This window comes from Notolepis coatsorum, assembly GCF_963971535.1.
Source record: "Notolepis coatsorum genome assembly, chromosome: 11".
Lineage (NCBI taxonomy): Eukaryota > Metazoa > Chordata > Actinopteri > Aulopiformes > Paralepididae > Notolepis > Notolepis coatsorum.
Genome location: NC_140175.1, coordinates 69,094,784 through 69,165,892, shown reverse-complemented (window position 1 = coordinate 69,165,892; position 71,109 = coordinate 69,094,784). Strand labels below are relative to the sequence as shown.

Genomic DNA, 71,109 nt, shown 5'->3' with positions numbered 1-71,109 from the left:
TCGTTCACTCCAGGTCTCCAGCATATCCATTCCTCTTACACGAATGTCCTCAGATCACAAGTGATGCGCATCTTATTCCAAGCCGTATGTTTTTAATCCTCAACCATAATGGGCAGAAGTGCGTTTTCTCGTGTCGGCAGAGAACATGAAGAGTAACCCCCGTGTTGTAGACACAGCCCCGTTGCTAAGGAGCGGTGCCCATCGCTCCCTCTCTCCAGAGCCTCTCCCATGCTCGCAATAACAGCTCCGCCCACCACCCGGAGTGCAAGGTGCATTCATAAACGAGACAATTCTGCCACCTATCGATGTCATACCATGCCAGCTGAAAGTTGTAATAATAATGTAAATCATCCTCAAAACATCATCTTATTAGACGTTACTGTGGTGTACAAACAAAGTGTACAAGTGTTACGGTCAGTGTACAAAATGAGCATAACCCTGGTAGAAAAACATAATTGCAATGTTGGTTAGTGCTGGTTGTTTAGCTGGTGGACCAGCATGATGATACTAGCCTACCAGCAAGCTCTCATTAATGATACTAGCCTACTAAAGCTCTCATTAATGATACTGGTCTACTATAAAGCTCTCATTAATGTACTGGTCTACTATAAAGCTCTCATTAATGATACTGGTCTACTATAAAGCTCTCATTAATGATACTGGTCTACTATAAAGCTCTCATTAATGATACTGGTCTACTATAAAGCTCTCATTAATGGTACTGGTCTACCAGCAAGCTCTCATTAATGTACTGGTCTACTATAAAGCTCTCATTAATGATACTGGTCTACTATAAAGCTCTCATTAATGATACTGGTCTACTATAAAGCTCTCATTAATGATACTGGTCTACTATAAAGCTCTCATTAATGTACTGGTCTACTATAAAGCTCTCATTAATGTACTGGTCTACTATAAAGCTCTCATTAATGTACTGGTCTACTATAAAGCTCTCATTAATGATACTGGTCTACTATAAAGCTCTCATTAATGATACTGGTCTACTATAAAGCTCTCATTAATGATACTGGTCTACTATAAAGCTCTCATTAATTATACTGGTCTACTATAAAGCTCTCATTAATGATGCTGGTCTACTATAAAGCTCTCATTAATGTACTGGTCTACTATAAAGCTCTCATTAATGATACTAATAACTGAAATAGAAATGAGGGTAGTAATGTCAAGGAGTTCTTTAGGGGAAGTCAATTAAGTACATACTTGGCCTGCAATACAACACATAAGATATACAGTGATGTTGTATAACAATAAGGGCTATCACAATCTAAAAGGACAAAGTTGAAGAGTTTTCAAATATTTAGTACACATGGAGGCGGATCAGACGTTTTGGCATCAAGGTATCATCAGTGTTACAAAGGGTCAGATTAAACCGAATATATGTATTTATTGATTGATATATATTGCATAATATTTGTATATCATTTGATATCCCTTGTATATTACTTGTACATATATACGGAATATCCCTTTAGTCTACTACAGCCCATAATAGTTCATTCTCTCATTGGACAAGAACCTGGCGCCAGCAGACAGGCCCCTTGAGTCAAGTTCAATAGTGCCGACGAACATGTCCCAACTAGCCCCGGTTCCGCGTAGGAATACGGCTACCGAAATACGAATGGTACTATTTGTTCACCGTGCATATAAATAGGGCGCAAGAAATGTAGAATTCCTCTTAGTCCCTTGTCCCGTTCAGTCTCGTTCAGTTCCAGTTATCCAAGTGACGTCTCTCCCCATTACGCAACGTGGGCAGAGTAGGGCTCGCATTGCCCCAAGATAGAGTCTCGTGTTATCCTAATACGTTTGTTTAACGTATCGTTCGCTCCCTACTAGTAAAAGCCTTCATTACGAGTCAAAGACCACGTGAAGTGGGTAATTGTGTGTCTACATAGAGCACTTATTGCCGCGTGCTAATAAGGATAGTAACGTCAAGTTCAACTGTGAACTACCGTGCACCACGGAGGATACCTACACCGGTGATTGCAGAGCCACCTTCCGGCAGGATTATTGCTTTTGACTGTGGCTGCTGGAGCAGAGAACCGCCTACCCCGCTGCTACTGTGGGATCTACACAGGCCCGTGAGGACATCACTCGAGCCCGTCTCTGTCGGAGCAGAGACTCCACGGCTTCATCTGCGGCGCGCACCCTAGGATTACAGCTGCTGCTTTCCCCGCTGACACAGGGGTGATATCGCCTCCGTGGACTCATTGACTTTGTATAGAGCATTGCCTCCCCCTGCTGGCTTACAACCGGTAGTACCCCCCTTTCAGTATCTCCAGTATCTCTCCTGAGTACCATAGATAATTACTAATATTCATTATTGATTTGCCTATGCACATTCTATTTGCCTTATAAGCGCAATTAAAGTAATGTAATAATACCCCTTTGATGTAATAAATATTCTAAACAAGTCTTTGTGTGGAAACCGTGTTATTGTGGAGAAGTTCTCATCATATACTTGTGTACAGTAAGGCCAGTAATGTACATAACACGGTAGTAGTTTAATGATACTAATACTTGATTAATACAGTCAGGGAATTGTACCCCTCAGTTACAATTGGTCCTTCGAGCCGGAGAATAATTAGCGTAATATTAATATAATATTAATATTGACATGGCCGATGACGAACACTCCACAAACGGTTCTCCTAAGCTAGATCGCCCGCAGCGCAGACGGCAGCCACCTCCCTATCTAGAGGCATACGCTGTCAGTCCAATACCTAGCTTTAAAGGGAAATTAGATACGGATAAAATAACTAAAGCGGATAGTAAAATTATGTCCGACCCTACCAACCAGGCTACCCCGACCACAGAGGCCCTAGTGGGTTCTAATGTAACTGACCAAGCTCACGGTGGGGACCAGGAGGGAACTGACACGACTTTATCCCCCGACAACGCCGACGAGGTAGTCCCCGGAGCGCTCCAGGATAAAGAAAGCCCTCCCGGGATGGAACCCGACCCACCACAAGAAGAGACGCGCACCCAGGAGATGGATCCCCTCGGTACGCAACAGGAGAACGGGTCTCCAACAAGTACTGCCGGGAGCCGATCGCCCCGAACGGCGTCTTCCCCCAGCGCGGCGGACAAGATGCTGGCGCAAGCACTCATCGCCACCCTGGCAGCCTCCACCGAACGCGATCGACTTCAAGCGCAACAGACGCGCGAGCACGAACAGTTTGCAGGCGAGCGAGAGCGCTTCCAGGCGCAACAAAGGAGTGAAGACGACCGCATAAGACTGGAGACCAGACGCCTCCAGACAGAAGAGAACATTGAGAGAAGCCGCGCCAATGCACAGCACGCCGCCGCCAATGCACAGCGCGACGCCGCCAACGCACAGCGCGACGCCGCCCAGGCCAGCGCCAATGCGCAGCGCGATGTCGCCAATGCCCAGCGCGAAGCAGCGCGCGACGCAGCCCATGCCCAGCGCGAGGCAGAGCGCGACCGGCTGCAGGCGGAGCTGATGGACAAACTGGTTGCCATGGCGACACCCCCTCACTCCACACGGAGCTCTCAGAGATCGTCAAGACATGGGTCTAGGACACATTCCCCTACCCGACGAAGCGACCCGGGACCCCGCCAACAGGAGGATCCTGTCCACGTCTCCGAACCCCCTCCCCAGCCGGTCCATACGAGACCCAGCAACCGGGAAGAATCGGACCACGCCGAGAGACTGAACAGAAGACTCCAGGTCCTAGCAGAGGAAGAGGAGGAGGAAGAGGAGGAATGTCAAGCCGACCAGCAGCAATGTACTCTGGCCCAGGAGGCCCAGTACAGCCCCGACCAGCAGCAACGTACTCTGGACCAGGAGGTCCAGTACAGCCCAGAAGTCAGCCCCGAGGCCCTGCGCTACAAACCCCCGACTCAACTCACGGGTGAGTTTGACGCACCGCCAGCCCCGAGGGACAGCACCTGGGTACCCGACCTTCGGTACCCACCAAGTACCAGCCCAAGACGACACGCACGGGGAGACTCGCCTAGGAGGCCTCTTCCCCAACGCTCACCGATGTGCCAGTCATCCATGGCATCGTACCTTGGCGCACCGACGTTTCCAGACTTCACCCATGAGAACCGAGCACAGTACACGGAGCTACGGATGTGCTTAGAGACAATGATGGTTGATGTAGCTGATGAACGCCACAAGTATGCTACCCTATTGAAGCACCTCAAGGTGCCCCGAGCGCACAATATAGCGCTGGCCTATGCCAACTCTACTACCCCATACACAGCGGCTCTAGCAGCACTCGACCAACGGTATGGACGCGTATGGGACTACGTGATACAGGAGATAAGAGACATTGACCGTCTCCCCCCAGCCAGAGACAACAGAGCGCTAGACGACCTGTCTATCAAGGTACAGTCCCTGGTAGGGATGCTGGGGTCCCAAAAGGAAAAGGGTATCTACGAACTGTACGCTAACTCCAACGTAGAGAGGATACTGGAGAAGCTCCCTCCCGCCCGACAAGAGCGCTTCAGGCGGCAGAGAGACTACCGCGACCCCAACGGTCCAGAGGCATCCCTCCTAGACCTATCTGAGTTCCTCGCCAGGGAGGTCAGTAGCCTACGACTCGACACGCTCGTATGGAGTGGACCAAGCCCAAGACTCGGACCTCGGGGACAAACGGATAACCGCCGGTTGGTGACCGTTATGCACCAAGCCGAATCAGTACCACACAAGAACCACAACACCCCCTCGACGAAAGAGGACCAGTGGAAGATTGAGTGCCAGTACTGTGAGGGAGAACATCGGCTGTATCAGTGCGAAGATTTCAAGAAGCTGACCACGGATGATGTGAGTCAGTGGGTCAAGGACCACCGCCGCTGCTTCTGCTGCGCGCGCAGCCACCTAGCAGCTGAGTGCCGCTTGAAGAAGAAGTGCAGCAGGTGCGGTGGCACCCACTTGGAGGTCCTGCATGACATCAACAGGCGTCAGCCAGGACAACAGAGTGGGCCCGTCGCGGTGATGTACCATGCCGAGGCGGTGGCACCAGTACCGAAGAGCCACCAGACCGCTCCCTACTGTACCTACTGCGACGGCGGACACTGGCTGGCACAGTGCGCCGAATATAAGACACTGAACCCCGTCCAAGTGGACCAGTGGCGTGAGGCGGCCCAGGCGGGCGCCGCTTACCACGCAGGGGCGGCCCAGGCGGGCGCCGCTTACCGCGCAGCACTGTGCGGAGCCCACCAGAAGGTCCAAGGCAACCAACCAACAGGAGTGCTCCATATTGACCAGCATAGCGGGACCCCCCGTGTGCTCCTCAAAGTGGTCAGAGTGCTCCTGAGCTACGAGGACAAGGTCCTGGACACTTATGCCGTCCTGGACGATGGGTCTGAAAAGACTCTCCTCCTCGCTTCCGCAGCAGCCCAGTTGGGCCTGCGAGGTGTCAAAGATACAATGACCATATGCACCATCAGAAGGGACCAGAAGACCATAAAGGGTGAAAAGGTCTCCTTCAAGATAGCAGCGGTGGACCAGCCCGAGAAGCAGTATAGTATAACTAACGTCTTCACCAGCCACGACATAGGCCTGTCTCAGTACACCTACCCCATCCCACAGCTGATGGCTAAGTATGTGCACCTACGTCAACTACCTATACCGCTTATCGACGGCGCCACACCGACCCTGCTCATCGGCTCCGACCACGCGGACCTCATTCTCCCAATTGAGGCGGCCCACGTCGGACCCAAAGGATGCCCAGTCGCGGTTCAGACCCGACTGGGATGGACGCTCCAGGGCCCCCTCTACGGACTTGACAGTCAACCCACGTCTACACGCTGCCTACACACAGAGGCGAGCGACACCGGCCTCTCCCCCATACAGCAGAGGCTATTGACATTAAGCGAGAGGCCCGTGAGAGAACCGTGGGTACCAGAGGGAGTTCGGAATTCCACCCCCCTCAGCTGCGCTCCAGACGTAGCTGACCTCGAACCCAGCACCCCAAGTGACTCCTTGACGGGGCGGCCGGGACCGGCCCCTCCTCAGATGGGGTACAGAGCAAACAAGAGAAACAGAAGGAGGAGGAGGAGGCACAGCCAAGCACAGATCAAAGCAGTCTCAGGCCCGCTCCCTCCTAAGCCCCCCTTCATCCCGTCTAGTCGTCATGACCATAGACCAGTCACTACCCCGAGCTGCGTGGCCGGCCGGCCGCGTAAGCAAAGTGACCACTGGTGCCGACGGAAAGGTCAGAGTGGCAGAAGTGCTCCAGCCAAGGGCGGACCTACAACCGACCCGTGGCGAGGCTGATAGAGTCGCCAAGGCTCCCCGACTCGCTTAATGACGACCATGACCCCTGACTTTGTGACCTGCCTACCCTCACAACGGACATTGAGTAGTGGACAGTGCGGTTAATCTGTCTCTGCTTAGCTAATTAGGTGGGACTAATTAGGGGGCGGCTGTTACAAAGGGTCAGATTAAACCGAATATATGTATTTATTGATTGATATATATTGCATAATATTTGTATATCATTTGATATCCCTTGTATATTACTTGTACATATATACGGAATATCCCTTTAGTCTACTACAGCCCATAATAGTTCATTCTCTCATTGGACAAGAACCTGGCGCCAGCAGACAGGCCCCTTGAGTCAAGTTCAATAGTGCCGACGAACATGTCCCAACTAGCCCCGGTTCCGCGTAGGAATACGGCTACCGAAATACGAATGGTACTATTTGTTCACCGTGCATATAAATAGGGCGCAAGAAATGTAGAATTCCTCTTAGTCCCTTGTCCCGTTCAGTCTCGTTCAGTTCCAGTTATCCAAGTGACGTCTCTCCCCATTACGCAACGTGGGCAGAGTAGGGCTCGCATTGCCCCAAGATAGTCTCGTGTTATCCTAATACGTTTGTTTAACGTATCGTTCGCTCCCTACTAGTAAAAGCCTTCATTACGAGTCAAAGACCACGTGAAGTGGGTAATTGTGTGTCTACATAGAGCACTTATTGCCGCGTGCTAATAAGGATAGTAACGTCAAGTTCAACTGTGAACTACCGTGCACCACGGAGGATACCTACACCGGTGATTGCAGAGCCACCTTCCGGCAGGATTATTGCTTTTGACTGTGGCTGCTGGAGCAGAGAACCGCCTACCCCGCTGCTACTGTGGGATCTACACAGGCCCGTGAGGACATCACTCGAGCCCGTCTCTGTCGGAGCAGAGACTCCACGGCTTCATCTGCGGCGCGCACCCTAGGATTACAGCTGCTGCTTTCCCCGCTGACACAGGGGTGATATCGCCTCCGTGGACTCATTGACTTTGTATAGAGCATTGCCTCCCCCTGCTGGCTTACAACCGGTAGTACCCCCCTTTCAGTATCTCCAGTATCTCTCCTGAGTACCATAGATAATTACTAATATTCATTATTGATTTGCCTATGCACATTCTATTTGCCTTATAAGCGCAATTAAAGTAATGTAATAATACCCCTTTGATGTAATAAATATTCTAAACAAGTCTTTGTGTGGAAACCGTGTTATTGTGGAGAAGTTCTCATCATATACTTGTGTACAGTAAGGCCAGTAATGTACATAACACGGTAGTAGTTTAATGATACTAATACTTGATTAATACAGTCAGGGAATTGTACCCCTCAGTTACAATTGGTCCTTCGAGCCGGAGAATAATTAGCGTAATATTAATATAATATTAATATTGACATGGCCGATGACGAACACTCCACAAACGGTTCTCCTAAGCTAGATCGCCCGCAGCGCAGACGGCAGCCACCTCCCTATCTAGAGGCATACGCTGTCAGTCCAATACCTAGCTTTAAAGGGAAATTAGATACGGATAAAATAACTAAAGCGGATAGTAAAATTATGTCCGACCCTACCAACCAGGCTACCCCGACCACAGAGGCCCTAGTGGGTTCTAATGTAACTGACCAAGCTCACGGTGGGGACCAGGAGGGAACTGACACGACTTTATCCCCCGACAACGCCGACGAGGTAGTCCCCGGAGCGCTCCAGGATAAAGAAAGCCCTCCCGGGATGGAACCCGACCCACCACAAGAAGAGACGCGCACCCAGGAGATGGATCCCCTCGGTACGCAACAGGAGAACGGGTCTCCAACAAGTACTGCCGGGAGCCGATCGCCCCGAACGGCGTCTTCCCCCAGCGCGGCGGACAAGATGCTGGCGCAAGCACTCATCGCCACCCTGGCAGCCTCCACCGAACGCGATCGACTTCAAGCGCAACAGACGCGCGAGCACGAACAGTTTGCAGGCGAGCGAGAGCGCTTCCAGGCGCAACAAAGGAGTGAAGACGACCGCATAAGACTGGAGACCAGACGCCTCCAGACAGAAGAGAACATTGAGAGAAGCCGCGCCAATGCACAGCACGCCGCCGCCAATGCACAGCGCGACGCCGCCAACGCACAGCGCGACGCCGCCCAGGCCAGCGCCAATGCGCAGCGCGACGTCGCCAATGCCCAGCGCGAAGCAGCGCGCGACGCAGCCCATGCCCAGCGCGAGGCAGAGCGCGACCGGCTGCAGGCGGAGCTGATGGACAAACTGGTTGCCATGGCGACACCCCCTCACTCCACACGGAGCTCTCAGAGATCGTCAAGACATGGGTCTAGGACACATTCCCCTACCCGACGAAGCGACCCGGGACCCCGCCAACAGGAGGATCCTGTCCACGTCTCCGAACCCCCTCCCCAGCCGGTCCATACGAGACCCAGCAACCGGGAAGAATCGGACCACGCCGAGAGACTGAACAGAAGACTCCAGGTCCTAGCAGAGGAAGAGGAGGAGGAAGAGGAGGAATGTCAAGCCGACCAGCAGCAATGTACTCTGGCCCAGGAGGCCCAGTACAGCCCCGACCAGCAGCAACGTACTCTGGACCAGGAGGTCCAGTACAGCCCAGAAGTCAGCCCCGAGGCCCTGCGCTACAAACCCCCGACTCAACTCACGGGTGAGTTTGACGCACCGCCAGCCCCGAGGGACAGCACCTGGGTACCCGACCTTCGGTACCCACCAAGTACCAGCCCAAGACGACACGCACGGGGAGACTCGCCTAGGAGGCCTCTTCCCCAACGCTCACCGATGTGCCAGTCATCCATGGCATCGTACCTTGGCGCACCGACGTTTCCAGACTTCACCCATGAGAACCGAGCACAGTACACGGAGCTACGGATGTGCTTAGAGACAATGATGGTTGATGTAGCTGATGAACGCCACAAGTATGCTACCCTATTGAAGCACCTCAAGGTGCCCCGAGCGCACAATATAGCGCTGGCCTATGCCAACTCTACTACCCCATACACAGCGGCTCTAGCAGCACTCGACCAACGGTATGGACGCGTATGGGACTACGTGATACAGGAGATAAGAGACATTGACCGTCTCCCCCCAGCCAGAGACAACAGAGCGCTAGACGACCTGTCTATCAAGGTACAGTCCCTGGTAGGGATGCTGGGGTCCCAAAAGGAAAAGGGTATCTACGAACTGTACGCTAACTCCAACGTAGAGAGGATACTGGAGAAGCTCCCTCCCGCCCGACAAGAGCGCTTCAGGCGGCAGAGAGACTACCGCGACCCCAACGGTCCAGAGGCATCCCTCCTAGACCTATCTGAGTTCCTCGCCAGGGAGGTCAGTAGCCTACGACTCGACACGCTCGTATGGAGTGGACCAAGCCCAAGACTCGGACCTCGGGGACAAACGGATAACCGCCGGTTGGTGACCGTTATGCACCAAGCCGAATCAGTACCACACAAGAACCACAACACCCCCTCGACGAAAGAGGACCAGTGGAAGATTGAGTGCCAGTACTGTGAGGGAGAACATCGGCTGTATCAGTGCGAAGATTTCAAGAAGCTGACCACGGATGATGTGAGTCAGTGGGTCAAGGACCACCGCCGCTGCTTCTGCTGCGCGCGCAGCCACCTAGCAGCTGAGTGCCGCTTGAAGAAGAAGTGCAGCAGGTGCGGTGGCACCCACTTGGAGGTCCTGCATGACATCAACAGGCGTCAGCCAGGACAACAGAGTGGGCCCGTCGCGGTGATGTACCATGCCGAGGCGGTGGCACCAGTACCGAAGAGCCACCAGACCGCTCCCTACTGTACCTACTGCGACGGCGGACACTGGCTGGCACAGTGCGCCGAATATAAGACACTGAACCCCGTCCAAGTGGACCAGTGGCGTGAGGCGGCCCAGGCGGGCGCCGCTTACCACGCAGGGGCGGCCCAGGCGGGCGCCGCTTACCGCGCAGCACTGTGCGGAGCCCACCAGAAGGTCCAAGGCAACCAACCAACAGGAGTGCTCCATATTGACCAGCATAGCGGGACCCCCCGTGTGCTCCTCAAAGTGGTCAGAGTGCTCCTGAGCTACGAGGACAAGGTCCTGGACACTTATGCCGTCCTGGACGATGGGTCTGAAAAGACTCTCCTCCTCGCTTCCGCAGCAGCCCAGTTGGGCCTGCGAGGTGTCAAAGATACAATGACCATATGCACCATCAGAAGGGACCAGAAGACCATAAAGGGTGAAAAGGTCTCCTTCAAGATAGCAGCGGTGGACCAGCCCGAGAAGCAGTATAGTATAACTAACGTCTTCACCAGCCACGACATAGGCCTGTCTCAGTACACCTACCCCATCCCACAGCTGATGGCTAAGTATGTGCACCTACGTCAACTACCTATACCGCTTATCGACGGCGCCACACCGACCCTGCTCATCGGCTCCGACCACGCGGACCTCATTCTCCCAATTGAGGCGGCCCACGTCGGACCCAAAGGATGCCCAGTCGCGGTTCAGACCCGACTGGGATGGACGCTCCAGGGCCCCCTCTACGGACTTGACAGTCAACCCACGTCTACACGCTGCCTACACACAGAGGCGAGCGACACCGGCCTCTCCCCCATACAGCAGAGGCTATTGACATTAAGCGAGAGGCCCGTGAGAGAACCGTGGGTACCAGAGGGAGTTCGGAATTCCACCCCCCTCAGCTGCGCTCCAGACGTAGCTGACCTCGAACCCAGCACCCCAAGTGACTCCTTGACGGGGCGGCCGGGACCGGCCCCTCCTCAGATGGGGTACAGAGCAAACAAGAGAAACAGAAGGAGGAGGAGGAGGCACAGCCAAGCACAGATCAAAGCAGTCTCAGGCCCGCTCCCTCCTAAGCCCCCCTTCATCCCGTCTAGTCGTCATGACCATAGACCAGTCACTACCCCGAGCTGCGTGGCCGGCCGGCCGCGTAAGCAAAGTGACCACTGGTGCCGACGGAAAGGTCAGAGTGGCAGAAGTGCTCCAGCCAAGGGCGGACCTACAACCGACCCGTGGCGAGGCTGATAGAGTCGCCAAGGCTCCCCGACTCGCTTAATGACGACCATGACCCCTGACTTTGTGACCTGCCTACCCTCACAACGGACATTGAGTAGTGGACAGTGCGGTTAATCTGTCTCTGCTTAGCTAATTAGGTGGGACTAATTAGGGGGCGGCTGTTACAAAGGGTCAGATTAAACCGAATATATGTATTTATTGATTGATATATATTGCATAATATTTGTATATCATTTGATATCCCTTGTATATTACTTGTACATATATACGGAATATCCCTTTAGTCTACTACAGCCCATAATAGTTCATTCTCTCATTGGACAAGAACCTGGCGCCAGCAGACAGGCCCCTTGAGTCAAGTTCAATAGTGCCGACGAACATGTCCCAACTAGCCCCGGTTCCGCGTAGGAATACGGCTACCGAAATACGAATGGTACTATTTGTTCACCGTGCATATAAATAGGGCGCAAGAAATGTAGAATTCCTCTTAGTCCCTTGTCCCGTTCAGTCTCGTTCAGTTCCAGTTATCCAAGTGACGTCTCTCCCCATTACGCAACGTGGGCAGAGTAGGGCTCGCATTGCCCCAAGATAGTCTCGTGTTATCCTAATACGTTTGTTTAACGTATCGTTCGCTCCCTACTAGTAAAAGCCTTCATTACGAGTCAAAGACCACGTGAAGTGGGTAATTGTGTGTCTACATAGAGCACTTATTGCCGCGTGCTAATAAGGATAGTAACGTCAAGTTCAACTGTGAACTACCGTGCACCACGGAGGATACCTACACCGGTGATTGCAGAGCCACCTTCCGGCAGGATTATTGCTTTTGACTGTGGCTGCTGGAGCAGAGAACCGCCTACCCCGCTGCTACTGTGGGATCTACACAGGCCCGTGAGGACATCACTCGAGCCCGTCTCTGTCGGAGCAGAGACTCCACGGCTTCATCTGCGGCGCGCACCCTAGGATTACAGCTGCTGCTTTCCCCGCTGACACAGGGGTGATATCGCCTCCGTGGACTCATTGACTTTGTATAGAGCATTGCCTCCCCCTGCTGGCTTACAACCGGTAGTACCCCCCTTTCAGTATCTCCAGTATCTCTCCTGAGTACCATAGATAATTACTAATATTCATTATTGATTTGCCTATGCACATTCTATTTGCCTTATAAGCACAATTAAAGTAATGTAATAATACCCCTTTGATGTAATAAATATTCTAAACGAGTCTTTGTGTGGAAACCGTGTTATTGTGGAGAAGTTCTCATCATATACTTGTGTACAGTAAGGCCAGTAATGTACATAACACGGTAGTAGTTTAATGATACTAATACTTGATTAATACAGTCAGGGAATTGTACCCCTCAGTTACAATCAGCGTAGAAAAGAGGTAATTGTGCACCAATAACACCTTGACGCTGAAACCTATTTTGTCTGCCTCCATGTCACATACATGTTTGAAGTGATTAATTAAGAACAAAGCGGGGCTCGCAACTCACTTGTAGTTCCAAGGTGATTTAATAGACAAAAAATGGCAGTAGATGAGACGTTTCGACCTTACCGGTCTTCCTCATGAGGAAGACCGGTAAGGTCGAAACGTCGCATCTACTGCCATTTTTTGTCTATTAAATCACCTTGGAACTACAAGTGAGTTGCGAGCCCCGCTTTGTTCTTATGGATTACTGTTTTTACAGTTTGGCTCAGCACCAACAAACGGAGGATGTGCGTTATTTATTTTTTCTGAAGTGATTAATTAGTCATGGTTTTCCTACTGTTATGGAACTTACTCATTACCTAAAGAAGAATACACTTTTGATTCAACATTGACAGCCTTGGAGAGTTTCAGCAGAGCCTCCAAGGAGACAGCCATGGAGTTGTGTGACTAGTCTTACGAAAAAGGGATAGTATGATGGTAATCAAATTTTTTACCTTGGTACTATCATCGGAAAAGTTATGAAAGGTACTATGATAGGAAAAGTTATGAATCACCTTACATACTGTTTGATAACCTGGTCCAATTCACATTCCACCATTTTGAAACCACTTCAATCACTATACAAACAAGCAATTTAAATTCTAGACAAGAAACCATTCAGGTACCATCACTGTCACATTAAAAAAAATATATAATCTGCTCAGTTGGGAAAAACTGATTCTCTATCAAAATGTCTGCCTAGTTTTTAAAATCAAGTGTGGATTGGCTCCTCCTCCTTTGTCTGGTTTCATCAACCTCAAGTCTGCCTCAACCAGGAATACTAGAGGTGCGGCAAGGGGGGACTGTACAATCCCTAAAAGTGCATTTGGCCAGGCCGTCTTTTCATTTTTAGAGCATTCCACCAATGCAACTCAATACCCCAAACAATTAGTGTCCACATCATATCACTCATTCAAGTGCAGGGTTAAGGAATGGCTAATTTAAAACCAGCATTGTCAACACTGAGGTGTGCGAGTGTGTGTATATGGTGCGTTTGTCTATGCCTGGGTCTTCTAATATGTCATAATGTGCTCGGTCCTTGTGTCAATGACTGTATTGTGCCCTGTATCCCTATTGTATGTTCTACTATATGTGCTTTTGTTTGTGTTTTTATTCTAATGTTATTTATCTTGCTTATATTCTGTTTGTATTGCTAACCATTTTTTACACAGGATTTTAGCCTGTACCTTCTGGCAGGGGGACTGCCAATGGAAATTAGCCTTTTGGCTAAGATTGGGTGCGTTTACGTTTTTAAAATGTTTTATTAATGTACGCTGTCCCCCTTGAACAAATAAAGTAAACCTAAACATACTAAAAAAGGATGTTATCTAAATTAAATAGTTGACAGGAAACGGATTTGGGTCGAAACTGTTCCCTATAGCAGCAGAATTCCAGTTAAACAGTCTATTAGGTTTTTGGAATAGGAGCTTATTCCTGCTAGTCTAAAGAGGATATGGCATTTGCATGTGGCCTACTGAAGGGTAATGTTGGTCCTGAGTAAAGGCACCCTGGTGTGGAATCATAAAAAGGCCAAAACAAATAAATAAGGTGTATTTTAATAGAATAAACCAAAACATCCAATCGCCATTCAAACAAGCAGATATCCACAAATGCAGTAAAAAAAATGTTTATTATGTGTGTGTGTCTGTCTGTATAAATGTACAAATGTATACCACTCAACTTCCATATGACACAACGTAATGAACCACTTGCTTTTCCATGTTTTTCTCTCTCAGAGACAAACATTTACACATTCAGCCTAGCCCCCCTCAGGGTCAGCTTTTGCAGCTCAATGTCTCACGGACACTTCAACAGGGTGGATCCCTCAGCTGTTGCAAGGACCCAGTGAACTTCAGGTAACGGCATACAGTCTGTTACCACCAGGTCATCCCTGCTGCACCAATGAATGTGTACCTGGGTGTGTGTGTATGCGTGTGTGTAATAGGTAGCCAGGCAGTTGGGGGGGGGGGGGGGGGGGGGGGGTATATTTGTATCCATAGATGTCCCTAAAAGCATATTGAACCTCTGTAATATTTCAATCATTTGTATTGTGTGATTTGATCTGTGAGTGTACTGTAAGTGATATGGGCATTTTGGCTAAATTCTGTCAAACAAATTTTAGGAATGAGAGAAACAGAATAATTTTCTCCATTTCCTTTCTGTCATTCACATTTTCTATGGGCTGGTTTCCATTGAGTTCATAGAGAAATATCTTGAGTTAAGCTGTTGCTAAATGTGTGGGAATGAGTGCGCTTGCGTACAATGGGCGGCAGGCAAAGCTTGTGGCACACAGCAGTAATGCGAGGAGTTAGAGGAACTCTCCGCCATCTTTGCCACGAGACAGAAATCGACTCATCGTGAACTGCCCATAGACTCTTATTAGTTACTAAAACCTACAAAAACGCAAGGTCCTGCCACTCAAGGGGGCATCTGACAGAGCTGGCGCTAGGCTGTGGTCTTACATACTGGTTTGGGTAAGCTAACCCCTACTGTTATTTCTCCATCTTCTTTGAAAACAAGACTTGGATCGCCAACAATAACTACCCCTAGAGAACACCAGGCGTTGCAAGTCAAATATGAATTAAGATCCAGCAATTGCATATCCTATTTCTTGCCTAAAATGTTGCTAGAAACATCCATTTACAAGCACGTTTTTCCTGCTACCCATGCCTCACTTTGTGGAGTTCTCTCTGCTGATTAGATGAAGTGGCAACGGGATACCAGAAAATGTATCTTCTGTTTACTGCAGAGCGGAGGAACTGGGAGTCATGTTACTGAGCAAACACTCTACACCAGTGGTGGCTGTAGAGCTATTTCACATGAAAATAGCACATACAGTACCTTTAAGAAAACTGTGTGTGTGAGATGGTCCAGTAGGAGAGGTTGAGCACAGACGCTCAGGACTTGTGACTCAACTTGGACTTGAGCACTGAGGACTTGTTAATTGATAAATACAGTTATTTAATATTTTTTGTAATAGGCCCTAATCATTTGTGTCACAAAGTAAATAAACTCCCTTTGAAATGGTGACCGTTGTGTCATTTATGTTTAACACAATGGCGCCCGACCACGGAGATCTCCGTGTTTCGATTCCCCCCGTTGTGGACAGAAGCACGGATATATCCGTGGCAAGTTGTTATTGCTTTTATTCCATTTTAATAACCTATTCAAGGTTGCCGAGGTGCACTGCAGATGTACCCTACTCTTTGAATTCGAGAAAGTGCAATACCGGCCAGATCCTCTTAGGGGCGCTATCGCGATAATGCAGTGTGCCCTGTGGCTGAACGGAGCATTCTTCTTTTTGACTTTCAATGGAGTTTTCAGGTAGCTGGATTCTGGATGTGCAGCATGTAGCTTGGATTACGTTTTGGATTGCGGATTTCACTATGCAATAAGGGGATTTATCATCAGCCAATGGACATATCGATCTACCAGATGGCGATCGATAACGGGGAAATGCTCGGGGGGGATCCAACCGGCTCATGGTAAGATCTTTTTCACGTAAATTACAGCCCGATCGAGCCTTGTTATGATACAATACGATCGGCCTATGTGGCTACTTAGACGAACATGGTTATTGGTAATCAATAATAAGAAACGACTTCCCCCGCCCCCCCCCCCCCCCTTTCATGCATACATGCTTGAGGATCGTGCCGATTATATGCAGTTTGAGTTTTAACTGTAGCATCTGTATAACGGAAATGCCATTGGATATAACGTTAGTAACCATTAGCCCTTTATCTCGCCTTCCAGGAAATATACTAGACCAAATGCCGTATAACGCTTATATTCACGGCGCTATAAAATGAGAACGTATTGATGAAAAAATTATTTTTTTAATCCATTTCGAAGGGACGGTTTATGGTCCCAATTGACAATGAGAATGGACAGATAGCAATACTATAAAGTATAGATTTAGCTCTACAAACAGCCCCACGTCTGTTTACATTTGCCGGTCCTCTAGAGATTTATTAGACGCATCCCAATGGCCCCGAATGTGTTTGTAGACCTTTTTGTATTTGTATGTCAGCTCTTTAACTGCCAGAGTGGAGTGGACTCAACCTTGATGACTTGGACTCAGACTAGGGTGATGGGGACTCGACTCGGGCTCTTCTTTGGTGACTTGGACTTGGACTCGAACACTGGGGGCTCGAGACTCAACTCGGACTCGATATTTAGTGACTTGACTACAACACTGGTTGTTGTTATTGTTGTTGGGAGAGTGGGGTGTGAGTGTTTGTTAGAGGGTCAGGTACGAGAGGTTGAGCACAGACACCCCCCTGACAGGAGTGTTGTTGTTGGGAGAGTGGGGTGTGAGTGTTTGTTAGAGGGTCAGGTACGAGAGGTTGAGCACAGACACTCCCCTGACAGGAGTGTTGTTGTTGATGTTGGGAGAGTGGCGTAGGAGGTGTGTGTTTGTGTGTGTCAGGGTGTGCGTTAGGGGCTCAGGTACGTGAGGTTGAGTGGAGACAGTAGTGTTGTTGGAGAGTGGCGTGGGAGGTGTGCGTGTGCGTGTGTGTTAGGGGGTCAGGTACGAGAGGTTGAGTGGAGACACCCTCCTGACAGGGGTGTTGTTGTTGGAGGGGGAGGGAAAGAGTTCTTTACACGTCTCCGTCTGATCGCGTGCCTGAGCGATCTGTCTCAGCAGAGCCTTGCCTTCCTCACGAGCCTGCGGACAAGCAGACATCACAACAGAGTTCATACAGACTCTCAAACTGTGCTTCCCAATCCATTGTATGTATTCATAAAGTATGTATATCATACTACATACATAAAGTATGTACATTTCTGCTTTGCACTAGATAGTACTGTACATTAGTACACTGCATAGTATTGTGTATTGTATATTATATGGTAACTCAGAACATTGTACATATGTCTACACCGAACACTGTGACCTCATTTTTCTTCTTCTAAATTCATGCCATATTATGTTATTATGTTATTTGATACTATCTTGTCTAGCACAGTCTCTGGAGCGTAACAGTAAGAAGCATTTTGTATGAAAGTATTCTGTACTTCTGTATGACAACTATTAAAGAACTTGAACTTGAACTACATCATACCACATACATATAGTATCCCAGGGATCTGTGATAGGTCCAAAACCTTTTATACTTTATATTAATGTTGCTGAACTGTTAAAGTTTGTTATTTTTGCAGACGATACAAATTTATATTGCTCAGGAAGTAATTTAAAAGGAACTTCTGTTTGATATTGAAAGAGCTTGAAATTCTCAAAACTTGGGTTGATGTTAATAAATTGTCTCTCAATATTAAGAAAACTAAATGTATGGTTTTTGGTAATCGAAAAGAAATAGAGGGGGATATCGGGTTAAAAATATGTGATGTAAAAATAGAAAGAGTTTCTGAGATAAAATGTCTAGGGGTAGTTAGTTATTGATCAGAAATTAACATGGAAACAACATGTTAACTATATTCAAGGGAAAATATCTTAGTCAGTAGCAATATTGTATAAATGTAAGGATATATTAAACTATAAAGCCTTGTACATCATTTACTGCTCACATCATTATACTTCCTTACATATCTTACTGTGTGGAAGTATGGGGGTCGACATTTAAAAAGACAGTAAATCCGATTTACTGCAAAAGCGGGCCATTCAGAACCTTTTTAAGGCTGGTTACTATGACCACACAAATCCATTGTTTATAAAGTCTCATGTTATGAAATTTTATGATTTGGTTAATCATAAAATTATGCAAATAATGTACAGAGCTAAAGCAAAGTTACTCCCGGACGGTGCGCAAAGTTTATTTTTTCAATACATGAAAGAAAATATGATTTGAGATATTTGTAAATTTACTGTTCAAGGGGCGCCCGAGTGGCGCACCGCATACAGCTCTATGGTGCAACATGGCCGACCCGGGTTCGACTCCCGGGACCCGGTGATCTGAAGAAGACTATAAATGTGAATAATACTTTTTTTTAAATGATTGTGCATAATTATTGTATTGTGTGAGATGATGACTGAATAAAACTACTACTACTACCAGTGATGCTACAGATTACGTGTAAAAGTAATCTGATTACTTCTTTAAAAAGTAATCTAGTTACTTTACTGATTACTTGATTAAAGTAACTAGGTTACTAAGGCCTTGTCCAGACGAAGACGGATCCGATCTTTTTCGTTTTCATTTCGTTTATTTAAAAAAAGGTTATAGTCTCAAGAAATAAGTGCGTGCCACAAATGTACAAAATAAACATCTTTCCTGTTTTAGACGTCGCTCTTTTATTTTGAAACCCGACCGGAAGTGTTATTGTTGTCGCTAGCGGAACAACTTGTGTCGTCCGGTTCTGTGCTTTTGAGCTAACTAACGCTAGTTTCCAAAGGAGAGGAGAGAGACACCGCGGCTCACACATGCAGCTACGATGATGAGGAGGAAAAGCTGCCGATTTTAAATCGGCAGGAGAGCGCGCGCCAAAGCCGTATATAATCAAACTACCTGTTGTATTAAATTAATTGATGTTTAACTTGTCCCCGTGTCCAGTCCTTTTCGACTAGCCCCACCCGTTCATTGTAAACAATGATGCATGTAATTGTATTAACGTTACTGTGTGTTGTAACTTGTAGCTATGTTAATAAATTCTGAATGGCATTAACGTTAACATTAGTTGGGTATGTTAGCTAGTATGATAGTCCAGACAAACAAAGCTATTTAGTTAGCTTGCTAGCTATCGTTGTCTGTATTTAACGTTACCTCATAGCATCAACACTGGCTGGCTACAACGAATTCTCACAAGCTGGCATCGTAAATCTCAACACCAGCCATGGGAATACTATTTACTAAATTATGGAGGCTTTTTAATTGTCAAGGTAAGAGAGGATTTGTCAACTGAAGGCATATGCTATGGAACAGTCTATGTGCTTGGCTACTTAGCTAGCTTATTTGGGTTCAGAAAAAGGCCAGCTATGTGACGCTAATCTCTAGCTAGTAGGTTTGGCCTCTGGGTTTGGGCGGGTGGGTTCTGGAGAGGTAGCTGACTGTACCCCTGGCACTCTTATCGCATTATGAGATAGTAACAAAATAGTAACGCACAGACACTTGGAAAAGTAACTGTAACCAGATTACTGGCTTGTAAAAATGTACGCGTTAGGCTTGTAAAAATGTACGCGTTAGATTACCATTTAAAAAGTTATCAGATTAGAGTTACTTAGTAACGCGTTACTGGCATCACTGACTACTACTACTATGTACATCATACTACATACATAAAGTATGCACATCAGTAGGTGTGAGAGCAGTATGTGCAACATACTACATACTTGGAGGACCTGCACACCCAGGTGGAAGTGGCCATTCATAATACCAGCAGAAGGAAGTGGCTTTTCCGCTTGCTAGCTATGCAATTAGGAGGATATCAGTTTTGGCAAATATAACACAAATGATGATCAGTGGCCAATATGTATTTATTTTTATTTTTTACGTTTGTTTGGAAAATCTTCGCTAACCTAGAACTAAAACTGGCATTGGAAATTACATGATTGTGTAGTAGCAACTATTCGCTCGATTCAAATGTTGGTGCTTTTATTATGCATAAAAATCTGTCACATACACTATTTACATACCAACAGATCACATACTGAAAATTGCATACAATATAGTATGTACAATAGCATATAGAGAATTCGGAAGCAGCAACTGTTGAGTTGAAATCCTCTCAAAACAGGCACGTCATTTAGTGGTGTAGGTAAATCATTACGACGATAAGCACATGAACTAAAAATGTATCACAAAATGAGATCTGAAATATTTGAAGGAATATCATATGATTTGGTTTGATGTCAAGCGCACTTATTACTTTAATAATAAGACCCCGATGGGCACCTCACCTTTTAGATAAATAAATAAAACAAAGACTCAAACGTACGTCATTGTAGTCACAGCAGCGCTGAGCGCAGACGGAAGCCTCATCATAGTGCTTGTTTTTGAAGTAGTACAGGCCCAGGTAGCGCAGGGCCGTGCTCACCTCCGCATGCTCCAGCTGTTCCTGGGGGACCATGAGAAGAGGGAGGCTGTAAGAGCAGTCTGGTTGTACAAGTCAAACGCTTGCATGTCAGAAACACAGTTGTGTATATCATCAACCTGCAGAGGTGCCAAGCCTCATCTTCTCTCGCACTATTTCTGCAACAACTTTCTACTTATCTTCCTTAGGCACTGAGCCCCTAACTGCTCCCCTGAGCAAGGCACTTAACCCCTAAAAGGCTCCGGGCGATTCTAACTCTTTCCTGGTGACATTTATTGGCAACAACCCGTTCGATGGCACTTTGCATCCTGCAATACCAGTTTATGTTCACCTCAATCTAAATACCATTCTCAAGTGATTTAAATCAGTGAGTATGAATTTGCCCTTAAATTATGATGCAGAATGGGAAAATTACCCATTAGATTTTCTTTAAAAAAATGAAAAAAAAAAAAAATCAAGGGAAAATTAGTTTTTGTAGAATCACGACTAAAAATATGTATTGTGACGGCATTCATATTCAATCTGGAAATACTATATAACACACAAGACAACCTAGTTTTACATGGCCCCCCTGTGCAAGCATACAGACAGACAGACCGGATTGCTTACCCCTTGAGCAAAGATGTCTTGGATGTAAATCATGTAACACTCTGCGGCCCTATCCGACTCGTTCAGCTGGTCATGGAGCCTGTTGAAACATGTCTTAATGATTTAAAATCAACTCATTCATCCAGTTTGAACAAGTCTTAATGATTTAAAATCAACTAATTAATGTCTAATAAATACATTTGGGTCTAGAAGACGAGAATGAGCATTTGTATATATATATATATAATAGGAATTACTATTAAATTGTAAAACAAAATTAACAAAAGAAAAAGTTAAAATCGAATCGTTATACGTTTATTATTACTACCACTTCTTTATCCTTCATGTTTTGCTTTACTGATTTCACAAATTTGACAACAAAAGTCAGTTGTTAGCAAACACTGCAACGGGAAATTAACTGCAGTCCAAGCTGTTCCCTAGCAACACTTATTCTACTGAAACGATCTACGTAAAAAGGCAAATAAAAAGGACATATCAAACTCCCCACAAAAGAAGCATCAGACATGCTTTACCCCCAAAGTCAGTTTTTTTTTAACATAACACAGACCTAGGGATCTTCTATGCAGGTAATGCTCAACACAGTGCTGTGGCCACATATCATATCAGTTCTGCTATAGGCTTACTTTGCCAGTTTGAGTAGAGCCATTTTCTCCACGTCACCCACAGAATAAGCCCTCCAATAGCACTAGGCAAACAAACAAACAAGACACGTCACAGACAGGTAAGAGATTCACAATGAGTGTATCTTCTATCTAGTAGTGCATATCCCAGTTAAGGTCTTATTCAGGATAATTCATATCGCAAATACCTCCTGTATTATGAGTAATCAGAATATTGTGAATAAAACAGCCGAAACAGTAATATTGTGAATAATACAGCTGAAACAGCTAGGGTTGGGTACCGTTCACATTTGAATCGATACGTGTGTACTTTAGTCTCTAAAAATGCAATCTACCTACCTCAGTTGTAAAAATTTAGTCCAAACTTCAAATAATTTATGATCATTATTATTTATTTAGAACAATTTGTTAATATATATATAATATTGCAGCGAGTATCGTCTGCATCTAGCTTTGTAAAGTGTAAGACTTTCATTACCGAAATGTGGATCTCACGTGAACCGGTACTCGGTAGTACAGACGTGATTCGGCCGATACGCTTAAAAGTACCGGATTCGGTACCCATCCCTAGAAACAGCAAATGGGAGTGTACTGTATATGATCATGGGAGCTTGTGATCATAGTACTTACTGAACGTAAGTAATAGACATTTACGGTTGAAAATCGGCAGCATTCCCCTTTAACAAAACAATACTTGAGTTTTCCTAATTATACTGGTTAAATAATGTATGTCAACAAACATAATTTTTTTTTGATCCACTTTTTCTCCCATTTTTCTATATTTTCTCCCATCCCAATTTCGTATCATCCAATTCAACCCTCCCCTGTCACGAACGCTGTTTCTTGCCTCCCACAAGCCGGCTGCAATGTGGACTAAGTCATACATAGCACAAGTCCCCTCCGGTACTTGAGGTAACAGCAGTCGCATCTTTTCACCTGCGCAGCTCGATCTCTCAGTGTCGAGGAGTAACGCGTGGGAGGCTCACGCTGCCCCCGACACTTCCTGATTCTACTGCGCAGGCGCACCAACCGACTTGTAGGAGTCGCTTGTTCACAACGTTCGATCCCCACCCTTCAGTTTTCCCTCCCCGTAATACGGCCAATGTGTATTACTGCGGACGACCAGCTAAACTGAAAACAATGTGGAGAGCTGGATTCGAACACGCGAATCCTAGCGTCTCCACACTGGTGGCGAGTGCCTTGCCCACTACACCACCTAGCCGCCCTAACAAACATAATTTTTTGTATAGAAAACTGTACCAAGTTGTTACTAAATGTGGAATAATTTAACCAAATTATTCACAGAGGCGGACAACAGTCTTTGATTAAGGATAGAGTTTACTGACAGGATGACATGATGCAACATGGAGATACCTAGATTACAGCCATGGAGCCCTAGCCTAGAACTCTGTAGAATGGTGAGCAAAAACATATTTATATAGGTGTGTGTGTGGAGTATTGACATACATAATATGAATTATAGATATGATGTACAGAGATATATGGATCATGATGTATCGATATGAGTGTAAGCTATGTTTGTGTGTGTGTGTGTGTGTGTGTGTGTCAGAAAGAGAGAGTATAGATACTATAAGAAGGCTGTGTGTACAAGTTGAAGGCCATGTGTAGAGAGAGAGTGAGAGTTGTGGGGATAGTGTGTGTAGATAGATATGTCTGGGAGTGAAGGCTATTTGTATGTCATTGTATGTGTATGCAATTGTGCATGTGTGTGGGAGTAAGAGACAGAGATAGGGAGAGATGGTGTGTTTGTGTGTTAGAAAGAGAGAGGAAAGGGGAAGAGAGATAGTGTGGTTGTGTGTTAGAAAGAGAGAGAGGAAAAGGGAAGAGAGATAGTGTGGTTGTGTGTTAGAAAGAGAGAGAGGAGAGGGGAAGAGAGATAGTGTGTTTGTGTTAGAAAGAGAGAGAGGAAACGGGGAGAGAGATAGTGTGTTTGTGTGTTAGAAAGAGAGAGAGGAAAGGGGAAGAGAGATAGTGTGTTTGTGTTAGAAAGAGAGAGAGGAAAGGGGAAGAGATAGTGTGTTTGTGTGTTAGAAAGAGAGAGAGGAAAGGGGAAGAGAGATAGTGTGTTTGTGTGTTAGAAAGAGAGAGAGGAAAGGGGAAGAGAGATAGTGTGGTTGTGTGTTAGAAAGAGAGAGAGGAAAAGGGAAGAGAGATAGTGTGTTGGTGTGTTAGAAAGAGAGAGAGGAAAGGGGAAGAGAGATAGTGTGTTGGTCACTAACCTTCTTAGCCTCTACTTGTTGTGACAGTTTCTCGTAGGTCTCACCCAGTGCAACCAGCATCCGTGAGTCATTGGGCCTAAAAAGGAGAACACCATGACACATCACCACTTCATATGTAATGAGGAGATTCATCCCAAAACACAACACATCATCATCATCATCATCATCATTTACACACTTACGTAATGTTTGAATATAAGTTAATTAATTATCTGCCTGTCGTTATTTAAGGGCAGGGAACAAAATAAGTACGCGCCAAGCGCGGGCAGATTTAAGGTTTGGCGAGTAACAATGAGAGGTCTGCCCGCCACCTGGCCGGTAACAAAATAGTTCATATCGATACTCTTATTTTGAAAATCCTGTGGCGGGTCTCATTTCCACCCCAAGCGCAGCTCCAGTCATAATATCTATGGCTCCGGCAGCTAGCAACGTTCGGTTCATAGCGATACTCTTATTTTGAAAATCCTGTGGCAACTCCGCGAGTCATATCAGCCCAGTCCGTGCTTCTGCTGGCAGACAGAGGCGACAGAGCAGTGCGCCTATTTTGCGACCCGAAATAAGTCCGTGGTGTGTTTTTTCCTCACAACGGGTCAAATGCATCTAACATGCTTTGCATCGTCGCCATTCCTTTATGCCCACATCGCCCGAAATTAACGTTACGTTAGCGTAAGCTAACAAGCTAATCCTGATCAGAAGCAGAGCCATAGAGAACAGCAGAAAGTGTGGACTGAGGAAAGGGAAATGGGGGGGGGGGGGGGGGGGGGCACTCTCCCTTTCTCTGTGTGTGCGCGCGTTTGGAAAGACGATGAAGTCAGGAGTATATTATAGTAAACTGAGGATTACTGAGGATGGACAGATAATATTGCCCTATAAATATATATATATATATGCGGTAATTAAATATATAAATGTAAATATTATTATTATTAAATGGGTTACAATTACAAATATGTGGAAGTGGAACCATATGGAAGGAGTAAGCCTGCCGCTAAAAAGAAAACCCACCGCGCCTATCTCAGACGAAAAAGAAAGTTTCGAGAGGAGTGGAAGTTTGAAGACAGACTAGACTACAATATGATGCGGGGGTGGTGAGTTGAAACAGTGTGTGTGTCCCGACCCCACTTCTATGTTTCAATAAATTACTTGCATTTAAAACTATTAACGCTGACTCATTCCTTCAGTCCACTCAAAATCATGCTAATATTCCTTATGTTGTTTATGATATTAATTGAAAATAGCATATGAGAGTATTATATAGTAATAATAACACATAACACTAAAAAGCTATTTAAAATTTTTGGCTGGTAAAAAATCTGCCTGGCTGGTAGTTTTTAAAATCAAAATGTACATCATGTTGGGATGTAATCGGACCCCTATTTGATATGATTTTATACTCAATCAAAGAGGGGAACTTCCCCAGGGATGTCAATATGGCACTCATATCTGTCCTCCTTAAAAAAGACAAAGACCCTCACCCTACCGAATGTGGTAGTTATAGACCCTTAAGCCTCCTCGGAACCGATCTCAAGCTGTATGCTAAGGTACTAGCCATCAGACTTCAAAAGCATATGACATCTTTAGTTCATCCTGATCAGACAGGCTTCATAAGAGGCCGCCTGATCACGGATAATATTAGACGGTTACTACATGTGATAGACGCCAGCAAGGATGCCGTGCCTCCTACAGCTATATTATCCTTGGATGCGATGAAGGCCTTTGATAGGTTGGAATGGTCTTATTTATGGGCAGTACTCGGAAGGATGGGGTTAGGAGGATTCATTAATATGATTAAAGTACTATACACAGAGCCATTGGCCATGGTTATAACAGGTAAATTCACCTCCCCTCTCTTTCCTGTCTCACGCTCGTCCAGACAGGGTTGTCCTCTTAGTCCCGGACTATTTGCTCTATCCTTAGAACCTTTAGCACAGTATATAAGACAATCCCAATCCATAGAGCCGATCTCAATTAGGGGCACACAGCATCATATTAGTTTATATGCGGACGATGTAATATTGTTCATGCAAAACCCTACCACCTCACTGCCTCATCTTCTCGAGCTGATAGATGATTTTGGCAATCTATCGGGATTTAGGATAAACTGGCCAAAATCGGCCTTCATTCCACTTAATGTCACTGCAAAGGCTACCCTCCTTCCAGAAAATATACAAATGGTAGAACACTTTAGATGTCTTGGAGTTTAAATATTCCCCACTATATGCCAAACAGTGAAGTATAATTATACAGGAATCCAAGATAGGATCACAAATGACTTTGACAGGTGATCAAAACTTAAAAACTCAGTACAGGCCCGAGTATCAATAGTTAAGATGGATATTTTACCTAGAATAAACTTCTTCAGTTCAATGCTAGCCGTGAAAATCGAGAGTTTTATCTACAGAGCACAGAAGCCACTGTGTAGGAGATGAGAAGGGAGGCAGAGGGGAGATGTTCAGTGAATTAAAGGGGCAACATCGTATTTAGTGATTACTGTTCAAAACACAGAAAGCGGGAAGCGGGACTGTGACGTGAAGGGAGCAGTGAACAAACGTTACGGGTGTGGTCGGTAGCGAGAGAATGTTTGAGGCATTAAAGGGACAGTGGGAAAAAAATAGGCACAGAGACAAGATGGCTGCAAAGGGCCACGAGGAGGATGAGACAAGATGGCCGTGAGCCACGAGGAGATAACAGATAAGAACCAGGAAGTGACACGTCAACTAAAACACAATGGAGGAGTAGGTCGCCACCTAGTGGCGGAGGGGGGGGGGGTAGTGCTGGGGAGTTTCCATTACCCATAGGGGAATGTTTAGAGTTTAATTTAATTAAGGAGTTAAATTTTTTCAAATTACCAACTGCTTGTGTGTATACACGGTGGTGTATGTGAGAACTTTGTAAAGGAACTCAAAGTGTAGAATAGAGCAACGGACCGCTCCAGAGCAACGGACTGCTCCGTGTAGAATAGAGCAACGGACCGCTCCAGAGCAACGGACTGCTCCGTGTTTAGGATAGAGCAACATACAGCTCCAGGGCGACAGAGACAGCCCTGTGTAGGGTAGAGCAACGGTACAGCTCCAGGGCGACGTAGACAGCCCTGTGTAGGGTAGAGCAACGGTACAGCTCCAGGGCGACGGAGACAGCCCAGTGTAGGGTAGAGCAACGGTACAGCTCCAGGGCGACGGAGACAGCCCCGTGTAGGGTAGAGCAACGGACAGCTCTGTTGTATGTTAGATAATAGTACGAGTACGTGCATGCGAGTTAGGGGCAGGGAACCAACCTGCTCTGTTGTATGTTATTATCATAATAATAATATCGATATACGGGTTAATTAAATAGTTTAATTATTGAATGGGTTAAATAAGAATTGCACAGAGAGATGAGATGCGGTTAATTAAATAAGTTTAATTATGAAATAAGAGGGAGTTCGATCTCCAGTGGGGCCTTCTCACACCTAATAAATAGGCAGAGTCTTGAAGACACATCACCAGAAGATCTGGTGCGCGCCAGGGGCCAACCTGGGATGAAGATAGTGCGTCGAAAAGTGGGAATCGGTTTAGTTGCGGGTGTCACGCCGGAAGACAACAAACAGGGAACAGCCCTGTAGGACAGATATGGGTGTTGAGAAGGTGGGAGACTAATAGAGAACAAATAGCGCCATGGGCTGTAGGACACTCACACCGTCCAACAGTCTGAAAGGGCGTGGCCATGGCAGGGGCTTGCAGAGGAAAAATATATAGAGAACTGGAGATAACTCCATGGAACGAGCTGCAGGCCCAAAGCCATGGTAGACTAATAGAAAACACAGGGTCGAGTGTACACAAAAACTGCTGGCTTGGTGTTTCTGCTCTCAGAGTCTGGAGAGGGCCGACGGCAGTGGAGACGAGCCTCAACAAAGATGACCGACGGGGCGGAGACGGCCAACGGGGCGGAGTCCAGCGGTCGCAGGCGGTGTTGCCCAGGGGAGAACGAGGCGGACATCGGAGGGGGCTTTCCTGCGGAGACGCTGTTTCGAGGCGTTTTGAAACAACAGAGCATGGGCGGGTGTATTGAATGAATCATGGACAAACAGGGACTTCCTTTCAGAGTCAATCAGGAGATCAAGAGACGAGACAACAGCGAGAAGTCCTGTGTTAATTGATTAGGAGTATGAGATATAAATGGAGGATTCATATATAATATATATGTATAGAAGGATATATATATATAGAAGGTAGATAAGAGGGAAAACAGTAAAACAACAGGATATAATTATTGGGAGCAGACAGAGGGGCCCTAATTGTTATGAGTCGTTGGATGTTGTTGGTTTTGGTGGTCTGTTTCGGTTCCCTTTGTGCACGAAGGGGGGCGCAAACGGACATCAGCCAGCAAGATCACTGGGTTGACCGCGGGCCGTCTTCATTTCTTGTGCACAAGAGATGAGGTTGGTTTGCTTCAACCACAGTCTATTTTTTGGGTATAATTAATTGAAAAACCAAATAATGATTTATGATTCTGAAGAGTTGATAAGAATCAAGGGGGGAATGATAGATTTGGGTGTTTTTCAATGTATGTGATGTATAGATTGGGGGGAGATGAGAGCATCTAAAGGGGTCGAAATGTGCAGGCTGACGGTGGTGGAAGCAGGAGAGGTGTTTCAGAGCGAGCAGGGTGTTAAGTGAGCACCACACTGAGCGGGCCGAATGTTGACATTCCGATCTGGAACAAGCTGATAGCGGCAGAGAGCAGGAGGGAGAGGGGTGACATCCTTAATGAAAACAGTAGAAACTGCGTTTTGATGTGTGTAAAGGTTAAACACGGTTGTCATGACAGCACGTCGCATGACAACCAGGAGAGGGGCGGGGGCTGTCGTTGCTATGAAGAAGATCTATAAGTCGAACAGTGTTTCCGGGTGTGAGGCAGACCAAAGAAACTAATCCCACAGGAGGGAAGAGACCAAGAGACTCTCTCCTCGCATCGAGAGGGGGGGGGGGGGGGGGGAGAAGAATGACACATCATCATTAGCTTCGGCTAACGCGAGGAGGGTTTAGGCTAAAGACCAGGCCTGACCACCATTGGACTGAATAGCAAAAGGACGATAGACTGAACACACCGAAAGATCATTAGAATAGACTTTTCAAGGACAATACAATCTGTTAACATCTGAGCTGAGGCTTCTGTTTATAGAAATAAACAACGCTTTTCCTTGTAAGGTAGTACGTTGTCAAAGTGTCGAATTCTTACGAAGGTGGAGAATTATTATGGTTTGCGGATCGCACTAACGGGGAGAGATAAGGATCGTATCAGCCAGTATCTGAGACGTCAGGACCATTAAAATTACACAACGCAGAGGAGTGGATGGAGAGCCAAACAGACGAAGACGTGATACTGGCCAGATTGATCAGGATCTAACAGTACTTATAAAAAGGTTAATCTTGTCCGGTCTTATGGCTGCCAAAAAGCTAATAGCATCACGCTGGATTCAACCTGATAAAATGTGTCGGAGGGTATGGATTCTTACCCATCTTGATGTGATTTACCTAGAGATATCTACCGCACAAATTCTAGGTGTTAATGAAGCCAGCATAGCAATCTGGTTAGAAGTGGTGGAGAGGATAAAGCATTATATAAACTTTTAATCCTTGGTATCAAGCGAAATAATGGATGTATTCAAGGGGGGTCCGGTGGGGGAGGGAAGAACGAGCAAGAGCATTTATGTGTTGTATTGTATTGTAATTAATCTGTGTATATCTTTAATCTTTAATCTACATCTATTTTAATTTTAAAAACCGGGCTGTCATGATTGTTAGTATTATGTCGGTAATAGCCCTGTGATCTATAGTGGATTTCTACTGTAAATGTTTGTATGTCATGTCAAAAAATAAATAAAATAAAATTTGTTCCAAAAAATAAAAAATAAAAATAAAATTAGTTTTGTTCCCTGTTTAAGGGTGATATCAAGGGATGTAGTGGAGGGTAAAGAGTGTATCCATCAGCATAAGCATATATGCATATAAGCATATATACATATTTGATGTAAATTAATAGTATACATATTAGTGCAATATTAGCTCGGGTTCAAAGAAGATAAACTATTTTTTCAGAACAATTTGATCATGGATGAACAAAACATTCAATGCGAATGGTTGATTTGAATTTCAATGACTTTTTAAGCACCTTGTTAAAAAATTTGCTGTTTAAGGAATTCCAGGCCTCGACTTTTTTTTGTAAAAAATCAAGCACTTCAAGCACTTCAAGGACCTTGTGCGAACCCTGGAACCCTATCCCTGACCAGCACAACTGAGATCTACTTTGTGTGCACTGCGGAGTAGATTTGAGTCGTCTTCATTCAGCTTGTACAGACATAAGCTAGACCCCATTGACTTTGCATTGGTTTGTGGCTAACTAGCCGGAGCTGGTATGAGGAACAGCATGGATTGTGCCGAGAAAGGATATTGTTAGTTGCAAGTATCATTGCCACACTGCCACAAGACAAAGGGTTAACCCTTTCACAACCACACTACAGAAGGTTAACCCTTTCACTACCACACTACAGCCGGTTAACCGTCTGTACTGTGGTAGTGAAAGGGTTAAAGTATGTTTCTATATTTGCATCGCTGTAAAGCCTTACTTGACAACTAGAATACACACCTGAGCTGGTGAGCTCTCTGATAGTAGTACAAGCAATAAAAAGGCATCTTGAGGATCTCGTACGTCTGGCCCAGACCGTACCAGGCCCGGTAGTCTCGCTTGTTAACTTCTACTGCATGTCTGATGGGAAGAAATCATACGGAGATTTGAGGCAAAGGAATATCAGCACACAGGTATTTTAATCAATCATTTACACAAAAGAAATGTGTATCATGATTCACAATACGCCAATATTGCACAAACCCACGGCGACAATTTGCCAGCTGCTTAACACTGCTGCTTCTGACCTGAACGTTCTCAAGTTAAGTGAGGATTTTTAGGCATAACGACTTTGTGTATTTATTTGGGGTATGACTTCATACTATCATTATCATTTTATTATTTTTAGGCAGGGGGGTAGCAGATAGTAGGTAGGCTATGGCATGTGGTTGTCACAAAGTGGTCAAGCTGTAAAGAAAAATCTTTATCGAAAAACGATGATCACAAAAATGTAGGTTACATGTGACATTATGAAATGTTCCGATTGCAGCTTGGCCAGCAAGCGACGACCATGACAGTCTGACCTGTAGGCCTGGATGGCAGCTGAAGTGTTCTTCATCTCCATGTACTCATGGCCCATCAGGGTCCAGGCGCCCAGACAGCGGGGGTTCAGCTTCAGAGCTCTCTGGAAGTACAGAGCAGCCTTCTCGTGCTGGAAACGTAAGCTGTAGTAGTTCCCTGGGGACGGGACAGAGGGGGAGTTTAGGCCAAAACACGGTTCTCCGTCTGTGTGCATGTGAGCAGCATTCATAGTTCAGCGTAGTTCTGGCAATCGGGCCGACCACAGAGCTGGTACTTATCCATTATAGAACATCCATCCACATTAAACTGTCATTAGTTCATCCTTTCATGCCAAAGGTTTTCCAAGAAAATCCACTCCCTTAACTCACCGACTTGATCGCAACCCTGCTGTACACCTACCAATAGACCTCTCACACGTTCACGTCATTAATACATCAAGCCCTGGTGCATCTTTCACCTGCATACGGCAGAAATGTACTTTTCCTTTCCCATTTACCAGTAATGTTGTCCTTGATGCTGCATGAGGGGTTAATGGGAATTGTGTTTCATCAAAAAGGATTTTATGTTTTGTTAACGTTCACATTTTTAAAAGCCAAATTGCTACAGTAACCCTAAATGACCGGATGTTGCAGAAAATGCGCTGGTGACGTCGGGTGACCTGATCTGCAACACTAAGCTAGTTTTGGCAAGCAATCTTTCCTCTATTTTTAAACTGCTGCAAAACAAATCTAAAATGCCCTGCCTTATCAGAGAGACATATTAGAAGGCTTTGTTCACGGGACCACACCTGCATGAACCACAGATAAAGCTAGGAGTGATCTATTAATAGTCCATTCATTTTCCTATAGCTGCAGCAAAGAGTGGAGACTCGGGAGAAGACACAAAATATGTGAGAGGTCTATGACAGAGCAATGTACACTTACCAATGACACAGCAGGTCTGCACTATGTACACTTACCAATGACACAGCAGGTCTGCACTATGTACGCTTAACAATGACACAGCAGGTCTGCACTATGTACACTTACCAATGACACAGCAGGTCTGCACTATGTACACTTACCAATGACACAGCAGGTCTGCACTATGTACACTTACCAATGACACAGCAGGTCTGCACTATGTACACTTACCAATGACACAGCAGGTCTGCACTATGTACACTTACCAATGACACAGCAGGTCTGCACTATGTACACTTACCAATGACACAGCAGGTCTGCACTATGTACACATACCAATGACACAGCAGGTCTGCACTATGTACGCTTAACAATGACACAGCAGGTCTCCACTATGTACACTTACCAATGACACAGCAGGTCTGCACTATGTACGCTTAACAATGACACAGCAGGTCTGCACTATGTACGCTTAACAATGACACAGCAGGTCTCCACTATGTACACTTACCAATGACACAGCAGGTCTGCACCATGTACGCTTAACAATGACACAGCAGGTCTCCACTATGTACGCTTAACAATGACACAGCAGGTCTCCACTATGTACACTTACCAATGACACAGCAGGTCTCCACTATGTACACTTACCAATGACACAGCAGGTCTCCACTCTGTACTTGTCTATCTCTACCAGGTTATGGGCCAGATAGCTCAGCTCTGGCTTCATGCTCTGTGGAAACAACAAGTAAGGGCATAATTACCAGTATTCCCCACAGCCCGCCCAGGTAAACCTCCACCCATCCAAGGAAACGTTCACCCGCCCAGAACTTTCATCCGCCCAGGTAAACCTTCACCCGCCCAGGTAAACGGTCACTGACCCAGGTTAAAACTAATTTACTCTCAATAACTGACAAACTAAATGAATGTGTGCAAAACTGTTTAGAGGTGTTTTGGATGTGTGTGAGATTATGTGCAAAATAAATCAGCATTGTTTTTTGGTGAAGTGCCCCTTTAATGATTGGGGTGAATGTGGAAGTTAAGTTGAACCTCCCCTCCAAACTCAGAGAATAGATTGTTATCGGATTGGCACGGTTATCTCTTATGTTCTTAAAATTCTTAAATAATAAATCTTGCAATCTGCATTTGGATAACGAGAGTGGAGTATCGTTATTAGTAGCCAGTAGTGGGGTCTCACTTTGACGTAGAGCAGGTTGGAGAACGTGTCCATGTTCTCTATGCGATAAGGATCCTGCTCCCTTAACTCGTTGAACAGAGCCAGAGCCTGGTCAATATCTGCAATCAAGAGAAAAACATCCATGAATCTGAACAGATAACAGGAAGCAAACTGTTGGTAGGGAAACTGAGAAGCAACTTTCCTGTGCACTCTTTTCCTCATCTTTCCTCAAGGTACCGTTTCATTCAAGGCTGAGCGATAGTCAAAATATGATATCATAATATATTATTTTTGACAGTATGACTATATTTGACTGCATTTGTTTTTTTCCCGTGCAGATGACAGTGAATTACCAATTGTGTATAACTTTTTTCTATGTACCGTAATACAATTGTGATGGTGTTTTTTTTCCATTCAAAAGGGTATATTTTAATCCAAATTGTATCACAATTTCTTTATAATACTGCTGCCAAGGAAACCTTTTGTTGATTCATTAAAAGCATTTATTTTTATAATGAATTAATATATGTATAAATAAAACATAATGTTACATTTATCGTTTTATTTATAGATGGCGGTCCATCCATATCTTTGCATGGATCCATGACCGTATTCGTTTTCAGTATACCTCCCAGGCCTAGTTTCATTTTGCTCTAAATTCGAAATGTCTAGAGCAGGAGGATTAAAATGTATCTAGGTAAGAACGAGGGTTCAATTATAATCCTGCTTCCTCTTAATGGGGACCTATTGTGCATTTTTACAGAATGAGGGGTTCAACACTGAGAACATTTTAAATATGTGCATTGTGCCTTTTCTGCAGTTCAACTGTGACAAGTACCCTTCCTCTTAAAACTAGCCATTCAGAATAGCAGTCACAATCGCCGTAGTTAATAACGTGCGTGTATGTGCACTAGTGGTGGTAAATCCGGGTTAGTGAGTCACTCACGATCCGGTTTATGTGAGTCACTTGAGTCACTCCTCTCCTCCTCCTTTTCCTCCTCTAACCCATATGCCCCCCCCCCCCCCCCCCCCTAGAGAGGGAAAAAAATATCTTTTAAACAAACGTCGCCTGAAGCGGCAATCGACAGGCGACAAATAGGGCTTTAATTCGATATATATTATTGTATTAAATAATAAGCACACCCCGAGCAGCTAGAGGTCGCCAAAGTGGCGTGTTACGCCGGTGGGCAAACACATATATTTTTTTTTAGGTGCCAAACGCCCCATAGCCATTTGACGGCGCCCTAGGCCCCCGCCTATTTTGCCTATGCCTGGGGCCGGCCCTGCGGCAAGTCCACTAACAGGAGATCGCTAACCTGAATCTTTAAACAAATCTGAGTCCGAGCCACTTCCGGGGAGTCACTAACAGGAAATCGCTAACCCAAATCTTTGAATGAATCTGAGTCCGCGGTACTTCCGGCGAGTCCACTAACATGAGATGACTAATCCGAATCTTTGAATGAATCTGAGTCCGAGGTACTTCCGCCGAGTCCACTAACAGGAGATCGCTAACCCGAATCTTTGAACGCATCAGTCTCTGGGAGTCTGCGGTCTTTCCGTTTCAGAATCAGATGAAATATTAACTAAATTAAGATAAGACAATAGAATATAATATAATTATGAAAGAAAAATAGGCCAGGGCTGTACAACTGTAAAATTTAAATGTGGAATAAAATAAAATTAGATATAAACTAAATTAAATAGAAGCACAATAGAATATAGTATAGTTAGTTATATAAGTAAAAAAAATATATATATATATATAAAAAATTTAAAAAAATAGGCCAGATGTGGTCATATATATTATATATACACCAACTGTTAATTAGAATAAAAATAACAATACATTGGGATGAGACATATATATAGCAGGGCATTTTGTGTGTGTGTACTTAGCAGGCAGCACTGCAGCAGCCAGCCAGTCAGAGACAGACAGAGGACTCATAGGATCCGGGTTAATGTAGTACTCGGCCTCGTGATTCCTGATTCAGTACAAAGATTCGGATCTTTAACCTGGATGAGTCAGGAACCGCCCAGCACTAATGTGCACGGCAAGAGATCTTGATAAAAAAAAATTGTACAATATGGTGGCTTGCGTGTAAATAATTCTCTTTTCTACGTTATATATGTTTTTGACAAATTTTAACAACAAGATTGCTATGCTATTGCTGGATCTTGAGTCACATTTGATCTGCAATATCTAGTCTGAAAGTTGGATCAGAATTTTGTACAGACTCACGCACCACTGCTAGATTTGCGATAATTGTCGTATTTGTACAATAAAAGTGGCTCACTTGTTACAGGCACAGAAACAACCTCAAATACCTATATTAACTTGTTGAAAAGGACTACAATCTGTCCCTTTAAAAAGGTGATGCCAGCCAGGGAGAGAGTGATTATCTTTGACGTGGTAACTCTGCATAACGCTCTACATCCAGCTCAAGCTATATAGCTCACCAAGGAAAGGGGAAAAACACAAAAAGCATAATGTGTCTCCTTTAAAAAGGGACAATTGGACTAGCTGCCAGCTTACTGCAGGCTATGTCCCAATGGTATCAGTGAGGAATGCCAACAACACTAACACGTCACATATTAGACACATTTATGGACCGATGTGACTGGTATGTGGTGGGAGAAAATTACATTTTAATATTTCATAAGTATCTCTTTAAAGCCCAAACATCCAAACCCCCAAAGCACCAACACCAAGTAGAATGACTGATGTTCTCATCAGAAAGGAGGCGTCTAAATAAGATTTTTTTTTAGTGCTGGAACACAAACTGGAACTGGGACCAAGTGTGTAGTCATGTTTTTTAAACGTCCTTGTTTGTATGCCAACAGAATAAAAAAAAGGCATTATACCAGATTTTCTTTTTGTTTAAGACTTTTTGATGCATTTCAATTGAAAAAAAACCCATATATGAAGGAACACTGGACCTCTGATGTTGTGGTAGGCCACGGCCATCTGTGAGATTATGTACGTGCTCTTGGAGAAGCCGGCCTCTATCAGACTCTGGTATTTCTGCAAGGCCTCGTTGATCATCTGCAGCTCTGTGTACATGTGGGCCATGAAGAACTCTCTGATCCAGGACTGGGGCAGAGACAGGGACTTAAGCTGAAGGGGTAGGAAATAGAACAAACACACACACACACATTAACACAAAGATTCTGATCTAGCACTTCAGCTGAATGGGAGAAAAGATAACGCACGCCTTAACAGTTTCAGTGCCGGCCAGTTAACATTGAAAACCCCGTTGAGTGCCATCATCCACTTCAATGTTAGTGTTAAAAACGCCTAATCTATGTTTTAAATTATGGCTATGTGTCTAATCTGCCCGTCGCTTATCAATGACTTGTTTGCAGTCAATTTTTTTTTTTTTTCAAATCGGTTCATATCCTTTTTATAGCATTTCGAAAAGCTATCGTTGTCTCGAAAATTTTCGGAACATTTTAAGATTCCCCCATAAACAGCATTTATTGGAATATTCTCGAATACACTAGACACGTTGTCATTTGTCGGCCTATTTATGAATCGTTTTCAAATAAACGCTAGATTATCGATAGTATATGTGTACTTATGCACGCTATAGACGCGAGCTGAAAAATCTATTCTCTCGTTTCCTCAAGATCACACACAGTGAATACAGCTCCGATTACCTCAAGACTGGTAACATAGACTCCATACCTTAGATCAGATGTTCTCCAAAAAGATTATTCCAATTCCTGATCGCCATTCCAAATATCGATCACGCTTATTGATTGATTATTGGCTGCTGTAAATATATATTCCACGCTGCTTTCCGTCTCGCGATCAGATCCCTCTTGATCAGACGGCTCGCCAGCACAATGGAGCCAGTTGGCTCCACCTCTACAGATCTACAGATCCCAGGTCAGTCTAATCGACTGACCTGCAGTTACACAGGGATAGACGATAGGGGGCGCTTTTTTCCCATCTGAGCTCCTGAAGGGGCTGCTGTACCAACGGGAGACTCGGTTGATGAAATATGAATTCAGATCGCGAATAAAAAAATAAAACAACATTTGTCGTCGTCGGCACTCACCGTGGGGGCTGATCAAACGAGATATGTCGTCGCTGGCACTCAATGTGTTAACGCAAAGGCCAATACAAACAAAAACACTGCTTCACAAGCCCCTGCAACTACAAGTAAGAATTTCCAACAGTAATATATAATTATAATTAAAAATTATAATAATAATTATATAAGTATATCATTGTCAGATTAGTTGTGATACATTGGTACAATTACAGTAAACAAATGAGACCATTTCCGAAACAAATGAGACCATTTCTGAAACAATTGGTCCCAATGGAGCCCAATTCATGATAAACGACTATATCTCACAATATAATGCTTTTGTAGCACCTGACCTTGGGCTATGCAGGGTCAATGGCTGCCATACACCAGCACCAGGCACACAACACAGTATATATCACACAACACAATATTATATCACACAACACAGTATTATATCACACAACACATACACAATAGTATATCAAACAACACACATACACAATATTATAACACACATACACAATATTATATCACACGGTGTAGCTTATAAACCTTGGGAAGTGATTGTTATGTTCAATTGGTGTCTTATAATCCTGTAAGGGATGGGTCGTCGGACATGACACGAAAATAAGATTTTCATTCATTCACACAACACAATATTATATCACACAACACAATATTATATTACAAAACACACATACATTATATTACACACACACAACACATACACAATATTATATCAAACACACAATATTATAACACACAACACATACACAATATTATATCACACAACATATACACAACATTATATCACACAACACGCATACAATATTATATCTAGGGCTGCACGATTCTTGCTAAAATGTGAATAACGATTTTTCTCTCTAAGAATTGAGATCACGATTCTCTCACACGATTCTTATTTTTCATCATCATTTAAAAAACGAAAATAAAAAAAATTATATATATATTTAAAAAAAATTTAAAGTAAAAGAAAAAGAAAAGAAAGTCATGATTTAGAAATGAGACCGATTTTTTTTCTCAATTAATCGTGCAGCCCTATATCACACAACACAATATTATATCACACTGCACAACACAATATTATATCACACAACACATACACAATATTATATCACACAACACACAATATTATATCACACAACACACATACACAACATTATATCACACAACAATATTATATATCACACAACACATTATATCACACAACACATACAATATTATATCACACAACACATACACAATATTATAACACACGTACACAATATTATATCAAACAACACAATATTATATCACACAAGTTGACACAACACATACACAATATTATATCACAGAACACATACACAATATTATATCAAACAACACACACAATATGATATCACACAACACACATACGCAATATATCACACAAGACAATGGGTCTCATTCCCGAAATTTTTTCAAAGATATATTCTGGAAGACTTATCTTGGAACCACTGAGACATAATCTATGACAAGTACACTCTGAGTCCTGAACGTGCTGGTAATATGTCTTAAGTGGCTGAAAAGGTCGCACAAATTATATTATCTGATATCTGCTTGGAGAATGGCATTCTGTCTTAAAGGGGAACTATTTTACTATTTCTTTCACTATTTGGGCACTTTTACACAATTCCTGTGAGTCTATGGAACACCTCTGTAATATATATATTTTTTTTATTCATTGTTTTGTATTTCTAATCAAGTCCTCAAAAACAGCATTTTTCGACCTCAAGATCTCGAGCTGTTTTGAGCCTGGGCTCCTAAACCACTGCGCGCGTTCTGGTTCTCCTGAACATTAACATGCAGCGGTGTCTTTCTGACATCACATATAGGGCACATTTTCAAATGACTCAGTTCAGTGAGGGTGAATATTGTGAGAGGAGAATTGGAAGAATGCGCCAATATGAGAATTTTGAGACATAGATCATATTAATATAAGTTCACATAGCTAGGAAACAATGCTAAACACTCAAAAAGGCCATTTATAAGATAGTTCCCCTTTAAACTCTAAAGCGCGTTCCCGTTCAGCTCATTTGCATACAAAACAACGCCTACATAGCTCCTTATAAGGCAACTGGTGACGCAGCTGTGTGAAATGGAATGGCGGAAGTGCTTTGCAAGCCGCGTGATTACGAAACCTAACGTCAGTCAGTGCCAATCAGAGAGCGTCTCCGAGAAATGCGGCTAGGTTTCATAATCACGCTTGCGCCCATCAAAACTAGATTAGATTAATGTATTGGCATCATATACAGCTCGCGGTACACACCTGCCGCAGCGCGCACACACAGACACACACGCGCGCAGTACTGTATATGAATGAATGAATGACATAATATATATAGCCTACGGCGGGCGTAATGAATGAACGCAGTATGGCTTATTATTCCATAATTAAGCCTATAGGCTACTGTTCATTCGTAGGCGCACACAATACTTGTTACGGAATATTAATGCAGTCTATTTCCACCTATTAGCTTTAGTTCTTATTTATTTATCCACTGTCATTTCAGTGTTGGTGTATAGCAGGGGTGGCCAACCAGTCAGAGACTAAGAGCCACAAAAAAATGACTGTGGTACCACAAAGAGCCACACCATATACCAGCGTTTCTCAACCTTTTTTTTCAGTCACGGCACCCTTCATGTGTTTATAGGTCTCACCCTCTGGCCTCTGAAGTTGCTAATGTCTTTTTTATTTGGGCCTCACAGGGTTAAAAGTACCCTGTGATACCCACGGTTTCAAAATTACAAAATCACTTTTAGCCATTTAAAAAAATAATGTTTATTTAAAAAATGTTAAAGGGGAACTATTTTACTATTTCTTTCACTATTTGGGCACTTTTACACAATTCCTGTGAGTCTATGGAACACCTAGGTTTTTTTCAAAAAAAATGCATTGTTTTGTATTTCTAATCAAGTACTAAAAACCGCATTTTTCTACCTTAAGATCTTAAGCCGTTTTGAGGCTGGGCTCCAACCACTGTGTGGCCTGGTGCCAACTGCCACATCAACTGCCACATTATTATGCAGCTGAGAAATCTCTGACATCACAGATATGCACATTTTCAGATGACTCAGTTCAGTGAGGGTGAATATTGTGAGAGGAGAATTGGAAGAATTCGCCAATATGAGAATTAGAGACATATATCCTATTAATATAAGTCCACATAGCTAAGAAACAATGGTAAACACTGAAAAAAGCCATTTATAAGATAGTTCCCCTTTAAGCACATGTATAGTCAATTGGTCCTGTTGTTCAGCCTCACAATGCTATTTGATAGTAAATGTGTTTATATGTCCCACCCTCTGGCCTCTGAAGTTGCTAATTTCTTTTTAATTTGGGCCTCACAGGGTTAACCTCTTAAGCCCGAGATATACAGTAAAAGTGTATATTTTCAGCATTATGTTTGTTTACCAATTATTTGAACTGTTATTAGTGAAATATAAGATTATAGAAATCTCAGGGCATTGAGTCGGAAACCGGCACATATTGACAGGAGGAAGTGGCACAGCCAAAAGTGAGTGTAGTCTTTTGAAGGAAGAGACTCAGGGCTTTCAAATTTCGAAAAACTACCCTACCCAGCTCACACCAGCCCCTGTCAATCATCTGACTTCTGGATTTACTTTTAAATTTCTCTTATTTTTTGGGATTATCTCCCACAAACCTGAACGTTATTGCCATAAAACAGAACGCAGTTAGTTTCTCTACCTTTCTGTGAACGTCTTGCAAAAAACGGTGTTGCAATATGATGAAAAATGGTGGAGAAATTTACATTATAAAAAAGATGGCAGAATTCAGTACTGTATCTACAAAACCTTCTGTTTAATCATCTTCCCTTTATTCATTTGCTTAGATTTTTCAGGTCTGGTCAATTTTAGCATGGTGTTATTTACAGTCAAAGATAATTTTTTTTTTAAATAGAATTGATATTCTCCTTTGGTTCATTACAATTTACTCAAGCCTAGTAACAGACACACTATTTCTGACACTGATCCATATATGTCCTTAGATTCAGATACCAAGAACATGCAAATGGACCATTTAAAAAAAAATTGTAAATGTTTATTCTACGTCCTTATGGAATGAGTGACATAAAAAAAAAAAAAAGTAAAAAATAAAAAAAAAAATAAAAAAAAAATTAAAAAATAATATTTTTTTTTTATTTTTTTTTATTTTTTTTTGTGGATGGAAGAGCCGCACATTGACGGGCAAAGAGCCGCATGCGGCTCGCGAGCCGCGGGTTGGCCACCCCTGGTGTATAGGCTATATAGTGTATTTCAATATAAGTTTAATTGATTAATGATATATTCGAAGGAATGCAGGTTTATAGCTATATCAACCCCCTCCAATGTACAGTAAATGACCAAGTATGGTTGTCTATATTGCAATGTACAGTTTTGCTTGTACAGTGTAAGTCTATCACCCACCCACCCCTCCTACCCAACCTCCTCCAACAGTTTCTACGTCAAATGTACTCTCTTTTCTGGACTCTTTTTGTATCACAAACAGTACTGTATTTGCAAATCTGGTATGTCATAAATGTATAGATGTAGCAGTATTGTCTATCTGTGTCATGTGTGTCATATATGTTATGAATTGAAAATGGGGGACCCTGATGTAAACAAGACGAAATTCTTTCTCTGGTCTGCATCCCCTTATGTAATTGAGCTGTACTGTACCCATTCTGCAATCTGTTAATAAAGTTTTCAATCAATCAATCAATCAAACAAAGGTCTGTCCCATTGTATACCAATCAATGGGATACATTGCATGTTGACCTGCATTCTTTCAAATGTATATAATTAATCATTAAAACAGATGTGTAACAAATAAGAAATACAAATTCCACAGAAGGCATTAAATTATTATTATTTTCAATCATTTCACAATAATTGCATAATTGTGTTTGAATATCTGAGTAATTATTTGTCCAAAATAGCTGGTTCAGATATGGTTAATCCAGCTGCCCTGTGATGAGATGAATCCATATTATTTATTTTTCCGACATCAAATGCGTAATTTCTTATCGTACAAATATTGTCATATTTATTTTAATTATGATTAAGTAATTAATTCCAAGGAGGCCTGTAGCGTTGACGTGAAGGAATCACTATGAGAACACAGTCTGTCAAGTTATAATAACATTTTAAATTAGTCAATCAATCATGAGATTTGATCCGTGGGCTGAGAGCATATTTAAGTGTGCTCCTCAGCACTCTTAAATCTGCTCTCAGCCACGATCAAATAAGATCTCAGGAAAGTTTGGAGACTCCCACTCCCAGCCCTAATATGTCTTAAATGGGCAGAAATCTGGCTAAGGCGAAATATTTTGTCGTAACTTCGTTCGGGAATGAGACCCAATATTATATCACACAACACTAGGGCTGGGGTAAAAAAAAATCGATTTCCCGATTCTGAATTGATCTTCATATTATCGATTCATAATATCCCAAGATCGATCTTTCACTAGCACACTACAGAAGGTTAACCCTTTACTATCACACTACAGACGGTTAACCGTGTGTGTAGTGCGATAGTAAAGGGTTAACCTTCTGTAGTGTGGTAGTGAAAGGGTTAACCCTGTCATGTGGCAGTAAAAGGGTTAACCTTCTGTATTGTCGCAGTGAAAGGGTTAACCCCGTCGTGTGGCAGTGAAAGGGTTAAAAAAAATATACCGGTATATACTGTCGTTCTGGGGAGGGTATAGCCCAGGGGTCGGCAACTAAGTTTGGCTTCGGGATAGGCATTTTCCATTGGTTCTCCCAGCCCACGTGACCTTTTCTAGCATTTCCATTGGCTATAGTGACAGTCAGACATAGATAATGATTGTGGAAACACAACAAATCGACAGGTTATGTATATAACCTAGTTATATGAGTACTGGCTAAGCGTCCCGCTCTTAAGCCATACCGAGATATACCTCATCTCATGTACCTATTGTACTCCATCAAAGAATAAACCCAAAATACACCCCTCACCTGCCAGGCCCCGCCCCTTAGTGGCGTGCTACATAGGACTGGGCATGGCCACCACTCACTCTTCCTCGGAAAAAATCGTTTCCAAAGAAAAGTTTCCCCAAAGGAACTCAGGGCACGCTAAGAGCGGGACGCTTAGCCAGTACTCATAACTAGGTTATATACATAACCTGTCGTTATATAGCGTACTTGCATCGCGTCCCGCTCTTAAGCCATACCGAGATATGGGGTAGAGCGGACGCGAGGCCTGACAGATGCACCCCGAGGACCTGTAAGCCCACATCAAGGGGGAAGGGGAGTCCAGTCACCCCATCCTTCCTAATGAAGAGGGGGCGCAGTCAACTCCACCCGAGTACGAACAAGAGGGAACTAGAACCCCTTGAACACACAGCACAGGCGGAACCACGTGTGACACAACACACTGTGGCCCATACCCACACACCCCTGCTACCCCACCAAAGGACGGGAAGCAGGAGAGGCCACAGACCTCAGAACCGCCTGGGAGACAGAACCCCCGGTCATGTCCATGAGGTAAAACCTTACGAAGGGACCCGGGGAGGACCATGAAGCTGCAGCACAGATGTCCTCCACGAGGCCCCACCCAGCAGAGCGGCAGAGGCTGCCACCCCACGAGTGGAGTGCGCCCTGACGCCCCCAGGGGGAGCCAGCCCGGCCAACGTGTAGCAAAGGGCAACGCCCTCGCACAACCAACGGGACAGGCGCTGTTTCGATAGTGCCTTACCAGCACGAGAACCACCGTAACAGACAAACTGAACGGTAGCCACGAGGCCCTGAGTACGGCTGAGGTAAATCCCCAAAGCCCGGACCGGACATGACAGGTGAAGGCCCGCCTCCAACTCACTAGCGTGAGGAGGTGGATGAAACGCCTGAACCACAATATCCCTGGAGCAAAAGGAACTCCGGATATTTATAGGCACGAAGGCAGGATTAGGCCGCAGAGTGGCACCGCAATCGGAACGAAAGACAGGCACTCTGGTCGTACCAAGAGAGCACAAAGCTCACCCACGCGTTCTAATCGCTGCCAATTCCATACCGTGGCGGTACAGGCTTTAGCAGCCCACCATCCACTCGCCGGGCCGACCCACCTCATGGCGTCGGCCGGGCGGGGCACTGTTTCAACATGTCAAAAGCAAAGGACTGATGCTAACACGGAGCACCAGTGGTGGGTGTAAACAGCAACCTCCACTGTGGTGTGCACCATGAAGGGGTTAATGAATAAATGAACTAACACCACGAACATACTGTAGAATGGGCAAGCCCATGTACACAACGTTAAGGGGAGGCGGACCAGAGAGAACCAGTCCCGCATTCATTCATAATATTCACAACAGCACACCAGCCCTAGACATCAGCCCATTTACCCATGAAGGTAAACAAAGCTCCCCCCGCACTACTCCCCCAGTAGACACCGATTGACCGTCAGCATGAATGGTTGAGAGGAGGGAAGATTGTAGCATAGACAAACATTCCCGTAGCAGAGAGACAGAACAAAAACAGTAGCCTCACTATAGCATAGCGTTCAACGCTAATGTGGACAGAAAACAGTCAGCTGAGCCACAACACAGGCCGCCGCTAAATTCCACCCTGCAGCAGTATAGCTCTACTGCCACCCGCTGGGCCGACTCGCTCTCAAGCATCGGCTCCCAGGTGGGGCACCGTCCAGCCCCGCCGAGGCACAGGATCGATGCTACCTGGCTAGGCTACCTAGCCACGGCACACCCGCCCTGCACCCTGTTGTCAACCCATTTACCCGTAAAGGGAAATATAGGACTCAGCAAAACCCCCCACATTAGCTACCGACTGACCTTCATCAATGAACCGGTTTAAGGGGAGGGAAAAGCGGCAACATCCCACGGCGGGGAACATTAAAACAGTGCCCAGCATGTCAGCAGTAGTGTTAGCATTTAGCATTAGCATTTAGCGTTAGCATTAGTGTTTCAGCAGCACGCTCCAGGACCGCTTGGAACCCGTCCACTTCAGTGGAACGTTCACCAAACCATCCCGCCCCTGGCGCCGACACACAACATGGTTGTGTAACAAAACAACCCAGCATTACTAACTGTTACAAAGGGTCAGATTAAACCGAATATATATATTTACTGATTGATATATATTGCATAATATTTGTATATCGTTTGATATCCCTTGTGTATTCTTTGTACATATACATGGAATATCCCTTTAACCTAGTACAGACCATAATATTTCGTTCTCTTATTGGATAGCGTTCCACCAGCGCCATTGCCATACCCCCAGAGTCGAGTTCAAAGCCACCGTCAAGGCTTGTCTCAACATGCCCGGTTCTGCCCAAGACTACGAGACAGGAATAAGGCTGGTACTAGTTTATTCGCCTAACATATAAATATGGCGCAGGTGAATACAGAAGTAGTTCGAGTTCGAGTTACCCAAGTGAAGCCTCACCCACGATACGACGTGCGGTGAAGTAGGGCCCGTTTTGCCAAAATAGAGTCTTGTCTTATCCTAATACGTTTGTTCAACGTATCGTTCGCTTCTTACTAGTAAAGCCTTCATCACGAGTCAACGACCAAGTGAAGTGAGCCACCGTGCGTCTAAATAGAGCACTTATAGCCGCGTGCGAATAGGATAGTAAAGTGTCAGAGCTTAGTTGAATAACGTCAAGTTCAACCTAGTTAATGTGAAGTACCGCGCACCGGAGTATCTACAACGGTGAATGCAGAGCCCCTTTCCGGCTGGATTATTATTATTATATTGCTTTGGACCAGGCTGTTGGAGCGGAGAAGAATCGTCTACACCCCACTACTGTGGGATTTACCCGTGACGTGAGGAACATCAATCGAGCCCGTCTCAAGGAGAGGCTGGCCGGCTTTCACCTGTGCTGCACGCATACTGGATTACAGCTGCTGCTTTTCGTCTGCTGATCCAGGGAGTAATATACCGCCTCCCATAGCAGGAGCTTATTGAGTCCCCGCTGATCCAGACTTTGCATTCGAACATTTCCTCCCCCTGCTGGCTTACAACCGGTGGGAACCCCCTACCAGTATCCCCCGCTGCCTCCCCAGAGTACCATAGATATAATTCCTAATATTCAGGTTGTATTCTTATCTCCTGCGTAATATGAGAATGGACATTCGTTATTGATTTACCTATGCACATTCCTTTGCCTTATAAGCGCATCTAGAGTAAAGTATATTATGTATTCTTGCTGCTAATAAATATTCTTAACCCAGATTTGTGTGGAAACCGTATCATTGTGGAGGTGTTCTCATCATATACTCATGTACTGTATGGCCAGTAGTAATGTACATAAGACGGTAGTGGTTTAATGATACCATACTTATTAATACAGTCAGGGAATTGTACCCCTCAGTTACAATTGGTCCTTCGAGCCCCGGATAAGAATTAGCGTAATATTAATATAATATTAATATTAACATGGCCGATGATGAACACTAGATCGCCCGGAGCGCAGACGGCAGCCACCTCTTCACCTAGAGGACTACGTTGTCAGTCCAATACCTAGCTTTAAAAGGAAGTTAAATACGGATAAAGTAACTAAAGCGGATAGTAAAATTATGTCCAACCCTACCGACCAGGCTACCCCGCCAGTAGAGACCCTAGTGGGTTCTAACGTAACTGACCAAGCTCACGGTGGGGACCAGGAGGGACCCGACATGACTTTACCCCCCGCCAACGTCGACGAGGTAGTCCCCGGAGAGCTCCAGGATAAAGAAAGCCCTCCAGGGATGGAACCCGACCCACCACAAGAAGAGACGCACACCCAGGAGATGGATCTCCTCGGTACGCGACAGGAGAACGGATCTCCAACGAGTACTGCCGGGAGCCGATCGCCTCGAACGGCGTCTTCCCCCAGCGAGGCGGACAAGATGCTGGCGCAGGCACTCATCGCCACCCTGGCAGCCTCCACCGAACGCGATCGACTTCAAGCGCAACAGACGCGCGAGCGCGAACATTCTGCAACCGAGCGAGAGCGCTTCCAGGCGCAACAAAGTGAAGACAACCGCATAAGACTGGAGACCAGACGCCTTCAGACGGAAGAGAACATTGAAAGAAGCCGCGCTGATGCACAGCACGCCGCCGCCAATGCACAGCGCGACGTCGCAAATGCACAGCTCCACGCCGCCCATGCCAGCGCCAATGCCCAGCGCGACGCCGCCCAGGCCAGCGCCAATGCACAGCGCGACGCCGCCAATGCCCACCGCGAAGCAGCACGCGACGCAGCCCATGCCCAGCGCGAGGCAGAGCGCGACCGGCTGCAGGCGCAGCTGATGGACAAATTGGTTGCCATGGCGACACCCCCTCTCTCCGCACGGAGCTCCCGGAGATCGTCACGACAAGGGTCTAGGACGCATTCCCCTACCCGACCAAGCGACCCGGGACCCCGCCAACAGGAGGATCCTGTCCACGTCTCCGAACCCCCTCCCCGGCCGGTCCATACGAGACCCAGCAACCGGGAAGAACCGGACCACGCCGAGAGACTGAACAGAAGACTCCAGGTCCTAGCAGAGGAAGAGGAGGAGGAAGAGGAGGAATGTCAAGCCGACCAGCAGCAACGTACTCTGGACCAGGAGGCCCAGTACAGCCCCGACCAGCAGCAACGTACTCTGGACCAGGAGGTCCAGTACAGCCCAGACGTCAGCCCCGAGGCCCTGCGCTACAAACCCCCGACTCAACTCACGGGTGAGTTTGACGCACCGCCAGCCCCGAGGAACAGCACCTGGGTACCCGACCTTCGGTACCCACCAAGTACCAGCCCAAGACGACACGCACGGGGAGACTCGCCCAGGAGGCCTCTCCCCCAACGCTCACCGATGTGCCAGTCATCCATGGCATCGTACCTTGGCACACCGACGTTCCCGGACTTCACACACGAGAACAGAGCACAGTACACAGAGCTACGAATGTGCTTAGAGACTATGCTGTCCGACGTACCAGATGAACCGTACAAGTATGCTATCCTACTCAAGCACCTGAAGGTGCCCAGAGCGCACAATATAGCGCTGGCATATTCCAGCTCTACTACCCCATACACCGCGGCTCTAGAAGCCCTCGACCAACGTTATGGACGCATATGGGACTATGTGATACAGGAGATAAGAGACATTGACCGTCTCCCCCCAGCCAGAGACAACAGAGCATTAGATGACCTCTCTATCAAGGTACAGTCCCTGGTAGGGATGCTGGGGTCCCAAAAGGAAAAGGGGATCTATGAACTGTACGCTAACTCTAATGTAGAGAGGATACTAGAGAAGCTCCCTCCCGCCCGACAAGAGCGCTTTCGGCGGCAGAGAGACCACCGCGACCCCAACGGTCCAGAGGCATCCCTCCTAGACCTATCTGAGTTCCTCGCCAGGGAGGTCAGTAGCCTACGACTCGACACGTTCGTATGGAGTGGACCAAGCCCAAGACCAGGACCTCGGGGATCAACAGATAACCGCCGGTTGGTGACCGTTATGCACCAAGCCGAATCAGTACCGCAGCACAAGAACCACAACACCCCCTCGACGAAAGAGGACCAGTGGAAGATTGAGTGCCAGTACTGTGAGGGAGAACATTGGCTGTACCAATGCGACACTTTCGGGAAGCTGACCACGGACGAGGTGAGTCAGTGGATCAAGGACCACCGCCGCTGCTTCCGCTGCGCGCGCAGCCACCTAGCAGCTGAGTGCCGCTTGAAGAAGAAGTGCAGCAGGTGCGGTGGCACCCACCTGGAGGTCCTGCATGACATCAACAGGCGTCAGCCAGGACAACAGAGTGGGCCCGTCGCGGTAATGTACCATGCCGAGGCGGTGGCACCAGTACCGAAGAGCCACCAGACCGCTCCCTACTGTACCTACTGCGACGGCGGACACTGGCTGGCACAGTGCGCCGAATATAAGACACTGAACCCCGTCCAAGCTGACCAGTGGCGTGAGGCGGCCCAGGCGGGCGCCGCTTACCGCGCAGCACTGTGCGGAGCCCACCAGAAGATCCAAGGCAACCGACCAACAGGAGTGCTCCACATTGACCAGCATAGCGGGACCCCCCCGAGTGCTCCTCAAAGTGGTCAGAGTGCTCCTGAGCTACGAGGACAAGGTCCTGGACACTTACGCCGTCCTGGACGATGGGTCTGAAAAGACTCTCCTCCTCGCTTCCGCAGCAGCCCAGTTGGGCCTGCGGGGTGTCAAAGATACCATGACCATACGCACCATCAGAAGGGACCAGAAGACCATAAAAGGTGAAAAGGTCTCTTTCAAGATAGCAGCGGTGGACCAGCCCGAGAAGCAGTATAGTATAACCAACGTCTTCACCAGCCACGACATAGGCTTGTCTCAGTACACCTACCCCATCCCACAGCGAGCTGATGGCTAAGTATGTGCACCTACGTCAACTACCTATACCGCTTATCGACGGCGCCACACCGACCCTGCTCATCGGCCCCGACCACGCGGACCTCATTCTCCCAATTGAGGCGGCCCACATCGGACCCAAAGGATGCCCAGTCGCGGTTCAGACCCGACTGGGATGGACGCTCCAGGGCCCCCTCTACGGACTTGACAGTCAACCCACGTCTACACGCTGCCTACACACAAAGGCGAGCGACACCGGCCACTCCCTCGTACAGCAGAGGCTATTGACCTTAAGCGAGAGGCCCGTGAGAGAACCGTGGGCACCAGAGGGAGTTCGGAACTCCACCCCCCTCAGCTGCGCTCCAGACGTAGCTGACCTCGAACCCAGCACCCCAAGCGACTCCTTGACGGGGCGGCCGGCACCGGCCCCTCCTCAGACGGGGTACAGAGCAAACAAGAGAAACAGACGGAGGAGGAGGAGGCACAGCCAAGCACAGATCAAAAGCAGTCTCAGGCCCGCTTCCTCCTAAGCCCCCCTTCATCCCGTCCAGTCGTCATGACCATAGACCAGTCACTACCCCGAGCTGCGTGGCCGGCCGGCCGCGTAAGCAAAGTGACCACTGGTGCCGACGGAAAGGTCAGAGCGGCAGAATTGCTCGTCCAAGGGCGGACCTACAACCGACCCGTGGCGAGGCCGATAGAGTCGCCAAGGCTCCCCGACTCGCTTAATGACGACCATGACCCACTGACTTTGTGAACTGCCTACCCTCACAACGGACATTGAGTAGTGGACAGTGCGGTTAATCTGTCTCTGCTTATCTAATTAGGTGGGACTAATTAGGAGGCAGCTGTTACAAAGGGTCAGATTAAACCGAATATATATATTTACTGATTGATATATATTGCATAATATTTGTATATCGTTTGATATCCCTTGTGTATTCTTTGTACATATACACGGAATATCCCTTTAAGGCGAGACACTGCAGGTGAATAGTCAAATATACTTTTTTTGTTGATTTTGAGATTGTTATATTTTGCTTCCTAAACATGTCTTCTATGAAACTAGTGACAATAAAACGTCAATAACACACATTTAGTTGTTTATTTTACATCATTTTGCCTTATTGCATCCATAAATGTGCACATATTTAATGGGGAAGTGCCTCATTTGCATATATAAACATAAATTTCAGAAAACTTGCAATATATTTTTTCTTAGTTTATATGTACATAACAAATTGGGAAAGTTTCATAGTGATATCTATTCAAATATTTTTTGCCTATTAGGGGGTACTACACTGTACTACACTGTTTGTAGCGTGTGTGTAGTTCTGTTCAGTTCAATAACATCATTATTATTATTATTCAGTTATCAGGCATGTGTTTAGGTTGTCTATTACTAATGGTTTGATTAGGTATTGTGTTTGTAAATATCTGTTTATTAAAAAAAAGTATGGCATTTTACAATACAGAACTTTGAAGGCGTTTTCCCAAAAATGAGTTTTAAGAGTTTTTCCTCATACTCTGAGCCAGAAATCTCCACTTCAGTAGCACTCACATACACCAAAACTTCCAGTTCTATTCATATCTATGTTCTGAAGGTATTTACAGAAGGGTTTGTTGATATCGCATTCATACCCTGATTTATATCACATTTTATTCCTAAAAACATGGCGAAATATGGAATTTTACCATAAAAATGGACTGAATGGAGTATTTTCTGATTTATGGAGTGATAAAAAGAGATATCCAAAATCCCCTCTGTAATAACCTTTGGCTCTAATATGTCAACAAAATGAAACTATAATTTTGAAAATGGCTTTATCCAATGTTCAGATTTCTGTCCTGGAATTATATGCAAATTAGTGCATATTTAAGTAGATCATGCCTCATTTGCATATTTAAACATACAATTTCAGAAAACTTGTAATACAAAAAAGTCTTGTCTTAATATAAGTAATCAACTGGGGAAGTTTCATTGTGATATCTATTAGTTAATTTATTTACCCTATTCACCTGCAGTGTCTCCCCTTAACCTAGTACAGACCATAATATTTCGTTCTCTTATTGGATAGCGTTCCACCAGCGCCATTGCCATACCCCCAGAGTCGAGTTCAAAGCCACCGTCAAGGCTTGTCTCAACATGCCCGGTTCTGCCCAAGACTACGAGACAGGAATAAGGCTGGTACTAGTTTATTCGCCTAACATATAAATATGGCGCAGGTGAATACAGAAGTAGTTCGAGTTCGAGTTACCCAAGTGAAGCCTCACCCACGATACAACGTGCGGTGAAGTAGGGCCCGTTTTGCCCCAAAATAGAGTCTTGTCTTATCCTAATACGTTTGTTCAACGTATCATTCGCTCCTTACTAGTAAAGCCTTCATCACGAGTCAACGACCAAGTGAAGTGAGCCACCGTGCGTCTAAATAGAGCACTTATAGCCGCGTGCGAATAGGATAGTAAAGTGTCAGAGCTTAGTTGAATAACGTCAAGTTCAACCTAGTTAATGTGAAGTACCGCGCACCGGAGTATCTACAACGGTGAATGCAGAGCCCCTTTCCGGCTGGATTATTATTATTATATTGCTTTGGACCAGGCTGTTGGAGCGGAGAAGAATCGTCTACACCCCACTACTGTGGGATTTACCCGTGACGTGAGGAACATCAATCGAGCCCGTCTCAAGGAGAGGCTGGCCGGCTTTCAATCCTGTGCTGCACGCATACTGGATTACAGCTGCTGCTTTTCGTCTGCTGATCCAGGGAGTAATATACCGCCTCCCATAGCAGGAGCTTATTGAGTCCCCGCTGATCCAGACTTTGCATTCGAACATTTCCTCCCCCTGCTGGCTTACAACCGGTGGGAACCCCCTACCAGTATCCCCCGCTGCCTCCCCAGAGTACCATAGATATAATTCCTAATATTCAGGTTGTATTCTTATCTCCTGCGTAATATGAGAATGGACATTCGTTATTGATTTACCTACGCACATTCCTTTGCCTTATAAGCGCATCTAGAGTAAAGTATATTATGTATTCTTGCTGCTAATAAATATTCTTAACCCAGATTTGTGTGGAAACCGTATCATTGTGGAGGTGTTCTCATCATATACTCATGTACTGTATGGCCAGTAGTAATGTACATAAGACGGTAGTGGTTTAATGATACCATACTTATTAATACAGTCAGGGAATTGTACCCCTCAGTTACACTAACACTAGCATCAATGCCTGATGACACAGGGCTCACCTGTGTGCGAGGTTGCACCTCGCACGCTGTTTCCTCGATCTGCTGCCACAAGACGAGGGAACATCAGAATAGACCCGACGTGTCGTTGGAACATACCCCGAAGATGCCAGGGGTAAGCAAATCTCCGTAAGTACCCAATATTATCTAAACGTTTTCAAATCAACTAGTTGCATAGGGCGACTTGCATCCGCTATGATGGAAACGAAATTAGAGGAAGAGTGAGTGGTGGCCATGCCCAGTCCTATGTAGCACACCACTAAGGGGCGGGGCCTGGCAGGTGAGGGGTGTATTTTGGGTTTATTCGTTGATGGAGTACAATAGGTACATGAGATGAGGTATATCTCGGTATGGCTTAAGAGCGGGACGCGATGCAAGTATGCTATATAACTACGAAACCACTTACTGAGACATCACCCAGACATATGCAAAAGCCAATGTTCCAATAAAAAGTCCATTCATGTAACTGCTTGAGTCAATTCTTAATTGATATTTTTAACAATGCAACATGTTAGAGGGTTCCTTGAACCATTTACATTTTATAGCATTGAATCCAATTTAATCGGAAATCGAATCGATTCGGGACCTTGTGAATCGGAATCTAATTTAATCGGATTCGATTCGAGACCTTGTGAATCGGAATCTAATTTAATCGGATTCGATTCGGGACCTTGTGAATCTAATCGATTCGGGAAATCAGTGGCGATACCCAGCCCTACACAACACATGTACACAATGTGATATCACACAACACACAATAATAATATGATATCACAAAACACACATACACAATATTATATCACACAAAAGAGGGGTACAGTACTGAGTAAAAGAGAAGTACAGTACTGAGTAAAAGAGAGGTAGAGTAAAAGAGAGGTAGAGTAAAAGAGAAGTACAGTACCGAGTAAAATAGAGGTACAGTAAAAGAGAGCTACAGTACTGAGTAAAAGGGCTACATTACTGAGTAAAAGGGCTACAGTACTGAGTAAAAGGGCTAGAGTACTGAGTAAAGGGGCTACAGTACTGAGTAAAAGGGCTAGCGTACTGAGTAAAAGGGCTACATTACTGAGTAAAAGGGCTATAGTACTGAGTAAAAGGGCTATAGTACTGAGTAAAAGGGCTACATTACTGAGTAAAAGGGCTACATTACTGAGTAAAAGGGCTATAGTACTGAGTAAAAGGGCTACAGTACTGAGTAAAATCCTACAGTACTGAATAAAAGGGCTACAGTACTGGTTAAAAACAAGTAAACCTACCATTCCTATATTGGTGACGAGGTTGGAGAGCTCCAGCCAGGCTCCCCAGTGCAGCGGCATGGAATGAGTCGCCTCAACAAACACATCCACTGCCTCTTTCAGCAGGTCCAGCTTCCTCAGCACCACACCGTAGCTGTTTACACACACACACACACACACACACACACACGATAAGAGGAGATTCTCTGCACTATACAGCACTATATGAAAATGGTTGGAATATAATTTACTGTCTCCAGGCATTACTAATAAGCTCTCTGGTTCTAACAGGTAGAGACCTTCACTGTCTCCAGGCATTACTAAAGCTCTCTGGTTCTAACAGGTAGAGACCTTCACTGTCTCCAGGCATTACTAAAGCTCTCTGGTTCTTACAGGTAGAGACCTTCACTGTCTCCAGGCATTACTAAAGCTCTCTGGTTCTAACAGGTAGGGGGACCTTGTCTCCTCTCCAGGCATTACTAAAGCTCTCTGGTTCTTACAGGTAGAGACCTTCACTGTCTCCAGGCATTACTAACGCTCTCTGGTTCTTACAGGTAGAGACCTTCACTGTCTCCAGGCATTACTAAAGCTCTCTGGTTCTTACAGGTAGAGACCTTCACTGTCTCCAGGCATTACTAAAGCTCTCTGGTTCTTACAGGTAGAGATCTTCACTGTCTCCAGGCATTACTAAAGCTCTCTGGTTCTTACAGGTAGAGACCGTCACTGTCTCCAGGCATTACTAAAGCTCTCTGGTTCTAACAGGTAGAGGGACCTTCACTGTCTCCAGGCATTACTAAAGCTCTCTGGTTCTTACAGGTAGAGATCTTCACTGTCTCCAGGCATTACTAAAGGCTTTAAAGCTCTCTGGTTCTTACAGGTAGAGATCTTCACTGTCTCCAGGCATTACTAAAGGCTTTAAAGCTCTCTGGTTCTTACAGGTAGAGGGTGAATCCATCCAGCTCTCCTGCTCGGTGCTTCGTACTCAGCTCCACCCTCAGCTCTCGCAGTGCCTCGTTTCGCACCTGGCCCTTCTCCAGAGGACCTACAGTCAAACACAGCACACAAAAACAAACAGGGCTAAGTATCTCCAGATTACCTAAAGAGCTACAGGCTGTCCTCTGGAGGGAAACTTCAGTAATTATGTGGCTGATTTCTTGAATGACCAATCAGTTTTCAGCTATTTAATGAATATAGCCTACAAAACAAAACATTTAGGAATAGATCAAACTAAAACACAGTAAAAGACCAACACTACAGACTATCGCACAAACACACTTTTTGAAAAGTGCTTCCCACAGTATTAGGCTAGCCACCTTCATTTTAAGACCTCTAACACACGTCACTATGACAGCAGGCCCTGGTGCCTTTTCCCATTTACCATGTTGTCCTTGATGCTGCATGAGGAGTTAATGGGAAATTGCATTTCAACAGGATTTTATGTTTTGTTAAAGCTCCATTTTTTTTTAAAGCCAATGCCTGCAGACTTGGGAGCAGCCGGCAAATATGTCACCCATGAGAGGTCTATTGGTTCTCAACTTGGGGTCTGGTCCTTGAGGAGTTTCCAGGGGTTCCCCAGAACACAGAGGAATAGTTTCATTTCACTCAGTGATAGAATGTATCAGAATGATTATTCTGATCATAGGTTTCACTCTCTCCACTCGTCTCTCCTCAACTGCAGCATAGACAGTCATGGGATTCTGGACTAAATCACATCTAACAACTAAAATCTTCTCAGGGGTCCGTGGCATAATGTGTATCAACTTTGGGGTCCTTGACATGAAGAAGGTTGAGAATCACTGGTCAGATGCAAAGTGTTATTTCCTTACCTAGACTGTCGACCGTCTCATCATCCTTCTTCTTTTCTCCTGACTGAGGGCAAAACATTTATAAATAAATGAATAAAAAAGACAGTCAGGTGACATTAGTATACAATACTTGGGACAGGTTTTAGTTAGGGATGGACCGAAGTAAAAATTCTTGTCCGAAACCGGGCGGCTAAGTGGCGCAGTGGGCAAGGCGCTCGCCACTAACGCAGGATATGCTGGGTTCGAGCCCAGCTCTCGGCGTTGATACCGGCTTGGCTGGTCGTTCATACTAACACAATTGGCAGTGTTAGGGGTGGGAAAGCCGGTGGGTGGGGATTGGACGTTGTGGACAGCGACTCCTACAGGTCGGTTGGTGCGCCTGTACAGCAGAATCAGGAAGTATCGGGGGCAGCGTGAGCCTCCCACGCGTTACTCCTCGCCACAGAGATCGCGCTGTTCAGGTGAAAAGATGCGACAGCTGCCTCCTCGTATACCGGAGAGGACACGTGATGCAAGGCTTGGTCCTCACTGCAGCCGACCAGTGGGAGGCATAGTCTAGCAACGTTTGAGACAGGGGGGGGGGTTAAAAAAAAGCAGCATGCATGTGAAATGATCCAGGTTTGAATTGGATTTGATGGAAACACCAGTTGATGATGGAGACAACATAATTTCACCTGCATACTGCTTTTTCGCCACAAGGTGCATTCCTAGTTTTAGTCCAGTCACCATATTACAGAGTGTAATTAGGAAGCTATTACTTCTCATAGCCCTATTATGAGACATGCATGTAAACATTTCACCAGAGGGGTCAGCGTGTAGGATCTGCCATTTGCAGTGACCCTGGAGCAGGGCTGTCAATTGGCTAAAAATGACATCCCTCTAAAAGAAAAATGAAAAAAAAACACATCACTTCAAACCATTAAAATATATATTATTGCGCATTATGTCCAGATTGAGAACGGCCATTATGCTACATTGCGAACAGGCTGTCTCTCTGAGAAAGATCAAATTAATGAACAAAACAGACATTCGTACACAGCAACACGCCTCCGAGCAAGGTGTGATAAACATGGAATAATATATTTTCCTTGACATGAAACAGGAAATAGTAACCAAACCATTGGGGACCTGCATGACGCTTCCATCTCTATTCCTTATCTAGAGGTCTTACCCCGAGGGATTATTTACAATAAAGTGCAAAAGTAGGCTACTTACATTATTGACGGAAGAACTCCCAAGACACTAATGTTAGCATAAAAAAGAATTGTAGGCCAGCTTGCATAAAACGTTGTCTCGAGATTCTGCAGATCACTCTCTCCACGGCCGAGTTGGACTCTGAACTCTCTGCCGTCATGCCGTGCCGTTGTTGTGGTGTTATAGTCACATTCTGCAGCTCAAGGAATAGACCTACATTTAATTGTCACTCCACTCAATTAAAGTGACGTTGCGTGTCTCCTGTCCATCACGCAGCACATTCAGGCCCAGGCGAGAGGTCGAGAGGAAGACAGCCGGGAGCGGTTTTATTTTCCACAATCAAATGTTTTTTTTTTCTTTTTTACAATTCAATTATTCATTTGACTACAGAGAGATTCACAGTCTTTAGGACACTTTGACAGGAATAGACACATTGGCTGTCTCAGGGATTGAACCTGTGATGTTCTGGTGACAGAACACTCTTAACCACCAGGCCACCCTGCTGTCCTGTTACGATTAAATGAAAAAGTTAAAAAAAACTCCAACACTCTTGTGGAATGAAAAGAGAATCCATAGCTACCAATATGGCACGTATGCCTGAGTTACAGCATCACATGTCATGATTTCAATCATGCATTGTTTGCCTACCAAGATGTGTGCGGCGATGATGTAAACAGATTAGTAGGCATTGCGACAGTGCCAGTTATCTCACCAGGTAGCGAGAATACATGTAGAGGAAATAGGCCTTTGCACTGTGACATCCCCTCAGGAAATAAGCAGCACGGTCATACTCTTTCAGGTCAAAGTAGGCCTTGGCCAGACCAAGTGCATCCAGGTCCTGTTTTTCTTCCTGTTGAGAGAGAGAGAGAGAGGGGGGGGGGGGGGGGCAAAAGACCCACACAGGTGTCGTGGAATATATTATCATGGCATTATAGACAGCTTGACTGGTTCACTCTGACCAGCTATGTAATGTGTGTGTGTCTCTTTAAGAGACTCCAAGATACCAACATCTCCCCAGCCATAGCAAGGTTGTTGTTGCTTCCCGTGACTGGGAACCATTTTTGTTTACCTTCGTCATCATATCTGATGCATTATGTTATGTCTGACAACTGTGTATTTAATATACGTCTGACCAGAGCTCTTGGTCACTTTACGGCCAGACGATTATGTGTGAACATGATGTATCTGTCTGTAAACTGTCCTTTCATTGTGGCCACGGTGAAATACATTTTTCTATTATTATTAATAATGACTCAGAATGATTTATAAACGGCTCATCGTTTTGTCTTTCAATATTTCCCATTACACAGGAAAAAAATTTAATACATAAACAGAAGGTTAAGGTCTACGATGAATTGGAAATGGGGGACCCTGGTGTAAACAAGACGAAAGTCTTTCTCTGGTCTGCATCCCCTTAACAATTGTATGTATTGAGCTGTACTGCACTGTACCCATTCTGCAATCTGTTAATAAAGTTTTCATTCATTCATTCATTTCATTCATTCATTCATAAGTCAAAATGGCTTTCAAGCTAAAGTGCAAAACATGCAAGGTAACAGTAATGTGCACAGCAATATACAATGTAACAAGTGATTATATTGAATATGAAAAAGATGTATATATATTTTTTTTATCCACTTTTTCTCCCATTTTCTATATTTTCTCCCATCCCAATTTCGTATCATCCAATTCAACCCTCCCCTGTCACGAACGCTGTTTCTTGCCTCCCACAAGCCGGCTGCAATGTGGACTAAGTCATACATAGCACAAGTCCCCTCCGGTACTTGAGGTAACAGCAGTCGCATCTTTTCACCTGCGCAGCTCGATCTCTCAGTGGCGAGGAGTAACGCGTGGGAGGCTCACGCTGCCCCCGACACTTCCTGATTCTACTGCGCAGGCGCACCAACCGACCTGTAGGAGTCGCTGTCCACAACGCCCGATCCCCACCCATCAGTTTCCCACCCCCTAATACGGCCAATGTGTATTAGTATGAACGACCAGCTAAACTGAAAGCAATATGGAGCGCTGGGCTCGAACAGGCGAGCCCAGCGTCTCCGTCATTCGTGGCGAGCGCCTTGCCCACTACGCCATGTAGCCGCCTAAAAAGATATATATATATACATTATGAAGCTTGAGTAAATATGCTAAGCTAATGTATGTACAGTATTATTAGATACAGTGATACACACAAGTATACACCACATGGTAGCAAACCATACTAGCCAGTGGTATAACTAATAAGAGTAGGTATATGATATGCATAATCAGCCTGAATATTCTACAAAGTATTCAGTAGTTCCCACAAGCAGGGATAATCCACCCTTCTACACATATATAGATAAAGTATATAGCGTGTACAGAGTGGGTATATACATATAGATATAGGTTTATATACAGATATATTCATTGTTGACATAGACCTTAGTGAGAGGGGGCGGTGGCGGTAGGTCGTCCCCAGGAAGTGGCTCCAAAGCAAATGCCAGTTCTGATGCCCTATACATATTACATATTAAACACAGGAATTAATAAAAGACGAATACATCTGGCTTAAACGTCAGCTACCACAACAACCGTTTCTTAAAGTAACTGGGTCGTTACTACATCGTTAACGTTAGTGACACTTGTTAACGTTAGCTAAAGGACAGGTAACAGCTAACTAGAGATGTTAGCTATTTACTACTACTACTACTACATACATCATTACTCAATAAAGGGACGATTCGCTAATCAATGCGGATAAAATGACTCTTACTTACCATTTAACGCTATGTACAAGTCCTCGCTCTTGGCAAAGGGATATGACTGATATTAGTTGTTTTTTAATGTGTTTCAAGTCTCCAAACTCACTGCACAGAGCCGCCATTTTTCTTCTTCTTCTATTCTCTTCGTCTTCTTCTTCCTTTCCTGTCTTCTAAAGGCGGTTGGCGTCCAATTTAAGATGCATTACCGCCACCTGCTGCTCATGAGTGTGAACTATTGTATCAGTGTCCTTTTGCTTAACCGTGTTGAAAGTTTTGAAACGGTTGATTGATTGATTGATTGATTGATTGATTGATTGAATTGATTGATTGATTGAACATTTTAATGATCAGATTGCAGAATGGGTACAGTACAGTACAACTCAATACACACAATTGTTAAGGGGATGCAGACCAGAGAAATATTTTCGTCTTGTTTACATCAGGGTCCCCCATTTTCAATTCATAATGACATACACAACATACAGATATACAGATATAAGAATCTAATCTAAACATCTAATCTAATCATGACATTTATAAAATACATGACATACAGATATACAGTACTGTTACAACAAAACAGGAGCAGTTGAAACGAGAGAGTGCTAATGAGTGTGGAATACATTTTTTATGTGCTGCAAGCACTGTTACTCATTACATAATCTTCCATAATTCCATTTTCTTTCAGATTTGCTATCAATATATTCCTCTCTGATATTTCCTGCAGTGTAGCCTATAATGACATCCCTCCAGTCCTGACAGTATTCAGTATTCCAATCTAGTCTCAGTCTTGTAATAATGACCTCCTCTCCATATTTAGCTTTGTGTTGATTTCATCCAGTAATTGATTTACCAGAATTCTTGCCATTTCCCCATCCTCCATGTTATTCATTTAGCTTCTGCTTTACTCATACACTTGATGGGTGTTTAGCTGGGGTTGAAGATGTAGAAAAAATCCTGATGGGGACTGGAACACGGATATGCAACGAAAAGAAGCACCCGTTTCCAAGTCCTTCAGTAGGTTTTGTGATCTGCACAGTATCAGCCAGCTAATCACCCAACCCTTTATCTCCAATAAAGGGGTTATAGCATGCGGATTAAGCGATCATTATATGATATTCTGTATTTGCAAAAAGCTAAAACAAAAGGCCGGCTGTCACAAAACAGTCACATCTAGGGACCAAGAACTGGAGAGCCTAGACTGGTAATATTCAGATTCAGATTCAGATGACTTTATTCACCATATTGTACAGGTACAAATGGAACGTGATTCGACATTACAGTGCATGATTTTTCCACAAATAGGAATAAACATAATAATAAATAAATAAGTGCAAAACAGGACAGAACAGTGAGACAACAATAAGACAGTAAAGTGCAGTGGTTGGGGACATGGATACAGTGCAGCACAGTTCAAGTCCAGAGGTCCAGCCCTAGCAGCTCGCCATAGAGGGGGGGAGAGCAGGGGGACACCTGACTCATTTACCAGGCGAGCTGCTGAGGGGAAGAAGCTGAGTCTATGGCGGGATTTTTATGTCTTGGGCAGCCGTAGCCGCCTGCCGTGGGGGAGCATGATGAAGAGGCCGTGACCCGGGTGGGCGGGGTCTGCCATGATCTTCCTCGCCCTCCTCAAGGCCCTGGTGGAATGTAGGGACTCGAGGGAGGGAAGGGGGCAGCCGATCACCCTCTCCGCTGATCGTATCACCCGCTGCAGCTTGGCCTTGTCCCTGACCGTGGCTGCAGGGAACCAGGTGATGATGGAGAGGGTGAGGATGGACTGGATGATGGCGGTGTAAAACTGGACCATCATAGTCCTCGCCAGCCTGAACTTCCTCAGCTGACGTAGGAAGAACATCCTCTTCCGGGCCTTTTTGTTGAGAGCGATGGTGTTCAGCTCCCATTTCAGGTCCTGGGAGAGTGTCATGCCGAGGAAGCCTCCCAGAATGATCGGGTGGGGGGGGCTGCCTTTCGCCCCTGGATGCTCAGTGCTCAGTGGTACACTAGTTGAAGAAACATGGCTTGGATTCAAAACCAAATTCTCATCAATACTAAACAACATGGCCCCCCCACCAGGGTTAAAAACCGTGCTGAGCGATGGATGCTGGATGGATTACTGACCGCTATGAAAAGTAAACCAGAGACAAAAAATGCTCTGAACTTCATAAAAGTCAGTCAAAGCTTGCCAAAAGATCAAACAGTGATCTCCAAGCCCACGTGGTTGAACTCAAACAACAAAGAAACAGACTAAGAAACGTAAGAAAAAATTTCATCAATGACAAAACTGAGGAAAACAAAAACAAACTATTGAACTTGTGAGGGCTGCATCTGAGCAGGTCCCTGCCTCTGACAGTTTCCCCCAGAGGGCGCGCTGCGCTGTTACGCAGCGCCAACGGCTTATTGCTTAATAACAGCGGAGCAGTGCTGCCGTTGCTTCCGCGTTTTCCCTGATTGGCTGCGACAGCGGCAGAGCGGAGCGGCAGAGCTGCGGCATTATGTAACCGCCCTAATCCGCCATGATTTTCATTCGGCGCTCAGCTCACCTGGCAACGCAGCGGTCCTGTGGTCCTGCGGTCCGTTGTTGACAAGTTCGAATCCCATACATTTTTTTTTTTTTAACATGATTTTTTTTTTTAACGTGTATTTTTTCGCCGGTTAAGGTTAGGCATGGTTAAGGTTAAGGTTAAGGTTAGGCATTGTTTCGGAGTTGGTTAAGGTTAGAACGGTTAAGTTTAGGCGCTGTTAAGGAGCTGGTTAAGGTTAGAGTTTGTCTTAGAGAATGGCAATATTCTTTCTATGGTTAAGGTTAAGGTTAGGCATGGTTAAGGTTAAGGTTAGGCATTGTTTCGGAGTTGGTTAAGGTTAGAACGGTTAAGTTTAGGCGCTGTTAAGGAGCTTAGAGAATGGCAATAGACAGCCTATTTCCGCACTGCCGCTCTCCCGCGTTGCCGCGGTCACATGGTCAAATTGTCACATTCTTGCACTGCTCCGCTGTTAAAAAGTAACATGCGCCCCAACGAGCGCGCCTCACTAGATGCCTCCGTTCCACGGCTGCTTCTGATCTACAATCAGAGACTGTTGTTCCCCCCGGACTATAAATTCCTGCGCAGCCCAGTAGACTACACGAGTTTGTTCTGTTGGAACAGTAGGTTGTGTCTTAATATTTTACCTCTGACTATTTTTGTCCTTATCTCCAAGTCATTGTGATACATTCTATATTCTAGTGTTAACCTTCGTTGTTGGTTGCGCATGTTATCTGCCTTGTTAATCCTAACCTTCTCTCCCTTCTAGCTTGGGTATGTTTACTAATCTCGTGTTCTTTTTCTCTTGTGCCTAGTTCTGTTTTTGAAAGACATCGCCCTCGCAGCCGTGCCGCGCACGTCACGTTCAAGTTCACTTGTTTCTCCCCCGTTGGTTCTTTTCTCCCCTACCCAGTGGCGGACTGGCCATCGGGACGTTCGGGACGAATCCCGATGGGCCGGGACCAAAGTGGGCTGGTCCAAAAAAAAAAAAAAAAAAATATATATACTTTTTTTTTTTTTTTTTTTTTTTTTACCTTTTAACTTTTTTTTTTTTGGGCCAGTGTGTGGGCCAGTGTGTGGGCCAGTGTGTGAGTCGGTGTGTGGGCCACTAATGTGGGCCAGTGTGTGGGCCGGTGTGTGGGCCAGTGTGTGAGTCGGTGTGTGGGCCACTAATGTGGGCCAGTGTGTGGGCCAGTGTGTGGGCCGGTGTGTGGGCCAGTATGTGGGCCGGTGTGTGGGCCGGTGTGTGGGCCACTATGTGGGCCAGTCTGTGGGCCGGTGTGTGGGCCAGTGTGTGGGCCAGTGTGTGGGCCACTAATGTGGGCCGGTGTGTGGGCCGGTGTAGTGTGTGGGCCGGTGTAGTGTGTGGGCCAGTGTGTGGGCCATATGTGGGCCGGTGTGTGGGCCATTATGTGGGCCGGTGTGTGGGCCAGTGTGTGGGCCGGCAATAAAACAATAAACAAGTTGCATAAACTAAATCAGATTAAAAATTATCACAGTTCTGGTTTGCCTTAAGATGCAGTTTAAGATGGGTCTTGAACATGGAGTATGTAGGGCACTCTCTAATCACAACTGGCAGGCTATTCCAGTAGTTACCACTTTTAACAGAGAACACAGTTTTTGCAATGGTAGTATACCGAAAAGGCACCTTACAGTCCCCTCTACTGATGGCCCTGGTGGTAATGCCAGTGTCTGCTTTCTGTTGGATGAACTCATTCAATGGGGGAGGGGCAAGTCCATGCAGAACCTTGTACATGAAGCAAGTATATTTGAAAACTTGGAAATTCTCGAAACTTAGCATGTTATGTTTTTCTAAAACATTACAGTGATGAAATGAAATTTGTTTCCTATCAAATACTTTTATGGCTTTTTTGTAGAGTAATTATATTGGTGTAAGAGTAGTGACATATAAAAGAGACCAGTTGATAAAACAGTAGGCCTACTCGATGTGTGATAAAATCATTGAATGCAGAAACATCCTTGCAGCATTAACTGGCAGGCAGGGCCTGATCTGCCTGAAGTTTTCGATGTTAAACTTGACTGTTTGTCACTTTCTTCACATGACTTTTTGAAGGTCAATGTAGAGTCCAATGTGACCCCAAGATACTTGAATTAATGTACAATGTCCAGCTCCGCCTCTCCCAGAAACACATTAGAGTGAGTGACCTCTACTGGTGACTTTGTGAACATCATACACACTGTTTTCTTGGTGTTAAGTGAAAGACATGCTTTTGTTAGCCAGTCTTGAATGAGACATGAGACATCAGTGAATGAGATTCACGTTTCCTCCCAACCGCGAGTAGGCCTAGAAGCGCAGAAATGGAGAATGCAAAAAAAGAAAGGGTGGAGCTGAAAAAGCTAGAATTAAAAAACTAAAATTGCTAGTAAAAGACGCAGAACAATGTTCTAAAATTACAGACATGTTTACCCGCTGCTGCTGCTAATGATGATGAAGTTCAAGTGGAAGGAACCAACAGTAACATGACAGGTGCATGCAGTAGCCTAGTGCATATTCTACTGTTGGTGTCTGCCGGTTCATGAGGGCTAGCTAGCCTATACTAGCTCTTGCAGTGATTTCAGTCATTCTATTACAAGACAATGTGCTTTCCGTATTCCTGATTCCTTACAGCACGTGGACGTAAACAGTTGTGACTCGTGACGTTTTTTCTCTGACTAAAAGTTTAGTTAGCAATGTTAGGACTAGTGCCCACCACAGCATCAGAAGCTAAAGTGCTAACCTAGAGAGCCAATCAGAACCTAGGACGGGCTGCAAATTAATCGGCTACTAATATTATAATAGTAAATACTAAAATAAAATACTATTATGTTCCCTTCCAAATTTTCATGTTGATATAATATTGGTAATCTAATTGATTGAATTGATTAGTTGCCATTTTACATGCTTAAATAAGATGTACCTTAGAATTCCCAACTGTTAGCCATGTTCTCGATCTGTATATGATTAGTCTCATCTACATGTTTGTAAATAACCACAGCTAACTAGCTTAAGCTAACAACTAGGTCAACTACTACCCCGTAGTTAAACATATGTGATTGCATATAACAGCTAACTGCTACAGCTAAGTTGGTAGTTAGCCTATTCCATTAATGTTGAATGTATTTATGAAGGTTGTTGATGGTGGTTGGCGCTGATTAGCAGACATGATTCCGTCAGTCTGCCACAGGGCAGCTGTGTTTGCTGATGCTGCTCACAACCACCAGTAGTGTATGACTGTGTGAGTGTGAATGCTTGATGGTTTCTGTGAAGCGCTTTGTGGAACAATGCTGATATACAGTTAAGAATGAGTAATTCGCTTTTGGTTTTTAAGAAAAATTTGTAAAGCTATTTTTGAAAACTACAGGGGTGAATAATACTGTTTTCTTTTGCTATTTTCTTTTAAAATACTGTTTTGGAGTCTTAATTTTTTTAATTTTTGTTTTTTTTTATCCACATTTTCTCCCATTTTCTACATTTCTCCCATCCCAATTTCGTATCATCCAATTCAACCCTCCCCTGTAACGAACGCTGTTTCTTGCCTCCCACAAGCCGGCTGCAATGTGGACTAAGTCATACATAGCACAAGTCCCCTCCGGTACTTGAGGTAACAGCAGTCGCATCTTTTCACCTGCGCAGCTCGATCTCTCAGTGGCGAGGAGTAACGCGTGGGAGGCTCACGCTGCCCCCGACACTTCCTGATTCTACTGCGCAGGCACACCAACCGACCTGTAGGAGTCGCTGTCCACAACGCCCAATCCCCACCCATCAGTTTCCCACCCCCTAATACGGCCAATGTGTATTAGTATGAACGACCAGCTAAACTGAAAGCAATGTGGAGCGCTGGGCTCGAACAGGCGAGCCCAGCGTCTCCAGTATTTGTGGCGAGCGCCTTGCCCACTACGCCACATAGCCGCCAATTTTTTTAATTTTTGTTAAGAATATAGGACAGGCATATATAAGCATTATGCTTCAGTCTGTACCTTTTCAGTCACTGTAAAATCAAAAATATTGTTAAATTTTTTGTATTTGTATTTATTGGTTTAAAATACAGAGACAGTGCATATTAAGGAACATTTGACTGTAAATATGCCAGTTTAGCCAAGTTGGCTAATTTTCAACTGTAGTCTCTGGGGCAGGTGACATGAGCACAACAATAATTAAAACATAGTACAATAATTAAAACACAGTAGGAATCAATATAGGTTACAATACACTAAAATACATACAAATAAATACATTAAAATACAACCCCTCAGTTAAAAAACATAGTACAATAATTAAAACACAGTAGGAATCAGTATAGGTTACAATACACTAAAATACATACATTAAAATACAACCCCTCAGTTAAAATGGTCGCACACTTGACCATCTCTCAACCATGATTTTAAGTTAGTTTTAAATGAGATGTAACTTTGATACTCCCTGAGCCGTGTTGGCAGACTGTTCCAGGTGTGGGCTGCTCTCACGGAAAAGGCTGTCTGACTAAAAGCAGACCTCCTGTCTGGGACTACACAGTCCCCTCTGGGACTACACAGTCCCCTCTACCCCTGAAATGATGGGGTATATTGTATTGTGTGAGATGATGACTGAATAAACTACTACTACTACTACTACTACTACTACTTTGGGTGTTTTCAAAAGGCTGAAAAACGCTGTATGAATTCAAGCCATTATTATTGATTGCTGATGTTCTTCTTATGCAGTTGACTCTGAGGAAAGAGAGAGCGCCCAATCCAGCACAGCTGACCCTGAGGGGAGAGAGAGCGCCCAGTCCAGCACAGCTGACCCTGAGTGGAGAGAGAGAGCCCAGTCCAGACAGACAGACAGACAGACACACAGAGAGAGAGACAGAGAGAGAGAGATACAGAGAGAGAGACACACAGAGAGAGAGAGAGAGAGAGAGAGAGAGAGAGAGAGAGAGAGAGAGAGAGAGAGAGAGAGAGAGAGAGAGAGAGAGAGAGAGAGAGAGAGAGAGAAAACAGGCTCTTGGAATGGGTGTCTGGGAGGAAGTGGGGGGTCTTTCAATGTTGATTAAACGGCAAGCAACTAATGTCATGAGTGCCAAATTAAAGGACAATAAATCCAATCTAACTGAAATTGTGTAGCACAGACCTTTCTATTAGGGATGCTCGATATTGGCTTTTTTACCGATACCGATATACCGATATTGTCCAACTCTTAATTTCCGATACCGATATCAACCGATATCAACCGATACCGATATATGCAGGGTTTCCCGCCCCAAGAAATGGAATAATTTCAGGTAATTAACATTACATATCTCTTGTTGTGGAATTAACACAACATTATGCATACTTTTGACAATAAATAAAATCAGAATTGGTTCTTACTTGCTTGCCTGGGTAAATAAAGGTTATAGAAATGTAAATAAAATATTATTTCTTTAAAACCGATACCGATATTTTTCGATATCACATTTTAATGCCGATATCGGCCGATAATATCGGTAGGCCGATAATATCGGACATCCCTACTTTCTATGGATCAAAACCTCAATATTATTATGGTGTAGTTAATACTTCATGTATCCTTAATCCCTAGGCTAATGAGGCACTAAGATGTTAGTAAAAAAAAACATATGCCAATGACGGGAAGTAACGGTATATGTATGTGTGTGTCTGTGTGTGTGTGTGTGTGCACTGTGTATGAGTGCACATCTAGGGGCGGTGTGTAGATTTGGTCTCCCTGATGTTGACTCCTTAGCCACAGCCTTGGGTTGTTTAATACTGGACAATTGTTTCATAACGCCCGTTGTGTGGGCCGGTTTCGGGGCCGGTGCATGGGCCGGTGTGTGGGCTGGTGCGTCTGAATGTCCCGGGCTGAATTTGTGTCCCAGTCCGCCACTGCCCCTACCTCGCCAAGTCCCTCGCGTGTTATGCCCTCGGGGGTATTCCCGATATCTTTTCCTGGCGTTGCTAAGGCAACCTTGTTCCACGACATATACAACACAGTAAGACCCCATTACAGATATAGATATTTGGGAGTAACTACACATCTCATTCACCCAGGCCCTCCCGGCCTACTCGTAACTCGCACGACACCACCACCTCGTTTGTGTTTGTATTACTCTGCTTGTCTTATGATATTTTTGTTGTGAATAAATATACGCTATTTGTTGCGTTTAAACTGTTGAACTGTTTGCATTCTCTTATTCGGGTCCCGTTCCTCTGTTCCCATAACACAAACCCCGGGAACTTTGGAAATGACTTAACAACCAACTAGGCTCCAGCAAAAAACTAAACCAGATTTACAAACATAAACATAAAGACAGAAAACACTCTCATCACAGACAAGCTGGATGTGGCCAAATACTTAAACATTTTCTTTACAAACATAGCCACAACACTGGTTAATAAACTACCCTCCCACTCAGGGCATTTTGGGGTAGAACACATCCTAGCCTACTACAAAAACCTAGGGGTCCGCAAAGACGACTTCAAACTTGAAATGGTAACAGTTGAGGTACTAAAAAAACTGAGCGCCCTCCAACCTAACAAGGCCACTGGCCATGACAATATCCCCTCCAAATTCCTCGGACCATCACCCCAGTCATCACCTCTCCATAAAACAGGGACACGTCCCCAAAGACTTAAAAATTGTGAGAGTGACCCCCCCTGCACAAAAAAGGCAGCAAATTAGACGCAGGCAACTACAGACCTGTTTCTATTCTTACCTCCATCTCGAAAGTCATGTAAAAAATAGTCTATGAACAGGTCGAAAAGTACCAAAAGTATCAATGTGGAACGCCCTACCCACAGCTGTAAAGGAATGTGAATCACTACCCACTTTCAAAACCACTCTCAAAGAGCACCTACGGGAGACTGCAATTCGAAACTGGCCCCAAATGTCCTAACCCAACCCCCTCCAATGTACAGTAAATGTCCTAACCCAACCCCCTCCAATGTACAGTTACCCACCCCGCCTACCCAACCCCCCCCCACCCACCCAACCACCTCCAATGTACAGTTCCCCCCCCCCCCCCACCCCACCCAACCTACACCCCCCCTACCCAACCTCCTCCAATGTGCAGTTTCTTCGTCAAATATATATACTCTCTTTTTTAGACTATTTTTGTATCACAAACAGTACTGTATCTGTAAATCTGGTATGTCATAAATGTCTAGATGTAGCAGTACTGTCTATCTGTATGTCATGTATGTCATATATGTTAAGATGAATTGAAAATGGGGGACCCTGATGTAAACAAGACGAAAATCTTTCTCTGGTCTGCATCCCCTTAAAAATTGTGTGTATTGAGCTGTACTGTATTGTACCCATTCTGCAATCTGTTAATAAAATGTTCAATCAATCAAACCTTGCGGAAAAAAAGCGAATCTACGAATTCCAATCTGGGTTCAGAACATCCCACTCCACTGACACATGCCTTCTCTATTTCTCTAAGAGGTGGACGCAGGCAAATACTGCGGCATGGTCATGCTCGACCTCCAAAAGGCTTTCGACACTGTCAATGACTCCATTCTGATTGACAAGTTAAAAGCAATTGGTTTTGATTGTTCATCAGTGAGCTGGATGCAATCCTACCTGGAGGGGAGAGAACAGATGGTGGAGGTAAACAGTACACTACCCCCCCTCCCCCTCCCAGTGAGCTATGGTGTTCCACAAGGAAGTGTGGGATATTTGTGGATATCCTGATGAAGAATGTTCTCAGTCAACCGAGGTTTGGATAATAACAAAGGTTTATTAACCAAACAGATAGTAAGTACATAGAGAGAATGGCTGAGGGCTTCCCCCAGGTGATCAGCTGAAATGACCCAGGTGAGAAGACCTCGATTGTGGTCGGGAGGAGCCCTATATAGTTCAACAAGGGGGGGTGTGTGGTCCCATTTGATAGGTCAAATGGGGGGGGGGGTACAGGTTTGGGGAGAAAGGGGAGGGGAATGTCTTATTCCACAGAGAGGGGGGGGGGGCACAGGTAAGGGGGACACAGGGGAGGGGAGTATATTTACATGAGGACATTATATTATACCACAATACTCACTTTTCTCTGTTATAATGTGGGTGAGATTAATGTATAATATACCAGGGTTGTTTGGAACAGGTAAAAGTGGGGACCGATGTAATCCATCGGTTATCAGATAATGAATAAAATAGAAAATAATTAAAATAATGAAAATGTTGGCCAATGTGTTGGTTGGCATAACAGTTTAAAATAGTATTATTTATATACATGATTCATGACATGATCGACTGGACTGCGGTCTGTGTTATTTTGATATCAGAGATGTGGGAATAGATATCACCCTTTTCTTTTATTAATCGCTCAAAATACCTATATCAATGAGTGGTCCTCAACTCTGATATCAAACAACAATTAACATAATCATTAGAAGCTATAGCTGTGCAAATATCTTGGCATACCTTCAGTCGTTCATGTCGTGACTCAGGGGAGCTAATGTGATGGTTGTGCATACAGGCATAGTAATAAAACTATTAC

General features: G+C 44.8%; 1 protein-coding gene across 1 annotated transcript; it reads right to left on the bottom strand.

Moving 5' to 3' along the window:
- Positions 1-14,415: 14,415 nt before the first annotated feature.
- Positions 14,416-60,235, bottom strand: cdc23 (CDC23 (cell division cycle 23, yeast, homolog); the record flags this gene model as incomplete). Its single annotated transcript, XM_084324726.1, has 16 exons — positions 14,416-17,437; positions 20,662-20,781; positions 21,367-21,445; positions 21,990-22,051; positions 24,227-24,302; positions 30,851-30,970; positions 31,414-31,567; positions 32,965-33,046; positions 33,512-33,609; positions 36,428-36,605; positions 54,395-54,527; positions 55,310-55,415; positions 56,200-56,242; positions 58,085-58,222; positions 59,793-59,865; positions 60,129-60,235. The coding sequence occupies 16 exons, from the start codon at positions 60,233-60,235 to the stop codon at positions 17,288-17,290; spliced, it is 1,719 nt and encodes a 572-aa protein (XP_084180852.1). The 3' UTR covers positions 14,416-17,287.
- Between the last annotated feature and the right edge of the window lie 10,874 nt (positions 60,236-71,109).